Source organism: Bos indicus x Bos taurus, chromosome X (assembly GCF_003369695.1).
Source record: "Bos indicus x Bos taurus breed Angus x Brahman F1 hybrid chromosome X, Bos_hybrid_MaternalHap_v2.0, whole genome shotgun sequence".
In the NCBI taxonomy this organism is placed as follows: domain Eukaryota; kingdom Metazoa; phylum Chordata; class Mammalia; order Artiodactyla; family Bovidae; genus Bos; species Bos indicus x Bos taurus.
Genome location: NC_040105.1, coordinates 63231971 through 63303460, shown reverse-complemented (window position 1 = coordinate 63303460; position 71490 = coordinate 63231971). Strand labels below are relative to the sequence as shown.

At 46.6% G+C, this 71490-nt stretch overlaps 1 protein-coding gene and 2 pseudogenes across 1 annotated transcript; all 3 read right to left on the bottom strand.

The window, feature by feature from the left end:
* Positions 1-8137: 8137 nt before the first annotated feature.
* Positions 8138-8721, bottom strand: LOC113887202 (annotated as a pseudogene).
* A 14425-nt stretch (positions 8722-23146) lies between these two features.
* FAM155B (family with sequence similarity 155 member B) lies at positions 23147-52294 on the bottom strand. Its single transcript, XM_027534205.1, has 3 exons — positions 50932-52294; positions 26374-26545; positions 23147-26012 (listed from the first exon to the last, which is right to left on the bottom strand). The coding sequence occupies exons 1-3, from the start codon at positions 51796-51798 to the stop codon at positions 25630-25632; spliced, it is 1422 nt and encodes a 473-aa protein (XP_027390006.1). The 5' UTR covers positions 51799-52294; the 3' UTR covers positions 23147-25629.
* LOC113887201 lies at positions 35418-38032 on the bottom strand (annotated as a pseudogene).
* Positions 52295-71490: the final 19196 nt, after the last annotated feature.

Below are 71490 nucleotides of genomic sequence, written 5' to 3'. Positions count from 1 at the left end.
AATTCATATATTGAAGCCTTAACCACCAAAGCAACTGTATTAGGAAATAGAGACTATGTAGAGGTAATAAAGGTTAAATGAGGTCATAAGTGCTTGCATACGTGTGTGCATGCATGCTTCGTTGCATGTGTTTGACTCCTTGCAACCCTATGGACTGTAGCCAGCAGGCTCCTCTAGAGTGGGACCCTAATCCCTCAGGCTGGTGTCCTTGTAAGAGGAGGTGACCCCAGAGCTCTCTCTCTCTCCCACGTGAGACCATAGTGAGAAAGGCAGCTGTCTGCAAGCCAGAAAGAGAACCCTTTCCAGGAACCAAGTCTGCTAGCACCTTGATCTTGGACTTCCCAGCTTCCAGACTGTAGGGAAATAAATTTCTGTTGTTTAAGCCACTCAATCTGTGGTATTTTCTTAAGGCAGCCTGAGTAGACTGAGAGAGTGACTGTGATATTCAGCAGCAAGATCGAAAGAAAGCTCCCAGCCCACTGTGCAATCCCACTCTATTTCTTTGACCTTTTTGGTATTCAGTGAGAGCCAGGCTGGGTGTCCTCCCAGCCCTGGCTGTGGGGCCTAAGAGGAAGGGGAAAGGAGACAGTTTCTGAAGCTGAAACTGGCTTGATGCATCTGCCTATGAACTAGATAGGGCTGCTCGAGCAGCTGGGGCCCTGGGTGTGAGGCCACCTCCCCAGGCGGGGCCAGGAACGCTGCAAGAGGAATTAATTCCAGCTGAAAATCTGCAGCAAGAAGCAGGGCAAATGCATGGTGCCATCAATACACAATTCATTTGTGACTGTGAACAGCATATTTGGGACGTGACAGAGGACTGCAGGGTCAAGCAGCCAGCAGAGCTGGTTTGGTTTGGAGGCAGTTCAAGACTCTAAACTAAAAAATCATATTTTGGTGGAAAGACCATGAGCATCTGTTTCAACTCCAAGACTGGCCCCTCTCCATTGATGTTGCTGATCTGATTTCTTTTGTCAAACTGTGGTGTAAGTCTCAACTGTGGCCCCTAGAAGGAAAGCTCCCAGTTGTTCAATGGCATCTCACCCTTGGGGATGTACCTGAGTTATCTTTTGCTGGGTAACAAATTATCACAAATTTAGTGGCTTAAAACAACAACAAATTTATTATCTCATGGTTTCTATGCTTCAGAAGTCTGGGTGAAGCTTACCTGAGTCATCTGCTTGGGGTTTCACTAGGTTGAAATCAAGGTGTCCACAGGACTGCAATCTTTTCTGAAGCTTGGAGTTCTCTACCAAGCTCACTAGTTGTTGGCAGAATTTAGTTCCTTGTGATTGTAAGACTTAAATCTTCATTTTCTTACTGGTTGTTGATTGGGGATTACTCTCAGCTCCTAGAGGTCACTCTCGGGTCCTTGCCACATGGCCCTTTCCATAGGCAGTTCATAACATGATGTTTTACTTCGATGAGGCCAAAAAAGAGCACCTGCTTGGCCCTCTGTCTCTCTGACTCTCTCCCTCTCTCATTTTTAACTTTTTATTTGGAAATAACTATAAAATTGCAGGAAGTTGTAAATATAGTACAGAGAAGACCCATGTTTCCTTATCCTGTGTTCTTCAGTGATTACATCTTATTTAATTATAGTATAATATGCAGATGGTGACTGCAGCCATGAAATTAAAAGATGCTTACTCCTTGGAAGGAAAGTTATGACCAACCTAGATAGCATATTGAAAAGCAGAGACATTACTTTGCCAACAAAGGTCCATCTAGTCAAGGCTATGGTTTTTCCAGTGGTCATGTATGGATGTGAGAGTTGGACTGTAAAGAAAGCTGAGCACCAAAGAATTGATGCTTTTGAACTGTGGTGTTGGAGAAGACTCTTGAGAGTCCCTTGGACTGCAAGGAGATCCAACCAGTCCATTCTAAAGGAGTTCAGCCCTGGGTGTTCTTTGGAAGGAATGATGCTAAAGCTGAAACTCCAGTACTTTGGCCACCTCATGGGAAGAGTTGACTCATTGGAAAAGACTCTGTGATGCTGGGAGGGATTGGGGGCAGGAGGAGAAGGGGACGACAGAGGATGAGATGGCTGGATGGCATCACTGACTCGATGGATGTAAGTTTGAGTGAACTCCGGGAGTTGGTGATGGACAGGGAGGCCTGGGGTGCTGTGATTCATGGGGTCGCAAAGAGTCGGACACGACTGAGCGACTGAACTGAACTGAACTGACTGATCCAATCCAGGCAACTGACGTTGGTGCGATGTATGCAGTATTCTTGCCTGGAGAATCCCAGGGACAGAGGAGTCTAGTGGGCTGCCGTCTACGGGGTTGCACAAAGTCAGACACGACTGAAGTGACTTAGCAGCAACAGCAGCATGCACATAGTTCTGTGCAATTGTATTGCATGTACAAATTTGTGTAACCACCACTGCAGTCAAGTTTCAGAACCATTTCATCCTTTCAAAAGTCTCCCTCCTACTACTCTTTTATGGTCACTCCCACCCTCTCCCTCCCACCATCTCTAACTCCTGGCAACTATTAATGTGCTCCCCAACTCTATAATTCTGTCATGTTGAGAATGTTATATAACATACAGAATGTGACTTTTTGAGACCTTTGGCTTTTTTTTTCACTCAGCAAAATACACTTGCAATCCACCTAAGCTTTTGAGTGTATCAGTTGGTTTGTCCCTTTTTATAGCTGAGTAGTATTCCATGTTCTGGATGTACGACAGTTTGTTTACTCACTCATTCATGAGGGACATCTTGGTTGTTTTCAGTTCTGGTTGTTACAAATAAAGCTGATATGAACAACTGTGTGCAAATTTTTGTGTCAACATAGGTTTTCATTTTCCTGGGATAAACATAAGAGTACAGTTGCTGAGCTACTTGGTAAGTGTATGTATAGTTTTTAAAGAAATTACCATACTCTTTTTCCAAGGTGGCTATATTATCTTACATTTCTACCAGGAGTGTATGAGTGATCCAGTTTTTCACCTCCTCACCAGCATTTGGTGTTGTCACTTTAAAAAAAAGTTTATTTTAGCTTTTTGGATGCTGCTGCTGCTGCTAAGTCGCTTCAGTGGTGTCCCACTCTGCGAGACCCTATGGACAGCAGCCCACCAGGCTCCTCCATCCACAGGATTCTCTAGGCAAGAACACTGGAGTGGGTTGCCATTTCCTTCTCCAATGCATGACAGTGAATAGTGAAAGTGAAGTCACTCAGTCGTGTCCAACTCTTAGCAACCCCATGGACTGCAGCCTACCAGGCTCCTCCATCCATGGGATTTCCCAGGCAAGAGTACTGGAGTGGGGTGCCATTGCCTTCTCCGCATATATCTTCATACTTTTTGCTTATTTTCTAATTGGATTAGATAGCTTTTTACCACTGAGTTTTGAGAGTTCATTCATGATACTTGTCGTTTATCGTATACATGTTTGCAAATATTTTTTCCTAGTCTGTAGCTTTCTTTTCTGTCTTGTAACAAATCTTTCACAGAGAAAAAGTTTTTAATCTTGATGACATCAAATATATTCATTTTTTCTTTTATGGATCACTCTTTTTGTATCAAACCTAAGAACACGTTATCAATTCCTAGGTTCCAAAGAATTTTTTCCTATGTTTTCTTCTAAAATTGTTATAGTTTTACATTTTATATTTAAATCTATGATCTACTTTGAGTTAATTTTTATATGAGGTACAAAGTTTACACGAAGTTTAATTTTTTTTTTCCTGCCTATGGATATCCAAATGCAGCCGCATTGTTTGTTGAAAACAATTCTTGTCTCTTTTCAGGGCTCACCTGATTCAGCTGCCATTCAGAATAATCTCTTTTTTGATTAACTCAAAATCAACTGATTACGGACTTTAATTACATCTGGAACATCCACTTTGAAATGTGGTAGCATAGCCCATCATATTTAATACTCCTACCTACACTCAAGGGGAGGAGGTTATATAAGGATATGGATCACTGGAAGGGTCATCCTACAAGTCTTTTTGTCACAGGCTGGGAACATCCATTCACACCCATTTTTTTTTCTCCCTGGGTTTGAGAAAGACTACCTAGCCTTGGTGTCTTGTCTAGGTGAGGTATGGTTGGTCTGGGAAGTTCCATAGGGAGTTGAAGTTAGGTAAGGGTGCATGTATGAATGCCAAGCCCCAAGCCAAATATGATTTGGTTGTTTCTTCCAAGAGTCAGGGCCGGGTGCTTTCACTCTGCACTAAATAGCTATGATGGGGACGTGAAACATGGGGTGGGAGAAGAGCACTATTACGTGAGCTTTTTTCCTTGAAAATAGACTTCAGATTAGCCAATGCAGAGCAGAAGCTTTCCCTAGGCCCAATTAACATAGGAAATGCCCATTCTCTTGCAATCTATTTTCTAACCTTTACCAGAGTCAGTATTCTGTCTCTGATCTATTCAGCTAATGAATGTTCTAGTCAGCTAATCATCAGTGTTTGAGGCCCAAAGGTTAAACTTCTTTTAGCTCTGACTTCTTTTAGCCATGGAACTCCTTTTGTACCTTTGTGCTTCTCTTGAAGACATCTATCACATCTCTTATTTCTGAAAGAATCAGGTCTGCAGAAGGGAATGCTCAATTGGAGCCTTGTGGTAAAAGCTTCAACAGCTCCTCTGAAACTGCACACCAGCCCTTAATGTAGGGGGACTCGGTTGACTCTCTGACCTTTCAATGCAAGGTGATGTGGTGAAATCAGGTCACAATAGTGTTCTTTCAAGCTGGGGCACACCAAGAAATTGTAAGGAATAAGTGGCAAATAAGGCTGAGAAAAATTTAAGAAAAAAGATGCATTTAGAAATATAAAAGGAAGGCCATTAGAAGAAACCCACTTGAAATGAGTGAGATCCAAAACCTATTTGTTAATCAGTCCTTCATGAAGCCAAAAACAAACAAACAAAGCAAAACTTAAAGCAAGATGAGCTAGAAGAATCACAGAAGTCTCATCTGGTTGCAAACAGTCTTTTATTCTCCCACCCACATACTGCTCTGAACTTTCTTCCTTACCCAGCCCATCATTCCCTATATGAATGGCATCTCTGGAGCTGAGCAGTGTGGCAGCCGTGATTCCAATGTGTGCTCTACAAATATCTCTCTAAGGTAAGCAAGTTCCTCTACATGCTCAGCCTCTTCTCAGTGTGCACCCTGGACCTCCTGCACTAACTCCTAAAACCAGGTTCTTTGTGGGCACAATACTTTCTCTACAACTCAGCTCCACCTCCCACATCCCACCAGTGCACTGCCTCAAAGTAGGATCAGCATCCCCTAAATCCCTGCAGCTGCTCCCAGACCACTGCTCCCCACTATTGTGTAAAACCACTTTCTCCTTCAATACTCTTTCCATCTGGTATTATATCACCCTCTATCCTCCTCCTTCCACCATCGCTGTCATCTACTCTCCCACATTCTTAGAGGATTTTGGTTCCCTCTGGTTTATATACCCCTTTCCTATTTCAACTGCTGTTGTCCACTGGCTGATTTCAAAATGCATGCAGATGATTCCACCCATTTCTATAGCCCAGTGGTTCTCAACCTGAAATCACTTGGAAAACTTAAAAAAATACTTATGCTTAGGACCAACTCAAACCAATTGCATCTGAATGTCTGTGGATGTTAGCATAGATTTCTTTAAAGCTCCCAGGTGATTCTAGTGTGTCAGGATTGCAATGAACATTAAGATTTCCATTACAAGCTGGAACAAGGACTATTGTCCTGGCCTCACAGATCCTTGACATCCTCAATTCTAATGACTTTCATTTCCACTAAACTTCAGAAAACCAACTTCATGGTCATATCCTGACCTTTGTATCACCTAGAATCTCATTACTTCTGAATTCTGTCATCCCAAGAGTCCCACTACAATCTTCTAGCTCTCATACTTCCCTACTTGCATACCTCTTTTATCTCATTATAACTTCACACCCTTAACCCCATCATTCTCCTAATTTATTAGCAATCCTCCATCCTTGCTTCTTTTCCTATACATTCTGGCTTCTGTGGTTGACCATTCTGACCAGTATAACTTTACCCCCCAAGCTCTCTTACCTATCTATCACACTTATCTTGAAAATCCCCAAACCCTGATTCAACTGAAAAATCTGCCTCCTCTGTTCTTCTGCCAGAACTTCTAGAGAAGAATTGGATGCCCGTCAAATGGATACCACTACAAATGTGTGATTTCTAACTTTAGTTGTTTTCTGAACACTGTTGATCTTTTTATTTCTATTCAGCTCTCTCCCATTTCCCTTGGCCACAATTCTAAACATTTGCCCCTTTTTTGAATAGAGGCCATAAGTTATGAGCTCCCCTTCCAGAATCACAAGCTTTTTTGCATCTCCTAGTCCCTCTCTCTTTCCTTTTGCTCTGAGAAGAGTATTCCTTTTCCTGAAAAAGGCTAATTCTTCTTTCTGTGTTCTGGATGCAATCATCATGCCTGCTTCTTTGTTGTCTCTTCAATCTCTGCTGGCTTCTTCCCCTGAGATTACACACACACACACACACACACACACACACACACACACACACAAATCTCATCTTCTAAAAACTCTCTCTTGAGCATCTATTTTCTTTCAGCTAGTATCTTCATGTGTTGAGCCTCAGCTAACCTTGAAAGAGTGGTCTAATTCATTGCCTCCATTTCCTCTCCTCTCAGTTACTCCTCAGACCACAGCTACCAGGCTTCTGCTACTATGCTAATTGTACGGGCAATCGTCAGGGCAGAAGCCACAGGGGCATTTGCAATCTTTCTTTGATTGGACGTCTTCTCTACACCATTTGTGCTAAGTACTACTGCCTTTTGAAAACCTACCTTGGTTCTCATGATTGTCTCCTAACATGGCTCACCTCCGACCTCTTTAACTGTCTGCTTCTTCTCAGTCTTCATTGCTGCATTATCTATAGTCTTTTTAAATTGAAGTATATTTGATTTACAGTGTGTGTTAGTTTCATATAAACAGTAAGGTGATTCTGCTTATATATATATATATGCACTTTTCAGGCTTCCCAGGTAGTGCCAGTGGTAAAGAACCCACCAACCAATGCAGGAGGCATAAGAGATGTGGGATTGATCCCTGGGTTGAGAAGATCCCCTGGAGAAAGGCATGGCAGCCCATTCCAGTTTTACTGCCTGGAGAATCCCCATGGAGAGGAGCCTGGCAGGTTACAATCCATGGGGTCGCAGAGTCGGACACGACTTAAAAGACTTAGCACGCACACACACATGATTCTTTTCAGATTCTCTTCCATTATAGTTATTATAAGATATTGAACATAGTTCCCCTGTGTTATACAGTAGGTCCTATTATTTATATATGTTATATACAGTAGTGTGTATCTGTTAACCCCAAATTCCTAACTTATGCCCCTATACATAGTCTTTCATGTGTATTTTTAAAGTTGGCATATTTGAAAGTCCTGTCCTTAATCCTCATTGCTTGTCTCTATACCTTCTTGCTTTTGTTGTTGTTGTTCAGCCACTGAGTTGTGTCCAACTCTTTGTGACCCCATGGACTGCAGCACATCAAGCTTCCCTGTCCTTCACTATTTCCCAGAGTTTGCTGAAAATCATGTCCATTGAGTTGGTGATGCTATTCAACCATCTCATCCTCTGTCGCCTCCATCTCCTCCTGCCCTCAATCTTTCCCAGCATCAGTGTCTTTTCCAGTGAGTTGGCTCTTCACATCAGGTGGCCAAAGTTATTGGAGCTCCAATCAGCATCAATCTTTCCAATGAATATTCAGGGTTGATTTTCTTTAGGATTGACTGGCTTGATCTCCTTGCAGTCTTTTGTACTCTCAACAGTCTTCTCCAGCACCACAATTTGAAAGCATCAATTCCTTGATGCTCAACCTTCTTTATGGTCCAACTGTCCCATCCATACATTACATATGGAAAAACTATAGCTTTGACTAGACATATATTGTTGGCAAAGTGATATCTTTGCTTTTTAATATGTGGTATAGTTTTGTCATAGCTTTTCTTCCAAGCAGCAAGCATCTTTTAATTTCATGGCTGCAGTCACCATCTGCAGTGACTTTGGAGCCCAAGAAAATAAAGTCTGTCACTGTTTCCATTGTTTTCCCTTCTATTTGCCATGAAGTGAGATGCCATGATCTTCGTTTTTTGAATGTTGAGTTTTGAGCTAGCTTTTTTTTTTTTTTAACTTTTGTTTGCATTTATTTTTTGCGGAATTTATTCCCGGGCCATAAGTTTTTGTTTCTCCAGTTTCTTCTGGGATATCTTTTTCTTCTGTGCAACCTTCTCTTCTGGTTTAGGAACAATCTGTTGTTTTTCAGTAAGAGTCATCTCAATGTGGCAGGGAGAGCTCATGTAGGGGTTGATCCGACCGTGAGCTCTGTAAGTCCTGCGCTGCATCTTGGGGCTTTGTTCACTTGGATGTGCTCAATGACCAGAGAATCTGCATCTAAGCCCTTAAGTTCAGCATGACTCTCTGCATTTTTGAGCATGCGTAGTAAAAATCCAGCACTCTTTTTGGGCCACCGACCCTGCGTCCAGCCCCACTGTTTGGCCTGTGCACACCTACCAACTCCACCGTTGTAGCGACGGAATGGCACACATCGCTTCTTTAAAGTGACATCCTTCAGACACTTGGTGGCTTTTCAGATATGCATACCCTTTATGGCCTGGGCAATTTCACGAGTGTTCTTAAAGTGAACACGAAGATTTGAACCTCTTGATTTGCGTGATTTTGTGGGGTTTTCTGGGTTGAGTGAATAGCGCACCATTTTTAGAGGTCATCTCAGGCCACTCACCTGAAAAAAAAAAAAAAAAAAACTAAGCTAGCTTTTTCACTCCCCTCTGTCACACCATCAAGAAACTCTTTAGTTCCTCTTCACTTTCTGCCATTAAAGTGGTGTCATCTGCATATCTGAGGTTATTGATATTTCTTTTGGAAATCTTGATTCTAGCTTGTGATTCATCCAGCCTGATATTTTCCAGAATGTGCTCTGCATAGAAGTAAAACAGGTGACAATATACAACCTTGTTGTACTCCTTTCCCAATTTCGAACCAGCCAGTTGTTCCATGTAAGGTTCTGTTGCTTTTTGTCCCACATACAGGTTTCTCAGGGGGCAGATAAGGTGGTCTGGTATTCCTATCTCTTTAAGAACTTTCCACAATTTGTTGTGATCCACACAGTCAAAGGCTTTAACATAGTCAATGAAGCAAAAGTAGATGTTTTTCTGGAATTCCCTTGCTTTCTCTATGATCCAACAAATGTTGGCAATTTGATCTCTGGTTCCTCTACCTTTCCAGCTAGTACATCTGGAAGTTCTTGGTTCACGTACTGCTGAAGCCTAGCTTGAAGGATTTTGAGCGTAACCTTCCTAGCATGAAAAATGAGTGCAATTGTCTGGTAGTTTAAACATTCCTTGGCACTACCCTTCTTTGTGATTGAAATGAAAATTGACATTTTCCAGTCCTGTGGCCACTGCTGAGTTTTCCAAATTTGCAGACATATTGAGTACAGCATTTTAACAGCATCATCTTTTTGGATTTGGAATAGCTTAGCTGGAATTCCATTACCTCCACTAGCTTTGCTCGTAGTACTGCTTCCTAAGGCCCACTTGACTTCACACTCCATGATGTCTGGCTCTAGGTGAGTGATCACACCATCATAGTTATCTGGGTCATTAAGACCTTTTTTGTATAGTTCTTCTGTGGATTCTTGCCATTTCTTTTTAATCTCTTCTGCTTCCATTGGATCCTTACAGTTTCTGTCTTTTATCATGCCCATCCTTGCATGAAATGTTCCCTTGCTATCTTCAATTTTCTTGAAGAGATTGCTAGTCTTTTATTGTTTTTCTCTGTTTCTTTGCATTATTCGCTTAAGAAGGCCTTCTTATCTCTTCTTGCTATTTATTCTCTGAAACTCTGCATTCAGTTGAATATATCTTTCCCTTTTTCCCTTGTTTTCACTTCTCTTCTTTCTTCAGCTATTTGTAAAGTCTCCTCAGACAACCACTTCACCTTCTTGCACTTCTTTTTCTGTGGGATGGTTTTGATCACTGCCTCCTGTACAATGTTATGAAACTTTGTCCACAGTTCTTCAGGCACTCGGTCCACCAGATCTAATCCCTTGGATCGATTTGTCACTTCCACGGTCATTTAGGTCATACCTGAATGACCTAGTGGTTTCCCTACTTTCTTCAATTTAAGCCTGAATTTTGCAATAAGGAGCTCATGATACAAGCCACAGTCAGCTCCAGGTCTTGTTTTGCTGACTGTACAGAGCTTCTCCATCTTTGGCTTCAAAGAACATAATCAATCTGATTTTGATACTGATCATTTGGTGATGTCCATGTGTAGAGTCGTCTTTTGTGTTGTTGGAACAGGATGTTTGCTATGACCAGTCTGTTTTTTTTGACAAAACTGTTAGCCTTTGCCCTACTTCATTTTGTACTCCAAAGCCAGACTTGCTTGTTATTCTAGGTACCTCTTGACTTTCTACTTTGGTGTTCCAGTCCCCCATGATAGGTGGCACTAGTTGTAAAGAACACACCCACCAATGCCAGAGACATGAGATATAAGGTTGATACCTGGGTTGGGAAGGTCCCCTAGAGAAGGAAATGGCAACCCACTCCAGTATTCTTATCTGGAAAATTCCATGGACAGAGGAGCCTAACAGGCTACAGTCCATGGGGCTGCAAAGAGTAGGACATGATTGAGTGACTAACACTTTCATGATGAAAAGGACATCTTTTTTTACTGTTAGTTCTAGAAGGTCTTGTATGTCTTCATAGAACCATTCAACTTCAGCTTCTTTGTCATTAGTGGTTGGGACATAGACTTGGATTACTGTGATGTTAAATGGCTTGCCTTGGAAATTAACCAAGATCATTCTGTCATTTATGAGATTGCATCCAAGTACTTTGTGGCTCAGCTGGTAAAGAATCCACCTGCAATGCGGGAAACCTGGGTTCAATCCCTGGGTTGGGAAGATTCCCTGGAGAAGGGAAAGGATACCCACTCCAGTTTTCTGGCCTGGAGAATTCCATGGACTGTATAGTCAGTCCATGGGGTAGCAAAGAGTCAGACACGACTGAGGGACTTTCACTTTGACCGCATTTGGACTCTTTGTTGACTATGAGGGCTACCTCATTTTTTCTAAGGGATTCTTGCCCACAGTAGTAGATGTAATGGTTATTTTAATTAAATTCTCCTATTACCGTCCATTTTAGTTTACTGATTCTAAGATGTCGATGTTCAGACTTGCCATCTACTGCTTGGCCACTTCCAATTCACCTTGACTCATGGACCTAACATTCTAGCTTCCTATGCAAATATTGTTCTTTGCAGCATCAGACTTTACTTTCATCAGCAGACACATCCACAGTTGAGCATTATTTCTGCTTTGGCCCAACCATTTCTTTCTTTCTGGAGTTATTAGTAACTGTCCTCCACTCTTCCCCAGTAGCATATTGGACACCTCTGACCTGGGGGGCTCATCTTCTGGTGTCATATCTTTTTGTCTTTTCATACTGTCCAAGGGGTTCTCGGAGCAAGAATACTGGAGTGGTTTGCCATTCCCTCCTCCAGTGGATCACATTTTATCAGAATGCTCCACCATGACCCTTCCATCTTGGGTGGCCCTGCATGGCATGGCTCATAGCTTCATTGAGTTATACAAGCCCCTTTGCCATGACAAGGCTGTGATCCATGAAGGGGGCCTTCTCCTTAGCTAACTTCATACCAAAGAGTTCTCAAACTCTCATTTCAGTTGAACCTTTTGCCTGAGCTCTAAACCTGTATATCCAGTTATCTATTGGCTCTCTCTTCCTTCTCCTCCTAGTATTTCACATGTCCCAAACAAGCTCTTAACTTCCCTGAGTCTCTTCCCATCAAACTATGAAACCAGAGCCCATTGTTTCTCAGGTTTATTGGTGATACTATTATCTACTAAGTCTCTCACAACAAAAACCCAGGTGTAGTGTAGTTGTCTAGATTGCCCTCTGTCCCTCAAATCTTATCAATTCTACTTCCTAAATAGCTCTTCAATGTTTCTACTGCTCTCTGCTGCTACCACTTTCAGTCTTTACATTTTGCCATAAGTAATGATACAGCCTTCTAATTTGTTCCCTTGTCTATTGTCTTGCTCCTCAATGATTGCTTCACCCAGCACCCAGAGTGATTAGATCTTTAGTAAAGTTTTGTTGAATGAATGGAGGTCCAAATTCTCTCTCAAGTGATGCACAAAGCCTATTCCTACTTTCCAGCCTCATTTCTTCTCTTGCAAGTTAATTCTAGCTAGTGAGTGTAACGGAGGAGGCCACTCTGGTACTCTTGTCTGGAAAATCCCATGGACGGAGGAGCCTGGTAGGCTGCAGTCCATGGGGTTGCAAAGAGTCGGACACGACCGAGTGACTTCACTTTCACTTTTCACTTTCCACTTTCATCCATTGGAGAAGGAAATGGCAACCCACTCCAGTGTTCTTGCCTGGAGAATCCCAGGGACGGTGGAGCCTGGTGGGCTGCCGTCTATGGGATCACACAGAGTCGGACACGACTGAAGTGACTTAGGAGCAGCAGCAGCAGTAGCAGCAGTGAGTGTAAGAACAATGATCTCATAACAGGGTTTCTGATTCTGAGCTTGAGCGCTCTTTCAACCATAGCCCAGCTGCTTCCCTTTCAGCCGTGGAAACCCTAAAAGACCTTCTACTTGGGAGCATATAGATACAATCTCAACTGGAGACAAGAGGACAGGCAATATACCGCCCCTTGTCACTTCCTCTGAGGAAATGCTATGATGTTAGACTCACAGAGGAAGGAAGGAGATAGATTCTGTCGAGGTGTAAAGCATGGAAGAATTCAGATCATAATTCTGCATTCATTAACTCACATTCATTTATTCAGCAGACATTTACTTTGTGCCAGCCTCTGAAGATATGATGTGGGTTCTCTTACCTTCAGGAACTGGACAGCAATGGGAAGTTTTTGACACAGTGGGAAGTGCAAGGGGATGAGCCATTGGAGCACAACCTTGGTAGTGGTGGGGAGTGAGCATGTCCCACACCAAGGATAATGGCCAGAGGGCGGCTCTAGGATGTGTCCTGGCTCACTGCAGTATCATGACAACATGACATCATGAGATGATGGGCAGAAAGGGAGTCATGAGTGTAGAGCAAAACATTATCGTTTTAGCCCCTCAATCCTTACTGTAACCACCTCTTAGAGCAACAATAAATCCTATATCCCTGGATACCTTGGATGCGGCCAAGTCAACCTTCCAAGATAGGTGGCAGCATCAACTTACCTGGGGAGATGTTATTGTATGGAATGGAGCCCTTTCACTCAGGGGCAAGTTGTCCAGGGTTCTTCTCAATCTGGGTTTCCTCCTATAAGCTTCTACCTCGTCACTGGTGACTCACTCAGGAGTCCTCCAAGGAGGATCTTTTGTGTAGAATTTTAGAACTTCTTGGACAGTATTTGAAAAACAATTTTATATACCACACAACTGCTGTCAACATCATTGGTGGTGAAGGGTTGGCCTCTCATGCAGTTACTGGCCTGGGAGGAACAGGGCAAGCATATTGAGGCTGCAAAGCTTAGCAGGTGGAGGAATGTCTGTACCTTGACCCTCTGCTTTCTCCCCAGGGGTCTGAGCCGGACCCCTAGGCTGGTCTCCCCTGTGCCCCTCCCCTTGGCTCCCACCCTTTCTGGGCAGGGTTGTACCAGACCCAGAAGACACTGCCCCAGGGACTCATAACCTGAACGAGACAGTCCAATTATCTTCAATTTATAGAGCTCAATTGGAGTGAGTTCAGAAAAGCACAACCCAAACAATTAAGGGACCAGAGGGCTCAGCATCTGGGGCAAGATAAAAGGCAGGAGGTCTGAGGCAGCAGTAGTGGTTTCAGGGGAGTGGTGACTAAAGGGGAGGGTCCATAGGAACGTCTGCCAGCAAGTGAGCGTTGAAGGGGTCCAACGCCTGGGAGGAAGGGTGTGGAACGAGCAGGAACACGGCAAGGGCTGCAAGATTCAATGAAGAGTAGGCAAGAGGCTCAGCGCTCAGATCCAGCCTTTGGGAGTCAAGCTGTATTGAACAAGTAATAAACTTTGGCTTTCCTAGCTCAGGCTCGGGCTTGAAGGAACCTCAGGATGCCCCAGAAAACAGAGCAAGCAGGAGGGTTGTGCCTCTGATAGAAAGAAGCCTACAGCTGGGGCCTGTCGAATGCTCAGACTCCATAAGTAAGTCATATGGTGGAGAAAATGGTTGAGCTCCCAAGTATCCTGGAGCCGTGATCTGTTCTAGCCGTGCTAAGATCCCACAGGGAAGGATGCTCCTAACCCAACTCAATTCTTAAATTGGATTTTGTATTCCATACTTATAGTTGGCATCACCTAGTACTGGTTGCCAGGGGGCCCTGCTTCTGGACCAGGCTGTGTGACCTTAGGTAAGTCTTTTCCTTTCTTCTGGATCTATTTCCTTTTCTGTCAGACAAGAACCTTTTAAAGCAGCTGAACCTTCCCATTTTTCATGAACTCTTACACAGAACCCTACTATATAAAACAGATCAAAGCAGCACTTTGTGAATAAAAATGTGTTTAATGAGCCTCCTTGGTGGCTTAGTTAGCAAAGAATCTGCAATGCAGGAGACCTGAGTTTGATCCCTGGGTCGAGAAGATCCCCTGAAGAAGGGAATGGCTACCTACTCCCGTATTCTTGCCTGGAGAAGCCCATGGACAGAGGAGCCTGGAAGGCTACAGTCCACGGGATCACAAAGAGTCATTCGCAACTAAAGAATTAACACTTTCGCCACTTTCCCACTTTTTTATTGAGTTCAAGTTTATCTCACTTATTAGAATGTAAATCAATCTGAATTATGGGGGAATTTTGATTAAATTAGTGATTTGAAATAAAGGGTTCCTGTCTGATATCTACCAACACATCCAATATTTGCAGAACACCTAAAGCACATCTCTAAAGCCTGAGGCCTGCACAGAACTCTGAGGGAAAGCCATCATCGCCTCAGTTACCCCTCCAGAGTCCTTCCAACTCAGACTTTTTCAGAATCTATACTGTGAGTCTCTAGAAGGCAGGAGCTCTGTCTCCTTTACCTTGCTTCTCCAGTACCTCCGGACCTTTACACTGGCCCAGGGCTTCACGCAAACGTTTGAAAGAGAAAAAGGTAAAAGAAGGAAATCTGTTGGATCGAACTGGGGACCTTTGGTTGGGTGAAGGAGGGGTACCTTGGCTGGGAGGGTACTCAGATGCAGGTACTCTGCCCACTTTGGAGCTCCCCCTCCCCCAAATGACTGGGAGAAACGCTTTTGGAGAAGTATGGTTTTTAAGTCCTGGTCTTCTGGTCATTGCTCTTGCCAACCCGTTTTCACTTCAGCTGAAATGCTCAGAAGGCTTCATTTCTAGGTGCCAAGGAGGCAGCCCAAACCTGGACTCCATAGAGGTTGAGTAAAGCCAAGCCAACCAGAGTAGATGAGGTGGCCCAGGCAGGAAGGAGCAGAGTGAAACTAACTTAAATACACTTGGACGTGGAATAATGACTGTAGTAGTGACTTTGCCAAGTAGTTTACTAAGCAACGGTGCACTCCATCTGAAGAGGGCCAATTCTGTTCTGCCAGGCAATGGGGCCCCAGTACTATCAGAACTGCTGACATTTTAAGAAGAGAGAAATACGGATTTTATGTGAACACGCCTCAATTTATAGACAATAAAAATAGTAATAGTAACAGCAAACATGCATATAGCACTTGCTACGTATCAGGCACTGTTCTAGGTGCTTTAGATATCCTAACTCAAAAATTGCTGTAGATCTATGAGGTGGAGGGCTATGGTGTATCTCCATTTCACAGATGAGCAAAGTGGAGGCACAGAGACTTTTAAGTAACCTTCCCAGAGTAATACAGAACAAGGGGCAGAGTCAGGAGGCAAATCTGGGCCATGCTCTTAATGACTATATTCTCACTGAACTTTCATTTAACATTCCTATTAAACCTCTTATTGAGGGAACCAAAGTCACATTTAAGCACCGCACAGACCAACACTGCCAAACTGAACAAAATGTCTTTAGAAGCCTGATTGCAGACCTTGGCTTCAGAGGCTGTCTGGCAAGGCTGGTTCTTGCTATGTTGGTCCTGTAAACCTTATGTTCACTGAGCTCCCCTGTCATCATTCAGAGCCAGGGTGGGTGTCAGCACAGCCCAGGGTCCAGGTACAAGCCCCTTCCTCCACTTCATTCACACTGCCTGCATTTTCAACCACTCTTGAAAACAGAGTGATGGCCCAGGGCCTGGGCCAGCTGGCTTACCTTTGGGTCCTCAATAGGTCACCAAACTGTGGGTAAAAGGGTGTTGGCCAGTCTGGGAGATGGAATTCTTGGCTTCTAGTCCTGGCCTTTTGATCTGCATTTTATTTATGGTTTTCTTTCTTTGGGGGATGGTAGGTGTGAGGGTGGGGCTTGTAGCCTCTCTGAGCCTCAGTTTCTTCGTCTGTAAACTCAAAATGATAATCCCTACTGCACAAGGTCATTGTGAGGAGCACAAGACACTGTGCGTACATGTTCAGTGCAAATGGAAGAGGGTGTTCTTAGCAGTAGAGCTTGTTTGGGGAACAGAAAGCTGGCATTTCTTTGGGGAAGCTACCCTGAGATGCAGTCAGGGAAGATGAGCTGCCTCCTCTTATTCCACCCTTCTCAGGATTATGTTTTTGATCCCAAGCTCTTTCATCTATCAGGCCACTTTTAAGACCATGAATGAGCCATATCTAACTCTGGGCACAGATTTCAAGGGCACAGGGCAGCCTAGAATTAACCATCAGTGCTTGTTTGCCAATACATCTGCCTTTGCCAATTTTCCTGTTCACTTGTATGCTTTTCCTTGTTAATTCCCATGTTTCTGTGCCAGGTTCAACAAGGCTAAATTCAATATAGGCATCTCTAGCCTTTACTCACGAAGAGCTACCTATAGTCTTAGCATCTGTGAATATTAAGTTACTCAAGAAAAAACTGCTGGAAGTGAGACTGAACATCATGGGGAAACCTGGTCATGCATGTCATCAACCACTTTGTGAAAGGATGGTGTGCCCTTGTTGAGAAAAAGCCTCATGGACCAGCAGGAGGGGGCATAAAGGAGCGGGCAATGTGGTTGGGAAGGGGGACAGGGAGATGGCAGGAGACTAGAACAGATCCATGGGACGAGGGAGACAAAGAGAGGGGGCAAAGGAATAAACCTGGATATGTTCTTATGCTCTAGGGCAGTGGTTCCCACCCTCTAGTTTCTAATGCCTGATGATCTGAGGGGGAGCTGATGTAATAATAATGGAAATAAAGTGCACAATAAACATAATGCGCTTGAATCATCCCCAAACCATCCCTCTCCACCTCTGATCCATGGAAAAAATTATCTTCCACGAAATCAGTCCCTGGTGCCAAAAAGTTTGGGGACTGCTGCTCTAGGGGAGGCAGGTGCTCCGTTCTCTGCATCTCTCCAGCTGTGACAGTGTGATCATGAGTTAAAGCTGTGCAAACAGATGCCTATGGAGCCCTGTAGAGAGCCCCACAGAGCCTCCCACTGTGTTCACTCCCCCTTCTAGCTCCTCTTCTACTCAGGGCAGCATACCAGGGGTAGGGCTTTTACTCTAGATGTAAGTTGAGGAGAGGCCAAAATAGTGAGGTCAGTGGAGGGTCTTGAACGCCAGCTTTCCATTTTTCCAAGCAATGGGAGCCATTACATGGGCAGGATGCCAGACTGGTGCTCCAGGAGGCTCCTAGTCCCGTGCAAGAAGTCTGGGCTGCAGGGGCAGGAGGCTGGAGGCAGGGAGGCCTGTTGGGAGGTAATGAGGCACTGGGCAGACAAGGATGGCAGGATCAGTTTAGGATATATAATATACATAGAGTTATCAGATATCTGGGCCTATAGTAGGGAAGTAGAAGGGGCCAAAGGAGGAGTCCCGGATGAATGACTTCTAGTTTCAGGGGGCCGAGAGGTAAAGCAGGGCTGTTAACACAAACGAGGAATTGGCCCTTTCATAGCTGGGGCCTCTCTTCAACAAAAGGCTATCCCTGCATCCTTGATATCACTTTAATTCGGGTCTGGCTGGACTGGGTGGCGGGGCAGCTCAGGGCGGTGGCTCTATCACGTCTCTAGGGTCCAGGGAGACTTGAAGACCGATTGGGCTGAAAAGGGAGGGCGTCGCCGGGACCCCACGAGTCCCTGCATTCCGCTCGGCCCCCAGCCTCTGGCCCGCCCGCCTCTGGCCCCACTTTGGCCTGGCGGGTCGGAAAGCCGAGGAGCGCCAGAGGCAGAGGGCCCCCGGGGCTGGGGTGGGGGTGGAATGGGGTTGAGGATAGGGGTTGGGGCGGGACGGGCCTGGACGTGGAGCAGCGCGGAGGAGGGAGAACTAGGCGGACTAGGAAGAGCCCGCTGGGCAGGCGCCGACGGACCCCCCGCGCCAAGGCCCGGTTCGGCGGTTGCGCCTCCGCCTCCCTGGCGCCTCCTGCCCGGGTAGGAGGAGCCACAGCGCCACCCAGCGGCCAGTGCCGGGGAATGGCAGTTAGGGCTCTTGAGTGGCCCCAGAAGAGTGGGGGGAGCCGAGTGGACCAGGCTCCCCATTCGCTTCGCTCAGCAATCCACCCGGCAGGTGGCACTAAATGAATCTTTCTTCAGGTCAACTGATAATACTCCTCTTAATCTCAACCATCTTCCATGGTCCCCGTGGGCCCCCGTATAAAGTTCAAATTTCTTACCGTGACCTTCAAGACCTTCCATATTTTGACCTCAGGCTGTGTTTCAGTCTTCATCTCTTGCCATCCACTCCACACATCCAAGCACCACTCACTCTTACCCAGATGAACCACTCACCTCCATCAACATCCATTCAGGCAGTGAAGCTTTTCTAAGGCACTGGGGAGGCAGGGAGCAGACAGAAAACTATTGTTTACTCAGAGCTTACATTCAAATGAAAGAGAGGCAATGAACAAGAAAAATGATGTATAAACAAGATCATTTCAAATAGTTACCAGCACTTGATCATGGAGAAACAAGTGGTATGATGCAGTGTCTGGGGGCAAGAAGGGCAGTACCATACCTAGAAGAGTCAGAAAAGGCCTTTCTGAGAAAGTGCCATGTGAGCTTAGATCTGATAACAAGAAAGAGTCAGTAATACAAAAATCTAAGGGAAGAACATTTCAGGCTGAGGAAGGACACATAGAAAGGTCTTGAGACAGAAACAGGCTTAGTGTATTAGAGGAAAGGAAATGAGGCACAGTGACTGAAGGATGCTAAAGGGAGTGTCCTGGGTGATTGGAGGTAGGCAAGTAATATTGTGTAGGGCTCTGTGGGCCATGGTAGGGGGTTTCCCATCGATTAAGGTGGGAAACTATTGGAATGTTTTAGCAGGGGAAAGACATGATTTGCATTCTTGGAAGATCACTATGGGTGGACTGTGTGTGTATGGGGGGTGGGGGTGGGATGCAAAGCTGGAAACAGGGAGACCTGTTAGGAAGTCATTGCAGTGGTCCAGAAGAGAGTTGATGGTGGCCTGGTCTAAGTGGTGACAATGGAGGTGGGAGAAATTGTCAGATTCTAGAGGTATTTTTTGTGTCTTTTTTTGGTTTTGTTTTTTTCTAGAGGTATTTTTGAGTGATTTCTGTTCATGTTTTCTTCCTGACCAACCCAGAAGTTTCTTGAGGGCACTTTCCCTATCTGAGTGATCTTTGGACTCCCACTCTACACCCCTAAACAGTCTATTCAGTGCTCAGTGTTTAGTGACTAGATCTCTGTGACCTTCTGCAGAGAATGTGACAGGAGGGAATCATAGTAAGATAGAAGCTTTGGCCTAGGGCAGAAGTTCTGGGTCTGCTTTCTCGTTACTCTGATGCATATCTCCCTTTTTCCTTCTTTGTCCCTCGGTGTCTTCTAAAAGAATCTAAGAATGTTTTTAGAGGGAAGGAAAAGCAGGGATTATGAGTTCTTCCTCTGCACCAGACACTGTACTTAATGCTATCACATATACTACTTCATATGCTAATTTATTTTTTAAATTTATTTAGTTTTTATAAAAACATCTAACCCTATCCATTCATGTTAGAGATAAATAGATCAAAAGTCCAAAAAGGAAAAGTGACTTTATAAAGGTAAAGTCATTATTAGCACTAAATATTCACTAATTGAGTCTTACACATAAGTCCCTCTGTCCCCATTTCATAGCCTAATACTGTTTATCCAAACCCATTATGCTAAGGTCTTTTTCAGCCTCTTGTTAATTGCTAGTATTATGCAATGCTAATAAATTTCAGAGTGAAACTGCAGGTCTTGAAAAAGATTCAGGGTTTCATGAAAACAATGACAGTGACATAGAAGACAATCTCTAATGTCATGTAAAGTCCTTGAAAATGGGATTTGGCAGAGATAAACCAGTCACTACCACTGTCAGAAAAGAAAATCGACCTGGGTAATGACAGGATCAAGGCTTCAAAGAGAATGATTTAACACTTAAAGGATTACAAGAGGTCCTAGGGATAACTGAAGAAGCTCTCTAATTCTGGAAAAACAAAACAAACCTTTATGATTGTGTGGCAAAAGTCAATATTGTATTGTCATGCGCTTTGGTCAGGAAGACTGTCATCCCCCAATGATTGATTCATTCTTTGTTCAAAGAATTAGTGCATATTTGCAATTATTTACACTTTTTAAATTTAAATAAAAATGTTTCTCACCTTTTCATTTTATTTTCCAAGATAAAGTCACAGTCAAACCCTTTCCTCCTTTTCCCCCTCTCTGTTATGAAATATTGGTCCCCACTTCAAATGGACTCATTGTAAGAGGCCTTTTTCTAGCACCACTTATCTGAGAATAACAAGGACTTCATGTAGCCCCAATCATCTCTTCATCCTGTGATTGCATGCCTGGCTGCACATTAGAACCTCCTGTAGAGTTTGTTAAACAATACTGAAGCCAGGACCCCAACCTGGACTAATTCAATCCGAATCTCTGCTGGTGAGACCAGAGTGGAAACTCTGCAGGTGATTCTGTAGCATGGTCAGGGGTGTGACTGCTGCCACCGCTCCTGCACATGCTGAGACTGTAAGAGACTGAGGCTGCCTACAGTTGGACTGCTCTGAAGGGAGCACACCAGGGCCCAGGCCCAGGATGAAGGAGCAGCTGCAGGGCAAAATCCAGGAGTCAAAGGGCTGGTAGGGCTGATAGGGTCACTTCTTTGGCAAAGCTGTTGTGCCCTTTACTGTCTTGGCAATGTGGCTACATAGCCTCCCCCAGTCCCTTGCCTTACTTTCCTGTGCTTTGGTCAAGAGAGCCTGGCTCCCTCATGGACATGTGGTGAGACAAAAACTTGAATGTTATAGTAAGTATATTATGGTTGCTGAGCACATGACATCATGTTATCTTATGGACCAATAACATGTCTATGTCTTGTTACTGCTGTATTCCCAGCACACAGCATGGTACTTGACTTATAGTAATTCCTTGATAGGTATGTTTTGAATGAAAGAATGACTAAGTCGAATACAGGCAGGATGTGGTAAGTACCATGATTCAGGTACAAAGTGGTGTAGAAGTACAGAAGAGGAGAAGAGAGTGTTTAGCCTGGGAGAAGGGGAATAAGGAAATCTTTGTAGCAGAGGTGGCATTTGAGCTGGACTTTGAAAACTAGCTAAGGCAGTGATGGGTAGAGATGGAGCAAAGACATCCTGGTCAGAAGAAACCATGTGAGCCAAGGACAAGAGGTGAGAAGGTGCAGAGCTCATTCAGTGAAAGGTGTATGGGATGGGAGTGCTTGACAGTCTCAGACTGGTTGGATGGGAATTAGAATCCAAAGAGGCTTGAAAGTCTTGCTAGGAAGTTTAAACTTGATTCTACAGGCAATGTGGAGCCATCTGATGTTTTTGATCATAGGTGTAATATGTTCTCTTTGGGAAGATTAGATGTGTACTTTACCACAGCAGTTCTTTCACAAAATATTTATAGTGTGCCTCCTAAATGCCAAAGCAGGTAGTGCTGGGGAAGATGGATCAGAATCGGAGTAATCGAACAAGACATTAGTTGGGAGGTATTGTAGTAGACCAGATGAAAGTTGCAGAGGGCCTGAAGTGGCTAACCGGGGAGGCAGGGGTGGGAAAGAGGGGAAGGATTTGGCACATTACACCGGAGGAGTTGACAGAACTTGGTGACTGTTTTAGGTGGAGGTCAAGGAAAGAGTTGAAAGACTAAGAGACTGATGACAATAATAATGACCCATAGTTCAGCAGCTCCTTCATGCCAGCTGCTGTGCAGAGCCCTTGATGTCTATCATCTAATTCTCACAATAACCCGGCTAGATAAGGACACGAAGGCTCAAGGAAGTCAAGGAATTCATGCCAAGTTGTGAACTCATACACTCGGAGTCCAGAGACTGCGCCCTAAACTCCATGCTCTGCTGCTTTCTAGGGGAGTTGGGGCACTTGGGTTTTCTCAGTGAAGAAATTCGGCAGCTCAGTGAGGATGCCAAGATTCCCTCCTAGGTCACACTCTCCCCTGTCTCGGGTATGTGAGAATGTGGCTGTGATGGAGGGCTCTGTCTGACGCCTCTCCTCTGCTACCTGAGCACTTTCCCACCTGGGATGGGAAGATGGGCCTGGTCAGGTGGTGTGGGAGAGATGAGGCTGGGAGACTAGGAACAAAGGCTGCCATGAAGGTGAACAACTGCTAATCCCTAGGCCATGTGGGGCCTGCATATTTAGCCCACAGAGAGGTATGTGGGTTTTTTTGTTTGTTTTAGACTTGAGCCAACATTTCAACATTCAAGGCTTCACATAAAAATCTCAAGCCTTGATATCTCTTGAAGAATGAGATGTCATCATTGGGCCCACACTCCCACAAGTCAGTCCTTGACTTGAGCTGTCCATGTAGATGCCTGCACCCTGAACTTGTCACCACTGCCAGCCCTGGTGTCTGTACTTCAGCCCAGCCTGGCCCACTTCCTTCACTCACACTTATCTGCCTGATCCCTGCTCCAGGTTGAATTTGGACTTCCTTCTCTAGAATGGCCTGCTACAGAGGTTACTCTTTTTTTTCTGAGACTTGAGCCAACAAGCAGTGGGGCAGAGGGGTCAGCATCTCCTGGTCCCGCCTCCTCTCCAAGCCATAGACTTTTTCCTCCAGCAATTTTGATGCCATGGAACAAAACCATCAAGGGAGGGTTATCATCAACTCTTTACCATTTATTTCTTTATGGGGTTAAACAAGAGCAGAGAGGCCTCTGCCCCACAATGCAACAAAACAGAAAGCGGTACACATACAGACTCTCACCGAAACACAGAGGCAGGGGTAGGGCAACAAGTGAATCATAGCCAGGTGAGGGAGGAAGGGATGGGGACTACTAGGAATCCGACTTGGAGACTCAGTCATAGGAACTAGTGCAAGAAAGTCCTACTCATGAAGCACAGTGTAGAAAATGGCGTAAGAAAGCTGCCCAGCTCTGCTGCCTGTGACGAAGGGCAGAGGCAGCTGGAGGGGTGGTGGAAGATCTGGGCAGTGGGGTGGATGGGGACAGTCAAATGACTTCGAAGTGGAGTGAGGTGCCCCTTTCCCCTGCCACTGGGCAAGGCCCTGGGCTGGTCTGAGCCAGGGGTCTCCTGGGCACTTGGTGAGGGGGAAGAGGGGGTAGAAGTCTCCAAGGGTCCATTTCCTGGGGCCCTAAGGCCCTCCCTTTACTTCCCAGTCCCTTTTCCCCTCTTGAGGATGCAGGAATTAGAAGGCAGTACCTAGGGTCTCTCACGGCTACAGAAGCATCTCTGGAAAGGAGCCAGCACCTCTTACCCTCCCCAGCTGAAAAGAGCACTCTAGGGATGGGGTATGTGGCTAGGCCTGAAATGCTGAAGGCCGAACAGGGAGTGTGAGGACAGGGCACAGGGCTGGGGGTGGGTGGAGGGACACGCTGTGAGAAATGGGAAACCTGGCATGGAAGGACTCTGCAGTCTCACAAAGCCTATTTGGGGACCCTGCTGAGGCCCCTGAATGATTTCCTCTCTACTACTGAGGTCTCTTATTTATCCCTCAGCCAACCAATTCCAGCTGTCCCCCTCTTGGTTTTGCCAATGTAGCTCCAGGTCCACCATCACCCACCCCCCACCTAACTCACTGGCATCTCGTCCCAGACACAGGCCCTTCCGGCACTGAAAGCCACCTGGCCTGTCCCAGAAACATAGTTGTGGCTCCCTTTCTTGTCTGTGCCTGTTGGTTTGTAGATGTCCCAGGCCTTTCACTCCCAGGAGATCAGCACCAGGCTGATGGCCCCCAAGGCTCTCTGCAGGCCTCTTCTCTCGGGCAGCACTGTGGCTTGACTAAACACTTCAAGTCTCTTGGCCAAGGGACCACAGCACATTGTCTTTATCCAGTGGGTCCTCTTGCCAGTTTCTGGACTTTCTCCAGCAAGGGGCAAGGGTGGTTGGATTAGGGGACCCCGCTATAGGGTGAGGAGCAGTCTGGTGGTTCCACAATTAGGGAAGTAACCCACGGGGTCAGGGATTGGAAGGGATAAATACTCTTTGGTAGGCTGGGAATGGGGACAGGTTGGGGATGGGGAGGCTCATCTCTGGAAAGCCCTGGGGCACCACCACCAGGGTTTCCTTCATGGAGGCCTGGGCTAGGATGAGTTGGGGGAGTTTGGGGACCCAGGCCAGGCCTGACCCTCTTGGGCTTAAGTCCCTCCTCCCCGTGGAGATCAGAAAGGGAAACATCTTTGGCCCCAAGGCCAAGATCTCCAGGGCAAGAGTGGCCCTTGGGAGTATGTGCACCTTCTGTAAGATATGGCCCTTCAGACAGTGGCAGTCTGACCATGTGCCCTCAGCCTTCTGTTTCAAGGCCCAAGACCCCAATCCCTGTGCTCTTTCCCCAGAGGGCTCCTTTTGCAACTTTTTCTGACTTGGGGCGGTGTCCTTGAGCCTGCCTCACTACTGATCATCTGCTTCCCCAGGGCCAGGTGGCGACAGGCCATTCAGCCATCTTTCTAAGCCCTCTGTGTTCTTCTCTCCGCTCCACTCCCACCCTCCACTATTCCTATCACCTAGGGTGCTGGGGCACAGCTTAACTGGGGCCCCGACCTAGCCGCAACTGCATACACCTCATGTCCCAGCCTGGTCCTTCCCTGTGGCGGGCCCCCCACCGTGGGACAAGGGGCGCTGGAGCGTGAGGAAGGCCACTGCATCGTCTGCCATTGCCTGTAGGAGTATGGGCAGGAGGGAATTAAGGATCGTGGCAACAAAAGGAATGCAGAGGGGGAAAAGAGTTTCTCCCCTCTGTGCCCCCCAACATTCCCTGCAGGGCCAAGACCAGATAAGCAGCCTTCTTCCCTGGGGTCAGGGCTCTCAGTAGGGGTGGGCATTTCCAGCCCCGACCCCCTCCCCTTTTCTTTTGGCTAAGCTCCATATATGGAGCCTGGGGGGGCACCTGCTGCTCCTGCCTTTTTCTCCCGGATGAGTTTTGCAGTTTCCTGGGGCCCTTTGGCGGCTCTGTTGGAGCTGCTTTTGGGGTGGGGGTTGGTCGGGGGTGATGTGTGACCCCCCATTTCCCCCGCCCCCCACCTGGTCCTACACCTCCCATGGGAGGGGCCCCCTCCCCCTCCCCCTGGGGGGGCTGGAGTTGATGTCAGTGCGTGGTGGAGGTCTGATCTCCCTCCCTGCGGTCACTCTTCCCGAGCCAGGCCCTCATCTAGGGCAGGCAGTGCCTCCAGGCCCGGTCCCCCACCACTCTGGCTGCTGGAGAAGGACACCATGGTATGCAGGAGCACGAGGACAAGGATGTAGAGCCGGATCCTGCTGGAGCTGAGGCGGGAGCCCCCAGAAACCGGCAGCAGGGAGGGCTTGTGGCCGAGACGGCCTGGGGGCTCGTGGCGGGGGTGGTAGTGGTGGTACTGTTGGTGGTAGTGGTGGAAATAAGAGTGGTGGAATTGCTGGTGGTGGGTTTTGGGGGCTTCAGACTCCTTGAACTTCTTCTCCGACTCACAGGAGATCCACTGCACGTCGCAGCACTTGGTTTCTGGCCGCTTTGGTGAAGTATCCAGCAACCCTGCCAATGGATAAGGAAGGCAGGGTGGGGTGCTAAGGGGGCTGCTGGCTTTGCCTTTCCGAGAGAGGTGATTGTCAAAGCTGGGGCTGCTCTGGCAGTCCTGCCCAAGACTCTGCCCCCTGTCCCTTAGTACCATCCCTTTCTGAACACTATTTCCCAGGGACCCCAGATAGTTTCTCTGGGATAACTCCCTGGCCCTATTCTACTTCATCCCATCCCCACCTGGGGCCTCACTACCCACTCTGGCAGCCACTAACCTTCCCCTAACCCAACTTCCCTGTTGTCCTCCCCACCCACAGCCCTAACCTGGTGCCTGCCTTGGGCCCCCAGCCTCCCCCCTCTCCCAGGGCCCTGTCTTTACCTGTACAGATAAAGCCAGGGAGCCCTCCGTATACCATTTCCTCATTGTCAGGGAGGATAAAGGGGCATCGGGTCTGCACCTCCAGGCAGTATTGCTTGCAGGGCACCCAGCGCTGGCATTCCTGCTGGGTCACGCTGAAGTATTCTGAGCACAGCCAGGCCTTGTAGACAGCCTGTGGGGAGAGGAAAGAGCGTCAGCCCAGGCGCCAGCCCCTTCCGGCGTCAGAGGAAAGTGATGAGGAGGGGTGTACCTGTAGTCTGTTGGGGGAGGGTATTGTGTGCTTACTAAGCCGACCCTAAGATCCAGGGACTGGGGAAGAAGGGTTTGGGTCAAAACCATTACCTCCTACCCCAAAATCTCACGTTTCATAGCCAGAACTCAGAGTCCCCAGTCTGTAGTAATCGAAGACTTTTAATTTATTCACTGGTAAAATCACAAAATGACTCCTGTATCTGAGCTGGAAACGGTCTTACCAGTCATCCCAACCAACTGCACCATTTTATAGCTGGTCCCAAGAGATGTCCTGACTTCTCTGAGGTTACTTATATTGAGGTAAATTTCACTTGCTTTCGATTCAGCAAACATTTCTTTGGCTGATGGTGTTAAGTTTCTAAACTCAAGAAAAGAGATGGAGAGGATAATTTTTGCTCTGTCTCATTAAGGTGTTGTGTGGATCAAATAATATGACGTATGAAAACGTTTTGTAAATTCTATAGTGCAGTGCCAATGTGGGAGGTTATTTTTTAATAAAAACAGGAATCTGCCTTACTAAGCACCAGATGTGCCTTCAAGCTCTACTTAATCCATGCTCTGTCCTGTTGGCTTCGGCCTTGGAGTGGAGCAGACACCACATTTCATTTGCTTCAAACTTTGCTTGGCCATTTCACTTCACGTGTCTACTTTCTGCCCCTCATCTAGCCCTCTCCTACCAGGCACTGGGTCCCAGCTAAGAAAGGTTTCCTGCACTGTGCTCTTTGGCTATCATCAAGACCAGAGTTCCTCAATGGTGACACTCCTGACATTTTGGACTGCAGGATTCTTTGTAGTGTGGGCTGTTCTGTGCACTGTAGAATATTGAGCAGCATTCCTTGCCTCTACCCAGTCACATCCTCCACCTCCCCATTGTCTCTGCCCATTGCGAAATATCCCCTGAGCAGGGTGGGGGGCAAGGGACACAAAACCATCTCCCATTGAGAACCACTGATCTAACTTCTTGCTCCTGAAAGTGTGGACCTGGACCAGCAGCATCACCATCACTGAGGAGCTTGTGAAAAGTGCAGATTCCCAGGCCCTGCCCCAGACCTGACAAGTCAGACCTGCATTTTAACAGGATGCCCAGAGCCATGCCCACATCCAGTCCTCATGTCTTCAGTTGCTTCTTGTAGCAATGGCTCTCTGACTTCAGTGTGCCTCAGAATCCCCTGGGATACTTGTTAAATAGGCAGATGGCCCCCTCCAATTCAGCTTCAAGAGGACAGAGGAGGGCTCAGGAATCTGCCTTTGGAACAAGGGTCCAGGTTATTTTGCTTCCAGAGGCCTTTCCACCACACTCTGAGCAACATGGTCAGAGCTTCTTACAGACATTAAACATGTACACTCAAATGCAAATAACTCCACTGTGAACCTGGATTTTGGCAATGTAACCCCACACTGGCCTTTTCCAAAGTGGGGGCAGGGGTGTGGTGGTAGTGCGTTGTGGTGCAAATTATCCTCCTGAGGAACACGGCTTTGCTATCTCACTGGCCTCTCAAGTTTAACATGCTCTAAATCTTAAAATTTAGCTCCTATCCTCTTTTTTTTAACTCCAAATCTGCCCACACCACTAAGTCTTGACCACTTCAGTTAAGTGTCACAACCATGCATCTGAATATTCAAGCCAGAAACTTAGGTGTCAGCCATCATGTCTCTCTCTCTCTTTTTTTTTTTTTCATCATGTCTCTCTTAATAGGCATTCCCACACACAGTCTATCAGCAAGGCATGCCAAGTCTCCCTCTATGTCCATGACTCTGTGCAGGCCATTGTCATCCGTCACCTCTATGACAGTCTCCTATGTGGCCTCGCTGCCTCCACTTATGCTCTTTTGAATCGACTGTTTACACAAGAGTAAGAGGGATCTCAATATGACATTTGATCATGTTACTCCCTTGCTTCATATCCTTCAATGCATTTAGAATAAAATCCAAACTTTCAACCACAGACTTCAAATTCCTGCATAATGTGGCCTCTGCCTGTCTCTCCAACCTCATTTTCTACCTCTCCTTTCCAGCTCATCATGCTCCACATGCTGAGGATTTCTTTCTTTTCCTTGAACATGCCCTACTTCTTCCCACCTTGGGGCCTTGGCACACACTGTTCTCTTGGCCTGATATGCTCTTGATTACCCATTTCTGGTCTGCCTGGGTCCTTCTCAACTTTGAAGCCTCAGTTCAAATGTTATCTCCTCAGAGCGGGTCTTTCTGACCACTCCAGCTAGAGAATGACCCCTCATCATTCTTTTCTTTAACTGTTTCTTCGCCACAAGTATGAGTTTGTCGGCATCCTTGTTTCTTCTCTGTCAGCCTCACTACAACGTGAGTTGCATGAAAGCGGATGTAGGCGTGTCTTACTGACCATTGTGTACTCAGTGCAATGTATGTAAAAAACACAAGTGCTAATGCAATGAACCAGACGAGTATATGAGGACATGTCCCTACTCTCAGAGAAACTCCGGTTTCATCTAACTTGAAACTATGGCACATTTTCTACAAGAGAAGTTAAATCACTGGCCAAGGGAGGGAAGTAAATAGGAAAGCTGAGAAAGATTTCAATAAGGGGATGAGAGTTGAGCAGGGATTCAAAGTAGGATTTTGGATGAGAAGGGCAGAGATGGGAGAGAGACAAAAGGGCATTTTGGACTGAGGCAACAGCTTAAGCAAAGGTACGGACATGAGTGCAATGTACAATGTGTTGGAGGAATGGAGAATGGTTTTGTATGAATGAAGTGCAAAGGATACCAATTTCTTGTAAATGGACATTTATTTCCAGGTTTTTACTATCACAAACAATGCTTCAGTGAATAGGTCTATACACATCTCTCTTGAATACTTGTGTTAAATTTTATTTACATAAACTCTTAAGAGTGAAATTATTGGGATAAAAGGTCTGTGCAATGGAGTGAGAAGGGAGTGGAAGGAGGGTGGAAAGGGACAAGTAAAGGTAAGAGGCAGGGGAAGAGGGATCTGGAGTGGCAGGAGAGGGGCTCAGGGGTTGGAGAGAGTGGTAGTGGGGTCAGCAGCACAAGGGAGCAGGAGAGGAAGAAAGAGAGGGCAATAAAGAGTAGGGAGATGGAAGGGGAGAAATGGTGGTACTTGCAGGATAGGAAAAAAAGGGTTGAGGAGGAAGCAGGGGAATGAGAGATGGAGGGTGTAAGGGAAGCAGACAGGTGTGGTGAGGGTAAGAGAAGATGAAGGGTAAGAAAGAGTAGGGGATAGCGGTGAGGTACAGGAGAGCTGGAAGAGGGGCTGTGAAGAGGAGAGGCAAGAAAGAAGGAGTAAGAAAGAGGGTTTAAGAGCCAGCATGGGAATATGGAAGGTGAGTAAGATGGGAGCAGAGGAGAACCGAGACAAGAAAGAGGGATAAGAGAGCAGAAGGATACGGGGAAGAAAGAAAGAAAAGACAAAAAGAAACCTGTAATGCTAAGGGCCCCAGGACCTCAGAGACCCCCCTCCATCCTGTGGGCCCCAGAGTTCCAAGAGAAATCTCTCTGTCCACAGCCTCTTCCCCAATCTCTACAGACTGGACCCAGAGTCTACCTCCACCCTCACCCTGGACTGTGTGGAACAGCCCAGTCCTCCACCACTGGGGTTCAGAGGCCCCCTCGGGATTCTCCCTGCGCGATTCTGGTTCAATATTCCTGCTCCCAGGTGAGGAGGTTGCAGTGGAGGGTCAGCCCTCCTCCCAGGCAACTGCAATTAGCTTAACAGCAGGCACTGGTGGCTGGCACTCCCCGCCTCTGCCCTAAGAGAGAGGGAGGGAGTTGAGGGAGGTGAGGCAGGAAGAGGGGTGGCCTGATTGTGGGAGGGAGGCCTTTCTCCTTAGTTAGATGACCCTCCCTCAAGCCCCACCCCCCAGAGTCACCATGGCAACAAGTGGGTGAGCAGATTGCCTGAGGAAGACACCAGGCCTGTGGGTGGCAAGGCAGGAACAGGCAAGGAACTAGTGAGGGGAATGGAGGAAGAAGGGGCTGAGAGGCAATCCAGTTCCTTGGCTCAGCAGATGGCCAGCTGAGGTCACTGCACTGGTCCACATGCTTTAAGAGGGGCTGGGGTCCTTCTCAGATGAAAAGTCTGGCTTTCAGGACGACCACCTGGACAGCAAGCCTGCCTTAGTCTCTGCAGCCCTCTTCCTTAGACAGGCTTAAGTCACTTGCCTCATCTCATCAGTGTTAGGACTGAGCCAGAGGGGATTGTGTTGCTTGGGCAGCTGCAGGGGTCCTGGGCATTCATCCACAAGGAAGGGGCAGAGCTGAGAGAGCCAGGTTCGAGACTTGTAGGGCTGGCTGGAGACGGGGCATGCAGGGCAAAGAAAGAAATGTCTCAGAACCAGACAGCAGTCAGTTGGGAGACCCTTGGAGATCTTTTGCTTGTTTCTCAATTCTGGCTGCATATTAGAATCACTCAGTCTTTTAAAAATGCTTCTGCTTGGCTTACATCGCACTCCAGACCAAGCAGTTAGAATCCTTGTGGGTGGAACCTACACATCTAGAGTTTTTCAAAACAGCTCAGGTAATTTTAATATGCAGAGATCTTAGCCTCACTTTATTTTATAACTGAGGGAACTGAGGCTCAGAAAAGGGGGGAAGGACTTGTCTACAGTCACACTAAATAGTGGCAGAGAGAGGAACTTGAAACCCAGTTTCTCGATTCCAACTCCAGGGTTCTTCCTACTGGACCATCCTATCAGTGACTGCATTCTAAACTCAGGACACAGGTGTGTGGGGAGGGGAGGACAGCTGAGGAGAACCAGGACTGCTCTGGGCTTTTCTTCAAACTCCAGCTCTGGCAGGAAAGGCTTCTTTATCACGCCCTGTGCACTGTGCTTAAGCATCCTGGACCTTTGAAGTAGCAGCAGACAATGGGTGGGGTGGAAGCTTTGACCTGGCAGTGACCTCTTTTCCCTACAGAAGCCCCTTCCCCACGTCCAGCAGGCTGCTGCTGGGCTCACTCAAGTTCTGGCAGATACAGCCAAGTTGCTATGGGAACTGGGAGGGGAAGGAAGCAGGGAGTAACTAGAGGGAACACCAATTAACCCAAAAAGGAAGCTGAGAAGGCTATCCCACCCCTCCTCCCGGCTGGGCTGTTAAACCACTCTTGAAATGGGAGCGGGTAAGATGAGAGGGATCCCCATCCATCCTGGGCTCTGCAGCTGCTAGTTTAGCGGGGAGCAGGAGGACCTAAAGAGCCTTAACTTCCTGCTCCCTGGCGTGCAGCCCTGGCCCAGGCATTCTCATTCTTATGCTCTTCTGGGAAGAAGCAGGTGACTTGTCCAGGCCCCCCCGGTGCTGCAGGAATGCACACGAGTGTGTGTATACATACACAGCCCACAGCCAAGACTTGGGGCCAGAAGGTTTAAGAAGAGGAGGCCACCCTGGACTCCTTGTTTTGGGGGCCAGAAAACCTCCAGAAAGGAGAACTTCAGTTCCTGCCAACCAGAAAGTCGGCAGTTTCCTTCTTGGATTCCAACTTGCTTTCCTCCCTAGGGCCAGTTTTCCCATCCAAATACTCCCAATAGACCTTCTCTTCATCGTTGCTTGTTGTCCTAACGCACCCCTGGGACACTTGGCCAGGAGCTGCAGCTGCAGAGACTGTACAGGCAGAGTGGTAGTCTGGGCTGGGCTTGGGGATGAAACCCACTGTCCACAGCACACAGTAAACACCCTGCCCCTAGATTTTACCTAAGGGGAAACTGAGGCCGAGAAAAGGGATTTGTTTCAGCCAACTCAGAAACATGCAAGAAATCAACTATTAATATAAAGCCAGGACTAGAAGGGAGTTACTCTGATGACTAACCCGATGTCTCTTCGCACTGAGTCCACACCTAGCATTGTGTGAAGGACCTCCGTGGGTAGGTCTGAAAAGAGCCACGTGCCCCTATTCCTGATTCTGGGCTTTCAAAGAGTTGGATCAGAACAGGGTAAGGTTAAAGTCAATCTCTCCAACCCAGGGAGGGAGATAATGGACATAATTCTGGGAGTAGTTCTTTGGGACTGGCAAAGTCAGACTGAGATTAGAGGCATTACAGCGCAAATGCAGGTGGGTGACATGGCTTTACTTAAGTGGCTGTAAAAATAAGCAATAGCTTTCCTGCTGCTGAGAATGAGCAGTCATGAGTCAGAGTGGCCTGGCCTGGCCTGGAGGAAAGTCAGGGTAGATAGCTGGAGAGGTATATATGAACCCAGAGCCAGTGTAGTTCCAGAGGGCCAGTCGCCTCCAAGTCCCTTAGGCCACCTGCTCCAAGACCAGGGGCAGCCTGGTCGGTGCAGAAGTGGTGTCCCTGGTGCAAGAGCAGCTCTCCGAAGGAGCCTAGAGGACCCGTATCAATCAGGTGAGCAAGGAGGCAGGTTCATGACCATGCAGGAATGGAAAGGACTGTGACAACCATAACCCCACCTCCCTATCTGCTGTTGGAAGTTCCACCCCAACATCACTGCCACATCTTATCCAGCTACTGACTGTAAACCTCTTGTCATAGCACACATTCTCCTAGGGAAGCCCGTATCTTCAGACAACTCTCACAATTAAAGAATTCTTTCTCCTTTTGAGCTGACATAATGCCTCTCTGTGGCATTACTCATGGCTCCTACTAGCTCTTCTGGGGCCATAAACTTCCTGTCTCCATGCCAGCCCTGCAGGAGGTATTTGTAAACTTCCTTGAATCAGATCAGGTCTTCCAATTCATTTTTTTCCTGCAATGATCACGTTTGAACACGTTTGAGTGCCTGGCACTGTGCTGGAGAACTAAAGATGATAGAGATAGGGAAGACAAGATTGCTATCTTTAAGGAGCAGGAGAGATAACCCTGTGTATCAATCATTAGAAGTCACTGTAATAAGTAGTATGTACTTGGTACAAGTGATCCCATAAAGGGAGGAAGGATCAACTGTGTTTTGAGGGGTGAAGCATAGGAAAATATCTCCATATGGGAGAGGCTAGAGTTGGGGCTTAGAAAAAATGAGTTGAAGTTCACTGGATAGAATATGGCAGGAATAAGTGCACTTAAAGCAAAGGAATAAGCAGGTATAAAGGCCTGGGGGTTTGAAATACTGCCAGGTTCAGACACTGTTGGTAGTTCAGCATAGTTAGAGGATACGAAGGGGGCCATGATGGGAGATCAGGCTGCAGAGGAAGGCCATGGACATAATATCATAATATATTATGATATGTTCTGGATGCCAGGCTTCATCCTATAGGCAACAGAGAACCTTTCGTGAGTTTTAAATAACTGCTTTTTAAAACTGCTTATCACTTCTATGACTAACTTTTTAGATTTATGTTCTGAAAATGTGGATGATGGATTATAGGCATCAAGACTGGAGGTAGAGAGATCAGCTAGGAGACTATTGCAACAATCTGAGTGAGAGACGATGGGGGCCTCAACTGAAGCAGTAGCAGCAGAGTTAAAAATGGAGAGAAGGGGATGGATATAAGAAGAGGTAAATTAGGGATATGGGGATTGAGAGTGAGGGAGGGGGTCAAGATGACTACCAGGTTTCTTGTTTGCATGGCAGGATGAATAGTAGTTTCATTAAGGAAGGGAAAGCAGGAGGAGAAGTAGATTTGGGGGTCAAGAAGATGAATTCAGTTTTTGGTCATGCTGACTTTGAAGTATAGGTCAATATATACTAGGCAAGGTATAATGTCAAGGAGACAGTTGGACATAATGGTCTGCATTCTGAAGGAGGGTCTGGGCTAGAGATAAAGGTTTGGGAGTTACCAATGGTTAAGGAGTTAATCACTAGGAACATAGTAGGACTATACTTTCCCACACCTTTTGAAATCAGCTGTGGCCATAAGACTTTGGCCAATGAAATGTGAGTTGAAGTGACCTGGATCACTTCTGGGGAGAAGCTTTAAGAAGCTGGAATATGATTTGCCACATTCTCTTCCCTCTGCTGCTGACTGTGGAAGTGATGTTGAAATGGATCTTTTACTAGCCTAGGTCTCTTGGTGACTATCATGAACAGATGCTCCGTGATGACCTGTTTTGGACATGTATTATGAGCAAGAAATAACTGTTGTGATAAGCCTCTGATATTTGGGAATTCCCTGGTGGCTCAGACGGTAAAAGCATCTGCCTGCAATGCGGGAGACCTGGGTTCGATCCCTGGGTCAGGAAGATCCCCTGGAGAAGGAAATGGCAACCCACTCCAGTACTCTTGCCTGGAAAATTCCATGAATGGAGGAGCCTGGTGGGCTACAGTCCATGGAGTCACAGAGTCGGACACAGAGTCACAGAGTCGACTGAGCTACTTCACTTTCTTTCTTTCTTTCACAGCACAACCTAGCTCACTCTGACCTATAAAGCAATGGCGGAAGCCAAAGAAGTAGAGGATGTTGCCTAGGGAGAATGAACACATAGAGAAAAGGACCAACAGCGCAGCCCTGGAAAACATTAACATTTGGGGGTAGGTAGGAGAAGGGAGTGTGATGAAGACGAGGGAGTGGTTAAAGAGCTTGGAGAAGAAACAGAAGAGCGGCATTCTGTAAATTAGGGAAGAAAGTTCCAAAGAGTAAGAGTGGTCAGCAGATGAGGACACGCTGGCAGTTTCATCATGGTGAGAGCAGTTTCAGTGGAGCAGTGGGGACAGAAACCAATTTAAAAGGGAATGTGAGGGGAAAAAAAATGGAGAGAGCTATGTGTACACTACTTTTCCAAGAAGCCAAACTAGTTTTTCAACTATTTTGGGGGATGTAGTTTCCATTTCTGTTTTATCCTGGTTGTTCCTATTCAGACAAATTCCTATTTTTTTCTTTTTTAAACAGATTAACTTTATTAAGTTACCACTTCAGTCCTTACATTGATTTGTTTACAAAAATATCAGTTTGAAATACATTATTGAAAGTGAATTCACACAATAAATAGAAAATAAGGATGCATGGTGCTGTAGACATATCAACCGACTTATCTTCATTTATTGTCCATTGCTATAGACAAAATTTGACACTGATTCAGCATTATTAAAATAGCAGTCAAAGGACTGGGGAGAGGGTTGCAAACAAAGACAAAAGTAGCTTAAAACTCTGGACCACTCAACAAAAAATTATTTATCTGGAAGCTAAGCTCAGTTTAACATTGAATTATCTACACTACCCATAGGAACAATTTAAAAATAAGAAAAGTGCCAGGGAACCTTCATTAACAATATTTTTAAGTCAAAGTTTTACTTTGTCTGATGACTACTCAATATCCTAAGCCATGAGGCAGGCCCTAAAACAATAAGTTATAAGTAGTCTGAATTTAATAATTTAAACATGATATGGTTAATATTATACACACTTCATGAGTATCTCAACCAGCCTCTTCAGGTGACATGATAATTAAAAGGTTTAAATTTACAGTTTTGATTTCTGTTCAGAAGAGTGATGTCAGTATTCTAGCAACAGTGATGACACCCCATTATTATAAATATGCTAATATACATATTAGTCTGAATTAAACTTGATTAAATTCTACATACACGTGGTTTCATATTTCAAGTGCAAATTTTCAAAGGTACAAGTTTATAATCAAAGTTGGGTTTGACAAATGCTTTCTGACTTCCCTGGTGGCTCAGACGTTAAAGTGTCTGCCTACAATGTGGGAGACCTGGGTTCGATCCCTGGGCTGGAAAGATCCCCTGGAGAAGGAAATGGCAACCCACTCCAGTACTCTTGCCTGGAAAAATCCCATGGACAGAGGAGCCTGGTGGGCTAGAGTCCATGGGGTTGCAAAGAGTCGGACACAACTGAGCGACTTCACTTTCTTTCACTTTTTCTGACTTCTAAAAGCAAATGATGAAAGCACTTTCTAAAAGTAAATAAACTAGTTGCAAGTAGGTGACCACTTTGTTTTCCTCTTTATGTGCAATGAACTTCATGAAGCACTAATTCCTGAAGCATATTTGTTTCTGGACCATACACTTACACGCTCTTCTTTCAAAGGCAGACACCATCTGCTTTACAACTTCATTGAAAAACCATGTGGCAAGCTGTGGTAGAAGTTTGCAAAATTCAAGAGAAATTGAAAAAATCCAAAGTAGAAGTTCTTGGGTAGCCAGGAAGACCTGGGCTAAAATGCCAAACAGTCTCCAAATGATTGAAGAGCTTCCCATCAGCACAGTATGCCTTTACCAAATGTGGTTACACTAAGGTTACTACTGATATATAGTGCTCCACTGCAGGTAGAAACCCAATTTCTAATCATGTTTTGCAGTATTCAGATCTCCTTGATATTTCATCTTTTTTTTTGCACCAAGGAGCAAAATGCTTGTAATCCTCCGTTCCTAATACCACATCATACATTTCCTGCATAGAACATCCTATAATTCTCCTCTCTGAATATTTTTTTCTTCTGTTTATTAATGGTGCAGTGATTCTGAAGAAAGTTCTTGCATATATCTCCTTAGGCAAAACTGAAGAGTGTAGTGGAAGAGTTCTGCTCATCAGTATACTGTGCTGGAGCCGGGGCTCTGGCTGCTACAGCCAACTTTGGACAACATCCCAAAACCACCGTTTTCAGGGCCCTCTGACTGGTCCAAGCTGCCATGCCATCATCATCTTCTGACAAGTTCCTATTTTTCCATGTCCCTTGCAACTGAATGCAATCCCTAGACAGAGTTTATCAACAGAGTCAAGTAGAAATATCAGCCTTCCAATCCTAGAAGCTCTGTTTCTGTTAATACAGTCTAAGAACACATTTGCTCTCTAGGAGGCTATATTGTATTCTTCTGATAATTTAGTGGAGATGGAGGGAGGAAGTTCTGCCTAGAGTGTGGGATCAAAGACATAGCTTAGATCAAAGTCCCTGGAAGGCGCTCAAGCCTTCTGGTGAGATATCTGAATAAATTATTAACATTCTTGGGACTGTAGGCTCCCTGAGGACAGGGGTTGTATCTTACATATCTGTGTATTTCCCTCAGGACTTCACAAGGAACTAGGTGTACAGAAGAGATGCTTGCTAAGTGCTTGAAATCCAACCGCTTAAAAGCCAAGCCTCCAGCAACTAGTCCAGACTGGAGGAAGGTGGAGATCTCCAAGAAAAGGATGGAAGTAATGGTTATGTAATGTGTCACATGAATTTTACAGCTTTGATGGAGAAATTGGGAATGCATTAGCAAAAAAAAAAAATAATAGAAAACTAAGCAAATAGGGGGAAAAAAGAGGCAATTATTAACTCCAGGAAAACAAGTTGGCCAAGGAAGAAAATATAATCACAGTATTCTACATGACTCAGCTATGAACAATATTTATAATCCTAATGATATAAATATGGAATACTGTTAAAACCAGAAATTATGATATGACAATATTGGATATATGAGAGGAGTGTGCATATGGTGCTGCTGGTAGTAAGACAACTAAATACCCCTCTATAAAGTGAAAGTGAAGTCACTCAGTCATGTCCAACTCTTTGCGACCCCATGGACTGTAGCCTATTAGGCTCCTTAAAGTCAGTACATATTTAAATCAGAAAAAAATCAAGAAATAATAGCATACTATTTAGAGATGTGGAGGTACATATCACAAGAAACAGCTAAGAAGTTTAGAAGTATTTGACTCTGAAGAATGAGGCTTAGGGTTGGAACAGAGGGCTTCTGCTTTAATTATAAGCATTGAGATTGCTATTTATTATTTAAAAGATATTATATTATATATAATTTAAAAGACAGATGCTACAAGGATATATATGTATATATGTGATAGATATACATATGTATATATGTATATGTGTGTATCTTCACGTGCATAAAGATATTTCAAACAGAAAAGTCAAAAAATAGCAGCAGTATTGGCACATCATAAAAAATGTGACAATAAATATCAAAAGAAAAAGCTAAGTGTCTATACTGAAGATTCAGTATATATGTGTAGCTAATGTCTTTTAAAATTATGAACATATATTACTTTGATAAAATGAAAATAAAATAAGAATATAAACTAATGCAGCCATGAACTTCAAAAACAACAAAACAAAGTCCCCAACACTTGACCTGATCAACCTTACCAGACTCAGCCCCCAAACCCCAGGTCCTAGTGTCTAGTCGTGGATCATCTATTCCATCACCACTGTCTGGGCCATGGGCTTGGGCCAGGTTAACAGGCCAATGAAATTAATGAGTGGTCCCATAGCCAAAGAGAAGAACTAGTGTGAGAGGAGGGGAACTTTGGTGGCCTCTGTACCCAAGCGGTGCAGGCTACCCACCCACAGAAATGGTGCCACTGTGACACTGACAACCATAGCTTCATTTGAGCTGCACACAAATGTGCTGGGCATGAAATCCCATTGCCCACTCACAGGCATGCCTGTCTGCCACACGTTGCTAATCCTGGGCTCAGGCTCAGGCAGGTATCTTCAGTTTCCTGCAGGGATCATTCTGAAACCAGCTCCTTGCCGTTACCTTACTTCCATCCTCAAACACAGAACCTTGCTAAACAGACGACAGGCTGGGGAGAACAGAGACCCAATGAAAGGACCTGTCAGTTGTGCTTGGTCTCTGAGGGTGAGGTAAATAAAGGCTTTGGAGTCTTTCCACCTCTGGCTCTTCCCTCTCCTACCTGAGCATGTCTCTGTGTTCTCACTCACTAGAATCTCTCCAGTTGCCTTCTGGCTCCTAACTTTCCACCTCCACACTGAACACGTCACCTCCTGCTCCCAAATTACCTTTTCCTCCTCCTAAGGGAAAGTGTTGTTGATCTCAATTGAGTATTAAGCAGTCATTTAGATTAAATACATCCAATTAAAGTGAGAATAATAATAGCTACCATTTATTAAGTGCTTCAGAGAAGGCAATGGCACCCCACTCCAGTACTCTTGCCTAGAAAATCCCATGGATGGAGGAGCCTGGTAGGCTGCAGTCCATGGGGTCGCTAAGAGTCAGACACGACTGAGAAACTTCACTTTCACTTTTCACTTTCATGCATTGGAGAAGGAAATGGCAACCCACTCCAGTGTTCTTGCCTGGAGAATCCCAAGGATGCGGGAGCCTGGTGGGCTGCCGTCTATGGGGTCGCACAGAGTCGGACACGACTGAAGTGACTTAGCAGCAGCAGCAGCAGCATTAAGTGCTTACTATATGCCAGGCTCTGTTCTAAGCAACTGACATTTATTAACTCATTGAATCCTCACAACCACCTCCTGAGATGGAGACATATTTACAGGTGAGAACAGGAAGGACCAGAATTTAAACAGCTCATCCAAGGCCACACAGGCAATAACAATAATGGTGGCTACCATTTCTTGAGCACCTTCCATTTCATAGGCACTGTGTTCTTGAGAGATTAGCATGTTATATGTTATTGAAACCTCACAATGACCCTATTTCTTAGTTTTGAATTCAAAGAAAGTGAGGTTCCAAGAGAGATGAAAGGTCTCAACAACTGTTTTACGTAGTAGACAGATTTTGAGCCAGAATTTGAAGTCAGGTTTACCTGGACTTCAGTGCCCAAGCTCTTATATATAATATTGTCTCTTGGATGGTCCCTCCATTTCACTATGACCACTGAAGTAATTAGCTTGTTACTCAAATCTTTTTGATGGAATTTCAGGTCAAGTTGGGGAGAGATTTCTAGGACTGGATGGGAGAGTGATTTTCTAAAATCTGTGTATTCAGCTCATTCCTGATATAAGTTTTCTTTGTAAGGGGGTGTGGGGTGAAGAACATTCAAGTATGAGGGGCTACAAAAGACCATTTCCATTCCTCCATCAAAGCACTCCCTTTCCTCTTTTCTCTAAATGTATGCATGTGTGCAAGCACAGACACATACACACACCTTGGGAGTGTTGAAAAGAGGCAACTGTTCCTGCTTTAGCAACTGGTGATGGGAAGGCAGCTGTCTCCTTGTAGAAAGGTCTTCTTGTCTTTGGACATGAGGTTTCCTGTCCTAGGTCTTACCATGTAGGGGCTCCTGGAACTGCCTTGCTCTAGAAGGCTCCAAAACCAGAGTTAATTCCTTTAGAAAGGTTTCAGGGCAGCCACACACTCTACCTAATTGTTCTTTCTTCCCAGTTTGCTCTGTAAATATTCTTCATCGAAAAGCCTTTGCTCTGGTCAGGTAGTTAGCCAGAGCTGGGTTCTGCCACTAAGTGGCTGTATGAACTTAGACAAGTCATCTGTAAGGAGGGAGAGACTCAGTCACTAATTTGCTATGTGGCTGTAAGCAAAGTACTCTCTCTCTCTCTGAGCCTCAATTTGTATCCAAGAAGATGGTCCCTAGGGAGGCAGCATGTATAGGGAGAAGACAGGGTCAAACATCTTTAACCTCAAACAGTCCTGTGGGCAAAGGTCAGGTCTGCTCTCACTAGTTATGAAACCTCACACAAGTTACTTAAATTCCCTGATCTATACTTTCCTCATCTACAAAATGGGAGATAGTAAGAGTATATATCCTCAACCTTTCTGCAAATGATGTCTGTAAATCAACTAGCACAAAGATTTACCTATAGTAAAATTACACTAGTACAGATCGGGTAGTACCATTGCCTTCTGGTAACTAAATCCTTGGATTTGACCTGAATTCAAATTCCAGGTCCAACCCTTACTAGCTGGATGACCTTGAGCTAGTTACCTAACTCCTCTGAGCCAGTCTTCTAAGTAAAACAGGGATAAATATATAGGCACAAGACAGATGTAAGAATTAAGTGAGATAAAGTATATAAAAGTGCCTGGGATAGTTCCTTTCCTTCCAATGCACCCCTTTCAGCTCCAAGAGTCAAATAATAAATGAAAGAATACTGCCATAAATGTAATCAGAAAAAACTCATTAATACACACAAAAGAGTACATACAAATCAATAATAAAAACATAAGACATAAATAGACAATTCACAATGCAAGCAATACAAATGGCCCATAAATAAGAAAAACAAATGTTTGACCTAAGGAATGAAAATTACAACCAATGATATACCATTTTTAGCTCCAAATTAATATAGTTTTTAAAAATATGATACTCAATACTGGACAAGAGTGGTAAATTAGTCTCACATTTGTGGCAAGGGTTTAAATTAGAATCACCCTTCTGGAAATAAATTTGGTAAGAAAGAAATTTGTATGCCACAAGCTTGAAAAAGGTCAATACTCTTTGATTCTGTAAGACTCATCCCGGAAGTTCATTCTGCAGAATTAATGTATATGCTTTCACGTGTATGCAAAACAAGGGAAAGAATCATTTTGTGTACAAATGCTAATGTAAGCTCAGAAAGAGGGATGGAAGGATACACACCAAATTGTTAACATCAGTGGCCTCAGGGCAGTAGGATTGGGAGAGGAGGGAACAGAAAGATTATTAAATATTTTTTTATAAACCTCTGTATTGTTAGATTTGGTACAATGAAGGTGCATTATTTTGTGATTTAAGAAACTTAGCAAAGTACAGAAATAAGAAAAAATGATTGAGGTAGAAAATTTATTAGAAAAAGAAAATTGTAGATGTGACAAAGACTTATGGACAAAGTTATCCATCACAGCATTATTTATAAAAGTTGAAGGTAAATACCTAATAATAGGGAACTAGGTAAATAAATTGCACTAAATTCATGTGATGGAATATTATACGCTCATCAAGAATGATGTTTGTGGGAATTCCCTGGTCGTCCAGTGGTTGGGACTCCGTGCTTTCACTGCCGAGGGCCCAGGTTCGATCCCTGATAGGGGAACTAATCCCACAGGCCATGTGGTGCAACCAAAAAAAGAAAAGAATGTGGTTTGTGAATATTTAATTACATGGAAAGATACTCAGTATAACTTTAGCAATAAGTTAGAAAAAGTAGAGTAAAAAACCTAGATGATTTCAACTATGTAAAAAATATATAGTCACATCAATTAGGATGGCTACTATCAAAATAAAAGAAAGGAAAAGAGTAAATGTTGATGAGGATGTGGAGAAACTGGAACCCTGTGCATTGAATGTCAAATGGTGCAGCACTGTAGAAAGCAATATGGAGGCTCCTCAAAAAGTTAAATATAGAATTACCACGTAATGCAGCAAGTCTAGGTATACAACCAAGAGAACTGAAAGCATGGGTTCAAATAGATATTTGTATACCAATGTTCATAACAACATTACTCACAATAGCCAAAAGATGGAAGGAAATGAAAATATAGGTCCACACACGAACTTGTCCATGAACATTCATAGCAGTTTTATTCATAATTGTCCCAAAGTGGAAACAACCCAAATGTCCATAGAGATGAATGAATTTTTAAAATGTGGTATATCCACACAGTGGAATATTATTCAACCATAAAAAGAATGAAGTACTGATACATGCCACCACGTGGATGAACCTTGAAAATGTTATGTTAAATGAAATACGCCAGACACAAAGGACAAAAAGTATATATGATTCCACTTAAATGAATTATCTAGAATAGTCAAATTTATAGAGATGGGAAGAAGAATAGAAGTTACCAGGGGCTGGGGGAGGAGGAATGGAGAGTTATTGTTTAATGGGTAAAGACTTTCTATTTAGGAGAATAAAGACATTTTAGAAATGTATAGTGGAGGTGGTTGTACAACATTGCAAATATACTTTAATGCCACTGAACTGTACACCTAAACATGGTTAGAATGGTAAATTTGATGTTATGTATATTTTACTACAGTAAAAAACTATGCCACAAAAAGACATATTGGGAGGAAATACACTAACATTAAGAACATCTCAAGGACCCTTTTCAAACTGTTATATTTCTATTTTCCAAAATATTTCAAAGATCATTTTTTTGGTAATTGAGAAAAAAAGTTTTTTTTTTTTTTTTTTCTGTTAAGATTCTGAGTCTATAATAGTTCTGAAGGATTAACCTGGTTAGAAGTTTTAGTTGAGTTCAACACTAAGCAGATATGCTCACCTTCCACAGATCAGCCAGGTAGACATGCTATCTGCTGGAAACCAAATACAGAGACAGGGAACAACAGTAACACCCACGACTGCCACATGTCCTTCTCCAGGCAGAGCTTGGTGAGTTTGCACTTCCTTCTACCTCTAAGAGAAGTTCAGCCATCCTAGGCCAGGGCTCACCAAAACCCTGGCATGGGAACTGTGTGTCCAAAGCCCAGAGGCTCTTGGGTAACAAGGTCTCATCATTTTCTCTCCCAGCAAAGGCTGGGCAGGGCTCAGGCCTGCTTAGGGGGATGTACTCCTCTCATGCTCTGGTTGATCCTTCTAGCAGATTTGGATTGAGAATATAGTAGATACCTCCCCTCCAGGCAAGAGGAATCCAGCTCCTCCCATCCCCTTGGAAGAGCCTTTAGAAATAGAAGGGAGCAAACACCTCCCTTTCTCATCCTCTGTCACAATCCCAAGAGGATACCAGTGATTATCACTGGGGCTCAAGGACGAGAGACTGGGGTACTGAACAAAGATGGTGCTGGTAGGTCCCCACTTTGGATCTGAGCCACTCCAGGGGCTCCCTACAAGCTGGCAGTAGGTGTTGCTGGATCCCCTTGCACTTGGTCAGCTTCTCACTCCAGTCTCTCAATAGTCAGCTGGGCACTGCCTCTGACAGCTGGAGGGAGTTTATTAAGCATTTCTTTGTACATGTGTGACTGGGGAAACAATGGACAGACCTGGGTTTGTGTGGCAGTCTTCCCACCTTTTAGCTATGTGACCTGGATGGGTCCCTTTCTGTCAATAAACCTCAGTTGTCACATTTGTAAAAAGGGGATTATAAGAGTACCTGCCTGCTAGGATGACTGTCAGAATTAACTGAGTTCATGGACACACATAAAGCCCCTGGCATCTCCCAGGCACTTGAAAGCTGGCAGTTTTCTTTTCCCCTTTCTCTTTCTTCTTTGGTGCCAGCCTGCCTTTGCCTTCTGGCCCAGAGACTTGTGGTTCAGGTTCCAGCTCCTTTTTCCAGAGTCCATTCAAACAGGAGCTTTGGCCCTGGCAGCACCTGTTACTCCACAGTAACTTCTTCCTTCCCCAGGGCCAGCTGCAATTCACCTGGTACCCTTGCTCTCCCCCTCAGCACCTGTCTGGCTCAAAAATTCAGGCTCTTCTGAACCCCCTTACACGCCCAGGAAGAAAAGTCTGGTCCAGCATCACTGCACACACCCTGGTTTGCACCCCTGTAACCACAGGAATAACACATCTGTCCCAAGAGGCCTCCTGGGTCAGCATCAGAGAATGGTGCTCCTGGAGGCCCACAATTGTCTACCCCAGCCTCAGAAGCTGCCTCTGGCTTTCCAACAAACACCTGCAGCTGGAATCCACATGTGGCTGAGATGTGAGCTGGGGGCAGGGAGGGGCAGGTCTGACTCCCAGGGCACAAGGGCGCACAACAGGTAAACAGCCTCACAGGGTGGGAACATAAAAGACTGCCCTGAGGGAGAAGTTTTTCTAGGGCAAACTCCCACCCTCGAGTCTAAGGTGTCCTACAGATGCACCCACACACTGAAGGGTGGATATGCCCTTTCCCTGAGACACTGATGCTGCAGGAGGAGACCAACACACACCACCTGGCTTAGAAGCACCCTCCTGTGCTTGTGATGTGTTTGGAGATCCTTAGCCCTCCTTTAGTCTAAGCCCCACCGGCACCCACTGTCTTCCCTTTCCTCACCCTTCCCTCCACTGTGTTCGGCAGACTCTTCCAGCCAGACCAAGAGATGGGTGGGAGGCTGCTGGGCTCCCTTCCTCCACCTAATTCCCCCCACCCCCACCTTCAGGAGATACCAGTGTATCCTTCCTGGAGGTTCCCGTTGCTATGGTGACTATAGTAGTCAGGCACCAGCCTGTGGGAAGGATGGGAAGTTGCCATGAAGAGGACTGTGTTTCTGTGTGTCTAAGCATGTGTGCACATGTCCACCCTGAGTGGGGAGGAGAGAAGGCAGGAAGGAGAAAAAGAGCAGCGAGGGAGAGAGAGGACAGGAGAAGAGGGGACCAGAAGATCAAAGGGGGCAGGAAGAGGGATGCGGATCAGAGAGGCAAACAGTGAGTGGGGTGTGAGGGATGCGAGGGGTGAGGGGGCATGGAGGTGACAAGGGCAAGAGGTATAGTGCTTAGGGGATGAGGCCAGAAGAGGATCACAGTGGGGCAGGGTAAAGGTTGGGGGAGTGTGAGAGACAAGGGGAATGGAGCAGGATGGGAGATGGGAGAGGGCTGGCTGTTAGAAGGGAGCAGTGAAGGGCGAGGGGGGAAAGGAAGGGGTGGGAGCAGATGGGGGTAACTGTGGGGAGAAGTGGGGACTAGAGGAGTGTAGGTGTGGGGATAAGAAATAGAGAGTGAGGTGCAGGTGTGGTTTGGGAAGGGTCTAGGGTGACCTTCTGCTTCTCCGGTGGCTCAGACGGTAAAGAATCTGCCTGCAATGTAGGAGACTGGGATTTGATCTCTGGGGTCAGAAACATCCCCTGGAGAAGGGAATGGCTACCCACTCCAGTATTCTTGCCTGGAGAATTCCATGGGCAGAGGAGCCTGGGGGATACAGTCCATGGGGTCACAAAGAGTTGGATACGACTGAGCGACTAACATAGGGTGACCTTCTAACAGAAGGTTGGGAAAATTGTGCAGTCCTTGGAGTATGGATAGGGGATGTTGGTGGTGGGTCAGAATTCGGGGGATTGTGTGGATTGGAGTGGGGGGGTCAGGATAGGGGTGAAGGGGTTCAGAGTGGTGTGGGTAGCATAAGGCCACTTTCCCATTCTCACATTTGCGCTCCTACATCCTGTCCGAGCTACAAACACTGCCTTTTCCCTATCGCTGGCCCTTCCCAGAAGCCCAGTGCTCATGTCTGTGGCCAATGAACTTCCACGGATGTGGATGCCCCTCCTCGAAGCTTTGCCATGGTTCCTAGGAGCCTGCTTCTTGACTGACCCCCCCTTTCTTCCTCCACCCTCCACATGTGAACAGGTTCTTTGCCTGTAAGAACCCTGGGTCAGGGAGGCTGACTGTGGGGCACTGTTCCCTGCCTGCAAGCTTGGGTGACAACAGGGACCATTTGCCAACTTGGGGCTCCTGCCCTTAGCCCAGTGCCCTGAGCTTCCTGCTCGCAGCACCAGCGTTAGCCTGGGAGTCCTGATTGGCAGGAAAGCTGTGGCAGGTGGGAGGAAAGAGGAAGGCAGTGAGGCAGAAACAGCTGCCAGCCGGAGTGGAGGAAGAACAGGGCCCCTAGAGTAAGGGCAGAAGGCAAGGTGCTGGCTCTGGCAGCCCCTACCCCTGCTTGTGGGTGTTAGGCCTCCTTCCTGGCCCTCTCTATTCAATCCTGCTGCTGAGGGAGCAGCCTCTGTTCACGAGCCTGAGCTCTGAGCTGACACAGACCTCAGAGGTGGCTGGTCCAACCTGCCCTATAATCTGGAGTCAGTCATCTCCACAGCATTTCCTCTAGGGGTCTGCCTGAATCAGCCTAGACCTTTCTCCTGGGAGAAGGAACTCACCTCCTCTCAAGGCACTCTGTTTCTTCTTCGGAAGGAAAAAACTGTTAACTGAACAACTCTGACATGCCAGGTCTACGTACTGTGCAGATTTCTCGTTAATAATGAGCTCACAGGGCCATTCTGATGAATTAGCTCCATTTTACAGATGAGAAAAGTGAGGATGAGAGAGCTGAGTCCCTAGCTCAAGGTCACGTGGGTAATACATAAAAGAGCTGAGTTTGAGCCTAGGACTCTCTAACCATGAAGTCCCCTTGGGGTTAAGCAGGACATGCCTCTTCTTTGGCACCCCAACAACTCTTCGGAGGTCTGAAGTCAGAGACCACACCCTACTGAGTCTCCTCTTCTCCTGGTGAAACAGCTCCTTCAACTATATCCAGGAGAACTTGGGTTTTAGCCTCCTCCTACCTGCTCAGTGTGAGACCCAGAACCAAATATACAATCTGCCAGGTGGGTGCAGGTCAGTCTAGAGGAAAACAGAACTACTGCATCCTTCCCTGGCCCTATGGCTAGTGAGAGCTGAGCACTGGCCTTCTCTTGGGCTTCTATCTCCTCCTGGATCAGAGCTATGAGAGAAGAGGTCAGGGTTTTGTTCCCATCTTCACCACTGTCCCCATTAGACTATACTGAATTTAGACTAGGGAAGGGGCAGGGGTGAAGGAAGAGGCAATCAGAACCAGGCAGGGCCTGGCAGGGTTGGGAGATGGAGAGGGTTGCGGGAGTGAGGAGGTGGTCCAGTAACTGTAGGCAGGGCCAGGAGGGCCAAGCAGAGCGGGAGGCAAAGGCTGAGGGGGTACCTGCACAGGGAGTTAAGGGAGGGGTGGAGAGTGGCCCTGGGGGTTGGGAGAGGCCAGGGTGGGGATGGGCATCAACCTAAGTTATCATCGCCCTGCTGTGCGAGAGGAAGTCAGTCGCACATTAAGGAAATGTCGCAGCTGGTACTAAATTGGGAGGTGTCACAGGAAGCAGTGAGGACAGGTATGATGTGTGGGGCCCTGTGTGGCCCAAAACAGGGGCAGACACTGCAAAGGGAGAGAACAGGGTTTCTGGGGCTGCCCGGGAAAGATCTGAGATACTCGGGACAGGCCCCTGGGGACGGGGGGTGGGGGGGTGTCACCTGGCCCTGGAGCAAAATCTCCAGGTTTGGTTTCCAGCAGCAGAAGAGGCCTCCTCACCCTGGCCTGGGGCTGTGGGCTTTCCACCCTGGAGAAGCTTGGAGGACGGGGCATTGTCTCCAAGGGGTCCCATTTGGGGGAGGGGCTGGGCAGGACGGCTTGAAGCTGTAGGCCAGACTAGGGATCTGCAAAAAAGGTCTGGGATAGAGATGGGCATTGGGGTGAAGTGAGAGAGGCTGCAGAAAGGAGGGGAGCAGGGCTGTCTTTTCCCGTAGGGCCTGTAATACAGCTGGAATTGAGAGGCCTGTGGGTGTAGGCTTCAGCGGAGGGAGAGCACATCCTCGGAGAGGGTGGGAAAGACAGGAAGAAAGCCGTGGAGCTTGCACTGCCCTTCTCCCAGCACAGCAGGCAGCAAGAGAGCAGGCGGAGTTCACTTGAGAGGGGGAGAGAGAGAGAGAGTGAGAGAGCGAAAACGACAAGGAGACAAAGGAGAGTAGGGAGGACCCAGGCCACTGTGGACCAGATAAGACACCACGGCCAAAGCATGGGCTTAGCACCAACACCATGAGGGTTAGAGGCCTGGTACTCCTGCTCGTTAGCCAAGTGGCGTTGGGGTAAACTGCTTGAACCTACACCTCAGTTTCCCCATCTGTAAAATGGAGCTAATGATGCTGGTGTTACCAGCCTCCCCAGGCAGTTGTGATCTCATAATATATGTGAGAGAGGATAAAAACCCTAAGCAGGACATCACCATTAGATGTTTTATTATTCTTACAAAATATTATCAGCTACCTCTTCCCACTTCAATTTCACAAAAGTCTCAGGATGTGGGCACAGCCAGGGTTATTATGCTTGTTTTATGAATGAGAAAACAAAAGCTTAGAGAAGTGAAGTGATGTGCCCAAGGTCACACTACGAACAAGTGGTAGAGATAATCAGGCCTCCTGAATCCAAGAGACCAGTTGCTTTTCTCCATCAAGCTGCCTGGTAAAAATAATCAATGGGAGGGGTTATTATTTAGTGCCTCATCAGACAGAGTTTGAAGCCAACTGTGACCTGGAGAAAAAGAAAATCCCGTGGGAAAGTTGTGGCATGGTCTCTCTTTTATCCTGCAGATTGTGGGAAAGAAAATGTCAGGGCCATGGGGTCAGAGTGAAGACCACAAAAAGACAGACATCCTTTATTCCACTTGCTAGTGGGCTGCATCCTTCTGTTTGTGCTGAGTGTGTGTATCTGTGGCTGACATCAAGGGTGTACGTCTATCCCTATGTGACAAAATGTGTCCTTTTTTCATGTGACAGTACTTCTGCCTGTGTGTCTCTGAGATGCTGGGGAGATGTGCATGTGTATGACACCATGTCTGATTCAGTGGCACTGTTTGTGGGTGTGCCGACCTCTCTCCATCTCGGTGTGACTTTGCCTGGGGTGGCGGTGGTGCTGTTTGGCAGTGTGTGCATGTCTATCTGTCTGTACACCTTTAAGAAGTGGAATATCTCATTTGGTAGTGTGAGTGAGGCAGTGAGTCAGCTGAGGCTGAGGGAGGCGGGAGGGAGACTGCTAGGTTACGAGAACAGGAAAAAGGAGAACAAGAAAGTGAAGTCAGGAGCAAGGAGCTACCCCTTTCCTCCCCAACCCCCTGCTCAAATCCCTAAGGAGCCCACCATGAGCTTGGAACCCGGCAGAAGGCCACGCTGTCACGGTGGATGGAAAGGGGCACTTTCCGCCCCTCCCCAAAGCCTCAGAGGGAGACAAGCTAGGCTGGGAGGTAACCATCTTCCTCTCAGCCCCCAGTTCTAGGATGGGTGAGGCCAGCACCCCACCTGGCCTCCTCTTCACTTGACCCTTTGACCTTGCTGTTCCTTTTCCTTTCAAAGGCAGGCCACCTGGCAGGCTGCACGAACAAAGGAGTAGCACCACGTCCCAAACGTTTACAGCCCCCACACACTCACTGTCCAGAATGACCCAGCTCAGGGTCAAGAAGTTTCTCAACACTCAGCTCTGCCCCAGGCAGGTGCATTCTGCAGCAGCCTCGCCTCTCCTCTCTCTGGATGCCTGTCCCCAACAGCTTAGAAAGCCAGCTTTTCCTCCACTGCCACCCCAGCGTGCTGGGAAGGCACCTGAGACTTGTAATGCACCAGCCTCCAGTGACCCTCTCACAAGCTGCTGTGCCCGGCTCCCGGCTCCCAGCTCATTCTCTTGTCGGGGGAGAGGAGCTAGCAGCTTCCTTTCTTGGGAGAAAACAGGCACCCTGGGGCTCCACTTGCCTAGGCTCTGACCAGCCACCTCAGGTCATATAAGGTCAGCAGTGTGCTGTGTCCCACGACCAAACGCCCCTCCCCTCACCCACTGGCAGGGGCTGAAGAGTGAGGGTTAAATGGCAAATATTCTTCCCCCCACCTTTGGCCTTCCCCTTGTAGCAGCCAGTCCCAGGACTTTCCATTCCAGCCCAGGAAAGGAAAGGGGCATCGCTGGCTAAGGATGGGGGCTGGGGGAGCCAGAGCCCTCTTTCCACCCCTTTGCTGACTTGCCCCCCCGCCCCACCCTCCGGAACCCTTCCCGCCTCATGCGGGGGACGGGATGCAAGAAAGCCCTTGTCCGATGGTGCCCAAACCCAGAATCGATAGAAGTTAGCCAGGTGGTTACCTGACCTAAATCCCTGAGGCCCCTTCTCCGCGGAGGGTCCCACAGTAGCACTACCCGTGGCCCACTGAGAACGGTGGGGGTGATGGGAGGCGGTCGGGTGGGTACAGGGGGAAACCTTTTTTCTCCCGGTTCCACCGCCACCGTTCCCGCCGCCAAAGCGGCAGCCGTTGTGGCCGCGGACGCCAGTCCCTACCTTACAGCCTTTCGTGCAGGACCGGATTGAGTACTCTTCTGCCTGTAAGTATTTATGCAGCACGAGGTCGAACTCGTCATATTTTTCCTGAGCATGTCGGTCGAGCCGCTGGTACGCCTCGATACAGTTGCTACACACCTCCCAGGCCCCGGAGCCCGGGCTAGCCACCACGGCCAGCAGGTCCCCCAGCAGGTTGTCCAGGCTGCAGTCCAGGCTGTCGGGGCGGTCCATGCCCAGCAGCAAGTCCCAGACCGTGTAGGTGTCGCAAAAGGAAAGAGTGAAGTTCCGAAAGTGGCCTTTGAGCAAGTTTTTTTTGGCGGTGGGGAACTCGGCCGGGGCACGGGAAGGGGAGTCGGGGGGCCGCAGAGGGGGCGCTGGGGTAGTCGGTTCGAAAAGTCTCTGCAAAGATTGCAGTTTGGTGCAAGCTGCGTCCAGCCCCGTGGGTTCTGGGACGCCGCCGCAGTCCGGCCCGGGACCGGCGGCGGCGGCGGCTTTGGTCAGGTTGCTGTATCGCGGGCCGCAGGTGCCCGGGGGCGCGCTGGGCTGGCCGGGAGGCGGCGGCGGCGGCGGCAGGGGCAGCACCGCGCGAGGAGGCACCGGCTGCCGCTCCCGGCCGGCCCCCCAGGGCGGCCGCATGGCGCTGCTCAGCTCCCTGGCTCGGGGCCGGGCCCCCGCGCACAGCCACAGATGGTCAGCGAGCAGCACGGTGAAGAAGAGCAGGGACGCCAGGGACAGTCGCCATCGCTGCGCCCGCTCGGAGTCGGCGCAAGGTTTGTCGCTCGGCCTGGGAGCCCAGCAGCAGCAGCAGCAGCAGATAGTCAGCGCGGCGGCGTCTTTTCCGGGCCACATCCAAGCGCCCCTGAACATATTTCAGGGGGGTCCGGGCTGGAGGGAGCAGGCGGGCGCGAGGCCGGACGGCCGTCTCGGGCGGGCGGCTGCGCGCCGCTTCGCGCTCCTCGGCGCCGTCCAGGCTCTACCTCGGGGGCTGCATGGCGAGTCAGGCCGGCCGGCCCGGGGCCCCGCTCAGGCCGGAGTGGCGGGGCGCTCTCGCACCGTCCTCGCGCCCGTCCCGCGCTCCCTTGCTCGCCGCCCGGGCGCGGCCGCCCGGCCCGCTAGGCACTGCCCAGCGTCCCGGCGGGGGCGGTGCGGGGCACTGGGGCGGTGGCGGCTGAGGCGGCAGCGCCGCACTCCTCATAGTGTCGGGCCCCTCAGCTGCCCCGAGCCCAGCGCCACTCCACTCCGCGCCGGCGGCTGCCCGGCTAGCACTCCGCTCCGGCCGTCTCGGCTCGGCGCAGCTCTGCGCCCCTCAGCGCCGCCGTGCGGGCCCGGTCGCCGCGCTCCGTTCAGCTCGCTCGCCCCGCGCCGCTCCGCTCCCGCCCGCCAGTCCGCCCGCCCGCCCGCCGGCCGCCCGCTCCGCACCGCTCCCTGCCTCGCTTGCGCCCTCCTAGGCCCGCCGGCCGGCCCGCTGCCCAGCCCTTCGGGCTTCGCTCGCGCTCTGGCTGTTCGCCGGGGCCGGTCCGGGGCCAGCTCCGCTCCGGCTCAGCGCCCGTCGTTTCCGGAGTTCCGGCTCGGGCGGGCCACCTAGCTCTCCGCGGCGCCACAGGCGCCGGACGCCGACGCGGGGCTTTACTTAGTGAGCCTCTAGCTTCCGCCTCGCGTTCGGACCGCCGTGGCGGCAGCCGAGCGGCACGGCCCCGTGGCTCCCGCTGGCCATGCCCCCTCAGTCTGTCGCCATCTTCCGCTGTGCGGAGAACACCTTGAGAGCCCGTGTGCGAGTGTGTTTGGGGGGGAGTGGGGCGGAGAAAGAGCCACGAAGAGGAGGAGGGAGCGGGACTGGGGCCCCGACTGCGCCTGCGCCTCAGGACTTACGCCCCCCCCCCCCCCCCCCCGCCCCCCCGCCAGCCGGCTGCAGCCTGTGCTGTTTGGGGATGTTTCCAGTCCACCCCCAACTCCATTCACTTCAGCGCCTCCGTTCATACGCCCGCTCTCCGCGTGCACACGCCGCACGCTGAGTCCCAGGCCCCGGCGCTCCCCCTCCCTCGCAGACCCGGGCGCCCGCCTTCGTCCCCGTAGCGGCCGCTCACTCCCCACCCGAGGGCTAGGGGACTTTTGAGGGTGATTGTTAGAGGCAGAAAGCAGGAGGCACCTTCATAGCGTCTCTTTGCCACCCTGGGTCGCCGCCCCCGTTCCCGTGACTAGGCGACGCTGGAGCCGGCTGCGGATCGGACCAGTCCCTTGTCCCTAACTCCGCTGTCGCCCTCACTGTCCTGCCTGAGGCCAGGGCGGCCTCTGGTGCTGAAGGACAGCTCCCGGCTAAGCTACCTCAGAGGACAGAGCTTGGAGAGCGTCCTGGAGGGGCAAGACAGTGGCGAGTAGCGATGGGGTGTCGTTTCTGCCCTTAGTAAGATTTCCAGCAACCTCTCCCTGTCCTAGCTTCCTGGCTCCCCCTACAGACTGCTGAGAATAGCTGAGCGAGAGTTAGGGAAGCTACGCCGCCAGGATGGAACCATGTGCTTGGGGCCCTCACAGTCACATGGCACTAGGAACTCAGACGTACAAACGTCCTGCCGCGCCACTAACCTTGTTTGGATTCCACCAGATCTCAGACTGAGCTGGTTGTTTGCTTCCTTTTCTCATTGCCTCATACCCCAGTAACTCCCACCTCCAATTTTTGATCAACCACTACCAGCAAGGATTTGTTAGTATTAAGAATACCAACAATAAAGAAAATAGCCTTTATTGAGTGTATACTAGGTGCTAGCACTTTATATTCATTATTTCATTTGATATTCACAACAGTCTAAGTACATAGGCATTGGTCTTATCTTCATTTATATACGAGGAACCTGAGATTTAGAGTGGTTAGGTTGTCTAAAGTCACACAGCTAGTAACCAATGAAGCCAAGAGAGAAACCTCTAGAGCCTTCAACACTCCAGTTAAGTCCTGGAAAGATAAATGGGTGGAAGATAGTCTTACATTCAAGGAAATTGTAGTCTTCATGAGGAAAATATAGATAAGACACATATTTTGGTTATTGGGAGGACTCGTGGACTGGAAACTTGGGTTCAGGTAATATTTCTACCACTGCACATGCTTTGTGCCCTTAAGAGAGTCCTCTTTCTCTCTCTGAGTTTTGGTTTTCACATGAGTAACATGAGGGGATGCCCAGGGCTGAATGAGATGGTTGGGCATCATTAGCATTACTCAGAGGTGGGCTTGGGTGGATGCATGAAAGGTTTCTGGAGGAGGGAAAATTTGAGACAGTTCTTAAAGAAGTAGCAGAATTTGAGTGGATGGGAGGGAAAGGCATATAAAATAAGAGGATGCGGGTGAAAAGTCTCAGGCATGAGGAGGAGCTTTGTATGATTGTGAAGCCACAAGTGTGACAATTTGGCTGTATTAGTGGTGAGAATTTGTGGGTAAGAGAGTAAAGGAATATGAGACAAGGGACAAAACTGTCAGGTGTTTGGGAGGCTTATTCATTATACTTCAAGCATTATGCTGCAGACTAGGTAGAAGCCTGAGGTGGATCAAACATGGCTCTGCCCTCGAGATGCTCACAGTTGAATTAGGGAGGCAGAATTTTACAGAAAGAATTGCAACCCAGTATAATAAGGATAATATACGAGAGAGAGAGAGGGCTCCTTCCTTAGAGGGAGGGACTGATCAACTCTGCCAGCATCCGTCAGAGATGATTTTCCACACAGCCAACTGAGTTGGGGAGCATTCATTCATTTATTGGGCTTCCCTAGTGGTTCATATGGTAAAGAATCCACCTGCAATGCAGGAAACCTGGGTTCGATCCCTAGGTTGGGAAGATCCCCTGGAGGAGGGCATGGCAACTCACTCCAGTATTCTTGCCTGGAGAATCCCCATGGACAGAGGAGCCTGGTGGGCTACAGTCCATGGGATCACTGAGTAAATGAATTTATTTACTCAGCAAACAACTACTGAGGATCTGTTATATTCCAGACACTGTACTAGGCATCAGAGACACAGACAGCAGTAAAATACGTGTCTTGGGCTGAGGGAGTTTCGTCCAAGTCTTAAGAAATGAGTAAGAGTTGGCTAGACATATAGGAGAGAAGGATATAAAGAATGTCCCAGGCAGAGGGAATGTCATGTGTAAAGGCCTAGGAGCAAAGCCAAGAATGGCGTGCTCAGAAACCTACAAAGTAGTTCATTGTGACTAGGTGTGAAATGGGAGCAATGCCAAAAATGAGGCTGAAGATTTGGCAGGAGCCAAATCATGAAGGGCCCTGGGTGCCATGCTAAGTAGTTTGGACTTTATCCCAAGGGTACTAAGCTCCATGGGAGAGGTTGAAAGGTTTTCAGCAGGAGGTGACACAATCAGGTTTTCATTTTTAGAAGATTGATTTGGCTGTAGGATGGAGACTAGGTTGGGTGGGGCAGGGGGTGGGTCGGGAGGACTCAAGGCAAGGAAACCGATTATGAGACTGGTTAGTAGTCCAGGTAAGAGGTATTGAGGCTGAACAAGGCCAGCAGCAGCAGGAGTAGAGATAAGAAATGCACTGGGGAGGGAAACGACAGGCGTAGAATTGAATGAAGCTAGGACTGGCCTTGGAGAAGGCAATGGCACCCCATTCCAGTACTTTTGCCTGGAAAATCCCATGGACGGAGGAGCCTGGTGGGCTACAGTCCATGGGGTCGCTAGAGTCGGACACGACTGAGCGACTTCACTTTCACTTTTTACTTTTCACTTTCATGCATTGGAGAAGGAAATGGCAACCCACTCCAGTGTTCTTGCCTGGAGAATCCCAGGGACGGGGAAGCCTGGTGGGCTGCCGTCTCTGGGGTCGCACAGAGTCGGACACGACTGAAGCGACTTAGCAGCAGTAGCTGCAGCAGCAGGACTGGCCTGGATGTAAGGAATCAAGTAGAGACAGGGCTTGAAGAAGGAGGATGAAACCAAAGGGTCTGAATTAGTGACATGGGCACAATTGCCCCTGCCCACCTAGGAACTATCTTTCCAGAGCCATTCTTTGTTTAGTCCTTGGAGGGTTCAGTGTTCTGTTTAAAAAAGAAGGCTAATGGCTTACAGATACCCAGTTCACAGATGATTGGCAGGACCACAATGATTGACATTCTTGAGTGCCAATGAAATAGCAACTTGCCAGGCCTAGGCTATCAGCTCTGAGCACCTCTGGAGCTTTCTGTGAGAAGTCACTCAGGCAAGACTCCCTCCCTTCTGTCCAGCAGAGACAGGGTGAAAATTGTCTCACAAAGATCCATCTATCACAGGAACGCAATGTAGCAATAACTTATCTACACAGTACCCAGTGCACACAAAGGAGAAGTGGTAGCACATCAGTGGTCAGAGGGAGCTCTGCTCTAGATGACACAAGAAATTGGCATGGGGAAGGGAAGGCATTGGCCTCTAATCAGGCCCCTGGAACAGAACAGCCTTGTGGGTGGGGTGAGGGGCTGGGGGGTGGCTGCTGCTCCCCAGAGCTGGTGGGCCCTGGCCAGCCTTCTTCCCAGCCCCTTCTCTACACCTGCTCCCAGGTCAGCAAAGGCTTAAGCCGGAGGATAAAGGTGGATCACTTCTGAGGGGAGCCCAAGAAGAGTGATAGAGTGCCTTCAAACTGGGCAGAGGAGAAGACAAGTTGGAGTAGGAGGAGGAGGGAAAGGGTTTTTCCACAGTGAAATTCTGAAAATTAGGCAGAAATAGAAGCGGGATCCATTTAAAGAGACTAATGTGGTGACACAGGGAAATTTTTGTTAAGCTCAGATCTTAAAAGGGCACAGGCAAAAGATGAAAACCAGAGCCCATAATTAAGGGTGAATCGAAGAACGCATAGGAAGACTGCCAGGATGGCTAAAGCACAACTTGAGCTAAAGCTTGTCAGGTTTTGCCTGATCCCACTTTCTGTCCCCCTTCCTCCCTCCACAGTTGGACAAATTTCCCTCCCACCTGCAGGCTATACCTGTCCTAAGACAGGAAGAGTTGAAATTACTCCTCTCTGTGCACTGGAACTCAGGAACAAGTAGTCCCTTTGCCACAGGTCTGAGTCTGATCTCAAGTTTTCACTGAAGTTATTGTTCAGTTCTGATCCCTGGCCTTCTGTCTCATGTTCTATGTCTGAGTCCCCCAACCTGATCACCAGTCTCATGTTAAGGCCTAGGCCAGTCATGCTTTTAGTTCACCCTCTAGGGAGAGAGTCCTGACCCCAAGCCCTAACACAGTGGCTGATGTCTTACTGATGGATTCCTTTGATCCTGTTGCCCACTTGTATTTATAAATGTCTAAATGCCTCTAGTCATGTTTACCTTCCATTTGGATCCCCAATTTTCCTATACTATAACCCTAAGTCAGTTAGGTGTGCTTTAGGTTAGAAATTGATAACTCTACAACAGTAGCTTAAATAGATAGGTTTCTTTGTCTTATGCAACAAAATTTCCCTGAGTACATGGCCCAGGGATGGAAGGGAAGTTCAGAAATGCCATCCAGACCCTGGCTTATTATCTCCACCATCCTTAGGGTCAGCTTTCATCTACTTGCTTTTTGTCTCATAGTGACAAGACAACTGCTGTCGCTCTGGACCTCCTGTTTATAGTATAGACAGAAAGAAGGGGCAAGATGGCTAAGGACAATCGAGCTTCTAGAGAGGTTTTACTTTTTTATTCAGAATGGAGCACTCTACCCAGTGATATCTACCTACATCTCTTTGACTAGAACTGTGTCACATGGACACTCCTAGCTACAGAGGAAGCTGGGAAATCCAATACTTTTAGCTGGGCACATTGCTGCTCCAAGCAAAGTCGGGATACTGTAAATGATCAAGAAAGAGAAATCCATACTGAGTAGGCAACTGGAAGCATCTGCCATGAACCCCAACTACCAACTGCTTGCCTGGACCACTTTTCCTTTTTTAGTAAATTCTGCAGATACTGGGCTTTGACTGTTGGACTTAAATTCCTCACAGCAACTACAGCTGGTTTGTTCTTCTAGCATAGGATAGAAGAGACCTGCCTGGTTTAACAACAGCACGTGTGAAAAAGACCTTGATTTGATTGTAAAGTCAGTGCGAGCCAACAGAGTGATGATGCTGCCAAAAGAGGTAATTAGATTTTAGGCTGCATTAATAGAAATATAGAACCAGAACAAGGGAAAAGATGGTTCTGCCCTTCTCTACACTTGTCACATCCCACCCAGAGCACTGTGCTCCATCCTGGACATCCCCTTTAAATAAGGATACATGACAAAGCACAGAGCGTCCAAAGGTGAGTCACTAGCCTGGTGCACCAACAGCCACATTATATGGGGAACATTTGAAGGACCTGGGGTTATTTGGTCTAGAGGTAAATAGACCCAGGGGGAAGGCTCAGAAGTAATTTTTAAAGTTAGGGTTCAGAGCCAGGGATGTTATAGCAAGCAGGGTAGTATCAAGAGATTAAGTGGGAGAGAGAATCAATAACAATAAAAACAAACATTTATATAGTACTTGTTTTATGTCCTAGGTACCAGTCTAAGCATTTACATATATTAAGCCACTTAATCCTCTATGACAACAATTCTGTGAGATAGGAACTCTTATTGTCTCCATTTTCCAGACGATGACAGACACCTTAAGTCATTTACCTAAGATTACCCAGTTAGAAAGTGGCTGAGGTAGAATTTGAACATAAGAATTCATGCTCACCTTACCTCCTCTTTGAAAAGGGTTGGTAATTCTGGGTAATTTCCAAGATATGAATACCAGAGACCATTTGCAGCTTGCTTGATTGTTCAGCTGTGGTGAATAAGTTGGCACAGATGGGGCAGAGAGATATAGGGTGCCATTTTAAGACCTTCATCTCAGGGGATTCCTCTGAGATACTTTGATAGCTTCTCAGTCCAAACCAAGAGAAGTAAATGTCCATATCTTAGCCCATCTTGGGCTTTCTCTCTTGCTTCCAATTTCTAGTGTGAGGAATCCAACCTCAACTCTAGGAAATTGACAGAGTGACCTCACCGTAGATTCTTCCACTGTAGCCCACAATGGTAGAGATGGTCAGCCACCTCTACCCTGGGGCCTGCAGCTCCTGCAGCTGCCACCAACCCAGGCCAAGAGACCTGATTTTCTGGCCACCAGGCCCAGAGTCTGATAACTCCTCATAGACACTAGGAGTAAATCCACCCTGATCCACATTTCCTGATGTCATCACTTCACTCCCAAAGTGTAAACCTCACCTCTACCCTCCCATTGAATTTCACTTTACTATCAGAGTAGTGATAGTATTACTATCCAATCCATTCTTCCAGTTTTTCTTCACTTTCCTGAGTCTTCCACTAGAGCCTTCTTGACCAGCTGCTCTCTAATCAGCATTCTCAACCGCTTTTACCTAACAGAAACCTAGTTCTACCCAGAAGGCTCTGTTTCCCCTGCTGCTTTCTTATGTGAAGGCTGCTTGGTGTCTTGTCCAGTACCTTAGGGTCAGGAGGTGGGATAGATACCTTCCTTGTTCCCCACTACTACTTCCAGCCCATTAGCTTTCCTCCCTCTTGCAAAAACTATAGCTCTTTTGAGACTCACATCATGTTGATATTTCACTCACTCCTTTTCATTGGTGTCATGTACATAGCCTCCATAGTGGGTTGAAGTCCTAATCCCCATTTACCTGTGAGGGTGATCTTATTTGGAAATAGAGCCTTTATAAATGTAATCAAGTTAAGAGAAGGTCATGCTGGGTTAGGGTGGGTCCCTGATTGGCGTCCTTATTAGACAAGGGAAATTTGAACACAGTGACAGGCACAGAGGGAAGATGGGAATGTGATAACAGAGTCAGATATTGAAGTGATATCTACAGGTCAAGTCAAAGGATGCCAGGGATTGTTGACCATCACCAGAAACTAGGAGAAATGCGTGGGGTAGATAATCCCTGAGGGGTGCTAGAAGGAATTGACCCTTCCAACACCTTGATTTAGGACTTCTGGCCTCCAGAACTGTGAGAGAATAAATTTCTGTTGTTTTAGGCAAACCATTTTGTGGTAATTTGTTGGAGTAGCCCTAGGAAATGAATATATCCTCTTTCTCAGTGAAGACTTTGGTTTTTGTCTCACTGGCTTTCTCTCCACTGCAAATCTTGCCATCATCCTAAGGAACTTCACTGTCCTTGTTGATGATTCAGCCATCACTTGGACCTCCTGCTTCCTAAACATCCTCATCTCTTCCACTCCCCCTGAGCCACCTACCTCTATTGTCACAAATTGGGTTTACTCTACTATAAATCAGCAATCTCAATCGAGCGATCAATACTATTTCATAATCTTACTAGGTACTCAGTTGTTTTAGTACCTCTAACACTCCAGATGGAGAAGGCAATGGCACCCCACTCCAGTACTTTTGCCTAGAAAATCCCATGGACAGAGGAGCCTGGTAGGCTGCAGTCCATGGGGTCGCTAGAGTCAGACATGACTGAGCGACTCCACTTTCACTTTTCACTTTCATGCATTGGAGAAGGAAATGGCAACCCACTCCAGTGTTCTTGCCTGGAGAATCCCAGGGATGGGGGAGCCTGGTGGGCTGCCGTCTATGGGGTCGCACAGAGTCGGACACGACTGAAGCAACTTAACAACACTCCAGAATGACTATTTCAAATCTTCTCCACTCTTTTCTTAAACCTCCAATCCTTGTGTCTACTCTCTCTCTACCATAGCAGACTATGAGAGATAATATCATTTACTTTATCAAAAGATTGCTCACTAGGTAGAGCCTCCACTTCCCACATTACCCAATCAACATCTCTGTAGGACTTTTCCTCCTGTAACAGTGGAGGATATGTCTGTTCTTCTCAGAAGCCCATTCCTTCCACTGGTATTTGTAGCCTTTTCCTGCCTTCCTTTTCACACTATCAGCAGTCTCTTTTCTCGTCTATTGTTTCAACCTCTTTCTCTCAAATGGACCTTTCTCAGTAGCAGGTAAAATTTTCCCATCTTAAAAATAATGTCCCCTCAACTCCACACTCTTCTGAAGTTATCAGTCATTATTTTCCCCTGACAAAATAAACCTAAAAGAGTTGTCTACATTAACTTTTGGCCTACTCCAAATATGCTTCCTCCCCATCACCTTGAAAGTGGTTTCATTCAGGTCACCAATGATCTTCATGCCATTAAATTCAAAGAGTTCTTTCAATTATTATCTTCCTTAACATCTCTGTGGCATTTGACATTACTGATTGCTTCCTCTTTGCTAAGGTACTTTCTCCCATTAGCCTCTTTTCTTTGTTTTTCTCCTACCTCTCTGAGAATGCCTCATTGGTTTCTTTTGGGAGCTCATTGTCCTCTAACTGGCTTTTAAATGTTGGAGTTCCTCAAATCTGCATTATCTTCTCCCCTTATACTCTTTCTCTAGGAAATCTCATCCATGATTATGGTATGTATCCCATTTTTATATCTCTACTGAGATGACTAAAATGCAACTCAAGTTCAACACATCCAAAACCAAACCTAGGATCTCTTCCTTGAGATCTTTCCTAGTCCATATTTGGGAAGACCAACATTATTTTACATTGAGGATTGCTTTAGGGGGTGGTTAGAAATCCTTTAACCTCCAGGGCTCTCTCAGTTATATCATTCACTGACAACCTTGCTTCCAATTTTCATCTTTCCTGCTTAAATTTAAAGCTATTTCCTCATGTTCCTCCTAGTAAGGTTAGTAGTACACTGCCCTAGCTATTTCCAAAGAGTTCTTAATAAAGGTTATTGTCATGGGCTGGATATATGTCCCCACATTTCACAGTACAGAGAATTGAGGTGCCATCTGTTTTACTGTATGTAGGCTACTTTTGGTATTCGGATATTAAGGGTCTTGTAAGATTGAACTGTTGTAAAACCATGGGGGTCAAATCCATGCCTCTCAGTGTAGGGGACTGGTTCTCACCTGAACTGTGGACTAATAAATGGTATCTATCATAATCCTGAGGATCACCTGAGAAAGAAATGTATTTGTCAGAGAGGGAACCAGGACTGAGGGGGAGGCCTCTAGAAAGTCTGGGAATCAGGTTTCTGTGGTATTGGCTGGGAGGGAATTTAGCCCTCAAATGCTTCCTCACTGAAATTGGAGGTGAGTGGTCTACCCTGTGAACATGGGCCAGGGGCAGAGAGGGAAGGAGCCTGGCCTCTGATCCTTTGGAGCTTGAATGTGGTACAGACAGTGTGAGTCCCAGAGAAGAGTTGGCCATGGTTAGCTCAGAGGTGTTGCTGTGGAAGCTGGGCTGTTTGGGTTTCTGTCATTGCCCTGCGCTTCCCCCTGAATACCTTAGGAAGCTCTTCATGAAAATGCTTCCTGTTGCCTCTGCTGTGCCCAGGAAAACGCAAAGATTGGTTTTGTAGCCCTCTTAGGCCAGAGTGTTAAAAAGAGAGGGTCGTATGCTTGAAGCTGGGTATATGGCAGCAGGTTCAATGAGAAAGAAGCAGAACCCTACCATGGGACCCACTGTGGAGGTCCTGGGAGTGAGAGCTTCCCTCCTGCTTACCCCCCTCCCCAAGGTCATCATTGCTCTAGTCTGAGAGACTCCATGTTCTGTTTTGCCAAAGGAGTGACAGTGGTAAGATCAGAGTGAGGCCTAGGGCCCTAAAGGTAAGGGAGATTTAATAGACCAGAGTTAGGAGGCAACCACAGCCTCTTTCCCATGCTCTTTTCAGTGCATAATGAGGGAACTGGTTTCTTTATTCACCAGGTACTTTCTCATGGGTTAACAAGGGACTTATCTATAGAGACAAGTAGATTTTCCAGTTGGCATTGGGCAGATGGGGCTCATTCAGCACTGCTCTTCAGATCTTCTCTGGAACCAGTCCCCTAGGCTGGGCAAGGCCTTGGTCAAAAGCCTCCCGGTCTGGGATCCAGTACTGATTGCCAGAAAGTCTCCTTCTGCAGTTTCTTGTGTTGTCAAGCCTAGTAAAGGTGGTGAAATGTAGGCCTCCATCCTCCACAATTCGATACCAAGTCACTGCCTGTTTCATCTTCTGACACCAGCAGAGATGAATACAGACGGGAACTGAGTGGACATTGTAATGCAACAGAGCTGGGCGGAGCCCTAGAGTCCAAATTACATTGAATGCTGCTCAATCTATGATCTGGGACCTTGAAGGAAGGAAGGCCTGGTTTCTTAGACTTGAGCTTTTCCCCCAGTCCCTCCCACAACCTGCTCCTGCTCTGATTCTGACTGGGGTCCACATCCTGGCATATGCTGTGCTTTGGCTCTGTAGCTGTCCTGTCCCCTGGAGGGTCTGTGATTCTCCTCCTTAGTTTTGGGGTATGGCATGGTAATTTAAGCCTTCCTGGGTGGCACTAGTGGTAAAGAACCCACCTGCAAATGCAGGAGACTTAAGCCACGTGGGTTCAATCCCTGGGTTGGGAAGATCCCCTGGAGGAAGGAATGGCAACCCACTCCAGTATCTTGCCTGGAGAATTCCATGGACAGAGGAGCCTGGTGGGCTACAGTCCATAGTGTCACAAAGGGCTGGACATGACTAAAGCGACTTAGCACTCATGCATGCACAGTGGTTTAAAAGTTGCCTCTTTCAGCTGACCTTGTGAGCTCTAGTCTATGGCTCCCACCCTCTTTGGGAAGCAGCACATTGTAGTAAAACCAGTACAGACTTTGGAGTTAGGCAGGCTTGGCCTGGTTTTGCCTCCCAGCCCAGCACAAGCCATCAGAGCCTATCAGTTTCCTTATCAGCAAAATGGGGAAAAAATAGCTACTTCATAAGGCTTTTGTGCAGACAAAATGTCATGATGGCTCTGAAGAGTCTGCTATATGGCCCTCAGTATATATTAGTCCACCTTTAACTGTTCCTTGAAGCACAGGTGCATGCATGCTCAGTCATGTCCGACCTTTTGTGGCACCATGGACTGTAGCCCGCCAGGCTCCTCTGTCCATGGGATTTTCCAGTCAAGAATACTGGAGTGGGTTGCCATTCTCTTCCCCAGGGGCTGGTCCTGACCCAGGGATTGAACCCGTGTCTCCTGTGTCTCTTGCATTGGCAGGTGGATTCTTTACCACTGCGCCACCTGAGAAGCCCCTGTAGCACAAGGTAGGTATTTCCTTTTTGTCTCTCATGGCGTCTTTATTCTGTTGCGTGAAACACTAGCAGGTTATTAAGTCTGGTTCTTGGCTAAGAGAAAATGCTGTGTATATTAGAGGCTTGTGGGCTGGGTGCTTGTCTTCATGCCCCTCAAGATAAACATCCTCTGAGATCCAGAGAAAGGGAGCCTCCATGCCCTTGCTGCTCAGGTATGAGTGGAAGAAAGGTGTGTGAAGGGGTGTTGGGGGAAGTAATTCCCACTCTCAAGATAAATAATGCAGAGGGAGAAAGCCTCACAGACCTTCTAGTGGGCATCTCAGAAGGGAGTCAGGAGATAGAGCACAACCTCTTCAATCTCAATCCTCTCAATCCAGGAACTTTCGAAAATGGAAACTTCGCCAGTTCATATTCATTCCACTGTAATACTTCACCAAACCTAGTATGTTCAATGTGTTGCTTCTGCTCTGTATTGCTTTGGTGGTAAGACAGGAAAGGAGGGACTTTCCTGGTGGTCAGTGGTTGGGATTCCGACTTCCAATGGAGGGGATATGTGTTCGATCACTGTTCGGGGAACTAGGTTCCTGCATGCTGAGGAGCAATTAGGCCTGTGTGCCATAATGAGAGAAGCCCGTGTAACACAGCGAAGGATCCCGCATGCTGCAACAAAGATCCTGTGTGCTACAACTGAGACCTGACACAACCATATAAATTATAATATTTAAAAAAAAAGACAGAAAAGGAAAGGAGACTGAATCCCTAGGTCTTCAGGAAGGAAGCCAGTGGGTCTCTTGGAGTTGGTATGAAGTTCACACATAGTTTGGGAGCTTAGGAGGAAAAGCATGGGAGAGGCTTCCTTCTGCAAGGTATCCCTCAGAGAAGCTCAGCACCTTCATGGGTTGGTCTAAAATCTGAGCCTGTTTATTCTATCAGCTCCATGGTCTTTTGCACCCCTTTGGGGCTCTGATATGTCAGTTAGCAGTCTCTCTTTTCCTGTTCTGAACTCTGAGCTTGGTTTTGGAATCTTCCAATAAGGACCTATTTTTTAGGAGTGCTTCTGGCTTTCAGCTTATTTGCAGGATGTGGATGGCCAGTGTCTTCTGAGTTTAGTAATGAATTAAGCTAGAACTGGTTACCAGACTCACCTTCTTCCCCAAGAAATCACTGATGATTCACTCTTTTGGTGTACCTAAGGGGAAGGTGAAACTCTAGGAAGAGTCCCTGCATTGCCCTCTTATAATATCTGGGTACCTTAAATGTATGGACCTTAAGAGTAAGAAGGTGGCTTTTCCAGGCCAGAGAAACCAGCATGGTTTCCCAGCAATGATATGGAATAAAAGTCATTGCTAGAATGATCTGGGAGAGATGTTGAAGCAGCTGATCAGAAGTTCTAGGCTCACACAGCTCAGCCTAGAATATCAAAAGTTGGAGAATGTTTCTATGTGAGAGTCAGTTAGGGAGGGAGAGATTTCTGTGCACAGATGTAGTAAGTTGCGTGTGTGCTCAGTTGTGTCTGACTCTTTGCGACCCCATGGATTATAGCCCACCAGGCTCTTCTGTCCATGGAATTCACCAGGCAAGAATACTGGAGTGGGTTGCCATTTCCTTCTCCAGGGGATCTTCCTGAGCCAGGGATCGAATCCACGTCTCTTGCACTTCTTGCATTGGCATGTGAATTCTTTACCTCTGTGCCACCCGGGAGCCCCACAGACATAGTAAGGACTGAACTGAATTATTTGCAAATAACTGCCCCCCTCCTTTACCATGCTTTGGACTTCTTTGTTGCGGTATTCTCAGTCCCTGAGGCTGCCCCACTGTCCTGGAACGTTTCGTCTTCTCTAACTTCTCTGGTTGCTCTTTGGGCTGACTCCATCCTCTACATTGGGTTCCATATGAACTGGGCTTCAGGGAGTGATGCTGCCCGGGCATGGCTCCATGCACAGGCACAGATTCTAACCCAGGAGTTCTGAGTCTAGGCTAAGGGCTCTGTAATTTGGCCTCTGCTGCCCCCCCATGGTAACTGAGGTTACTTTTCCTCACCTGAGGTGACTTGTGAAATAAGGCTGTCAGATCTCCAAATTGCTGGCTGCTTTCCCTAGTTCCTTATGGCTTTCTCAACCCTCTCTGCAGTGCTGCCAAGAACATGGCTCTCAGTTGGGGCAGGAGAAAGACACAACTTGGTCAAGTCCTGAGACTGGTAAGTCTCAGACCATCACTGAGAATGGCTGCTGCTCACTTTGGCCTGTATCCAGACTTCCTCCGTCAGAGTTCTTCTAGGGATATGGAAAGTGAATGGAGAAACAGGGTGTTCAAGACACTGGGAAGGTTATAATTCCTCTCAAAGCATGCTCAGTCTCAAAATTGTCAGCATGAAGCCCCTTAAGATCACCAAGCACCCATCTCAAAGTCTATCACAAGTAAGTATTCTCAAAGGCATCCTAAGTATGCCTTGAAGTTAACTTAGGAGTCATGACTTAGCTTCTATCATTCTTTGCCAGGTAGCTCTGATAGGTCAAACATGATCCAGAACCCAGCTGGCCCACCTCTCACTCTCTGGGCTCTGCACACCTTTGGACATTAGGGCATGGATGGAAGATGAAGCAGACTCTTTATCTGATGCAAAAGATGTAGGCTCCTCCATGGACCTCAGAGAAATGTCCCATTGCTCTCAGAGACAGTACAGCTCTACCCGCTGAGCCAGAAAATGAGTTTAAAGCCAAGCCTGACCGCCCAGACAGAGATAAGAAGGTTTGGAGGGGTTTATGCCTCTCTGAATATGAGCTGGCAGAGTAAGGATACCACCAGCATCTCACCTCTCAGCTTAAGAATTAGGTGGGGGAAAAGGCTCCTGGAAATATCAATAGATGTAGCGACTTTCATCTTGGGCTCTAAGTCCATCCATCAGTAAGCTGGGAAACTGCTGCTCATTTTCACTTTTGGCTCCTTCCCTCAGGTATTCCTTATACAAATCCTTCCTGTGTCCAAGACCCTATCCCATCCCAGAGGAAGAACTTGACCTATTTAGGGGCAAAGTTAGAGATCTGGAGTCATAATAATAAATATCTCTAGGCACTTTATATGTATGATTTCATTAGTCCTCATAAAAACCTTGTGAAAGAGGGATCACAATTCTTTTTTACAGATGAATAAACCAAGGCTCCGGAGAAGGCAATGGCAAGCCACTCCAGTACTCTTGCCTAGAAAATCCCATGGATGGAGGAGTCTGGTGGGCTGCAGTCCATGGGGTCGCTATGAGTCGGACGCGACTGAGCGACTTCACTTTCACTTTTCACTTTCACACAATGGAGAAGGCAATGACAACCCACTCCAGAGTTCTTGCCTGGAGAATCCCAGGGATGGGGGAGCCTGGTGGGCTGCCATCTATGGGGTCGCTATGAGTCGGACACAACTGAAGTGACTTAGCAGCAGCAGCAGCAGCAAACCAAGGCTCAGAGAAGTGAGATTGCCAGTCTCACAGACAGGTCTTGGAGGATTATCTGGTTTTTAAGCCAGGATTCTAATAGAATCTGCCACCTTTTGTTGTTTTAGATCCCTTCCTCTCCCTTACCCTTTGTATCCTGCTGAATGTCAAATTTATAGATTTTACTTTAAATAGCTTCTATGTCTGCTCCCTCTCCTCTCCCTTTCTCTCTTTCCTCTTGTCTCTTATATTCTGTCTCAATTGAGATAAAATTTACATACAGTGAAATGTACTTATCCCAAATATAATAACTCAATGCATTTTTATGAATGTGTACATTGTATTTTTACCACTCTAAATCAAAGTATAAAACATTTTTATCACACTTGAAAGTTCTCTCATTTCTACTTTCAGTTACCCCTTGGCCCCTGTAGGCACCATGCATATATTTTCTGTTATTGTTGTAGAATTTCATATAATGGAATAACAGTATATACTTTTTAGGGTTCCACTTATTTTGGTCATATAATGTTTTTATATTCTACATGTTATTGTGTTTATCAGACACTTTATCCCCCTCTTTTTGGAAACAGCTTTATTGAGATATAATTCACATACCATACAATTTACCCATAGAAGTGTACAGTACACTGATTTTTAGTATATTCACAGAACCATGCAACCATCACCACACCGATTTTAGAATATTTTCATTAACCCAAAAAGAAACCCTAAACCCCTCTGCCACCACTGTCCAGCTCTCATCCCTACCCCCAGCCCTAAACAACCATTAATCTATTCTGTTTCTCTATAGATTTTCCTATTATGAACATTTCATACCAATGATATAATATGTTTTTATTGTGACTGACATCTTTCACTTGGGCTTCCCAGGTGGCACTAGTGGTAAACAAGCTGCCTGCCAATGCAGGAGACAAAGAGACACAGGTTCAATCCCTAGGTCGGGAAAATGCCGTGGAGGAGGATATGGCAACCCACTGCAGTATTCTTGCCTAGAGACTCTTATGGACAGAGGAGCCTGGCGGGCTACAGTCCACAGGGTCACAAAGACTGAAGCGACTTAGCACACACACATGCATCTTTCACTTAGCATAATGTTTTCAAGGCTTATTCATGCTTAACATGTATCTATAAGTACTTCATTTCTTTTTATGGCTAAATAACATTTCATTGTATGGATATACATTTTGTTCATCCATTTGTCAGTCAATGCACATTGGGTCTGTTCCCACCCTTCAGCTGTTCTGAACAATGCTGCTATGAATATGCATGTAGAAGTCTTGGTGTAGACATGTTTTAATTTGTCTTGTCTCTTAAGGTAACTGTGTGTTTACATTTAAAGCAACTGCCAAGTTGGGAATGTCTTAATTTTTCCTTCATTTTTGAAAAACAGTCTTGTTGTTTATGTTTCTTGGTTGATAATTTTGTTTTCTTTCAGCGCTTTGAACATGCCATCCCACTGCCTTACAGTCTTCGTTATTGATTAGAAGTTAGCTGCTAATTTTATTGGGGCATCTTGCATTTGACAATTTGTCAAGATTTTCTCCTTGTCTTTGTCATTCAACATTTTAACTATGATGTATCTGGATATGGATCTCTTTGTCTTTATTGTATTAATACTTGGAGTTTATCAAGCTTCTTTGATGTACAAGTTAATGTTTTTCATCAGATTTGGGAAGTTTGCAGTCATTATCTCATTGAGTATTTTTCTGCTCTTTTCTCTCTATTTTCTCCTTCTGGTACTCCCATTACATGTATGTTGCTGTATTTAATGGTGTCTCACACTTCACTGAGGCTCTGTTAATTTTTTCTTCTTTCTTTTTTCTCTCTGTTTTTCAGATTGTATAATCTCTAGTGATTTATCTTTGAGTTCACAGATTCTTTTTTCTACTAGCTCTAATTACTCTTGAACTTCTCTAGTGAATATAAAAATTCCAATTATTACATTTTTAGCTCCAGAGTTTCTATTTGGTTTTCATAAAAAATAACTCCTATCTCTTTATTAATATTTCCTATTTGATGAGACATTGCCAAAATAGCTCACTTTACATTTTAAATTATAGTTTACTTTAGTTCTTTGAACATATCTGTAGTAACTGTTCTGAAGTCTATCTGCTAAGTCTGACATCTGGGCTTCCTAACAAGCAGTTTGTATTGCCCCTACTTTATTTCCTGTTTATGGGTCACAGTTTCCTATTGTTTGCACATCTTATAATATTTTTTTTGAAAACAGAATGTTTTAGATAATATATTGTAGCAACCCTTGGAGAAGGCGATGGCACCCCACTCCAGTACCCTTGCCTGGAAAATCCCATGGATGGAGGAGCCTGGTAGGCTGCAGTCCATGGGGTCGCTAAGAGTCGGACACGACTGAGCGACTTCCCTTTCACTTTTCACTTTCATGCATTGGAGAAGGAAATGGCAACCCACTCCAGTATTCTTGCCTGGAGAATCCCAGGGATGGGGGAGCCTGGTGGGCTGCTGTCTATGGGGTCCCACAGAGTCAGACACAACTGAAGCGACGTAGCAGCAGCAGCAGCAGCAGCATCCGCAACCCTGGATACTGATTCCCCTGTTCCCTGGGGTTTCTTTTTATTGTTGTTTGCTTGTTTTCTTGGCTATGGTTTAGTGACTTTTCTGGACTGTTTCAGTGATACCTGTTTCCCCCACAGTTTGCTGCCTCTTCTGTCCTCCTCAGAGGCACAGCCTTGGACAAGTGCACAGTCTCCTTGAGTACCTGGGATGGTCTTCCTCTACTGGTATCCCACCAGTTGTTAGCCTCAATTAATTGCTAGCTGATTAGTCTGTTGATTATGATGATGCCCTGGGGTGTGAATCACTCCATGGTCTGATCTGATTAAAGTAGATTCCCTTTGTAGAAGCAGAGTGTTACCAGTGTTTGTGGCTGCTCAGATCCCGCATAAGCTCTGTGTCTTTCTGTTAAACTTCTAGATGGTATACTATTTTACTTGTTGCTTTAAGTATTCTGGAGCTACTAACTTCCTTTTAATTGTTTACCATCAAGGTCTCCATTGTCTTGAACAAGACTTAGACATGAACTTCCCCACACTCTATTCCAAGTAATGTCAGTTCCTTTGAGGAGGGCTACAGAGCCTTTTGTTTAAAATGTTTTTCTTTCAGTTTTAGTGAGATCTAATTGACATACAGCATCATATAAGTTTAAGGTATACAACATAATGATTTGACTTAACTACATCATAAAATTATTACCACAACAAATTTAGTGAATATTCATCACCTCATATAGATACAAAAATAATATAAATAGAAAAAGATGTTTTCCTTGTGATTAGAACTGTTAGGATTAAATCTCTTATCAACTTTCATCTATAACATACTGCAGTGTTAATTATATTTATCATGCTGTACATTACATCTCTGGGGTTGCAAGAGCTGGACATGACTTAGCGACTAAATCACCACCACTATACTACATCTCTAGTATGTATTTATCTTATAACTGAGAGTTTGTACCTTTTGACTGCCTTCATCCAATTTCCCATCTCCCCACTCCTGCCTCTAGTAACCACAAATCTGATCTCTTTTTTCTATGAGTTTGTTTGTTTTTGAAGTCCTGTTACTCAACATAGTTATTTGATATTTCTATACATTTCAAAATGATCACCATGATAAATTTAGTTACCATATGTCATTATACAAAGATATTACATATTTAATGACTACATTCCACACTATATTTCATACCTGTGACTCATTGATTTTGTAGTTGGAAGTTTGTACCTCTTAATCTCCCTCACCTATTACTCTCCTTCCTCTCTCCCCCCGCTAGCAACCATCTTTTTGTCCTCTGAATCTATGGCTCTGTTTCTATTTTGTTTGTTATGTTTGCTCATTTGTTTTGTTTTTTGGATTCTATATATTATATCCATGTTGTTGCAAATGCTGGATTTCCTTCTTTTTTATGACTTAGTAATATTTCATGTGTGTATATCTACCTATTTATCTATCTCACATCTTTATCCACTCATCTGTTGATGGACACTTAGGTTGCTTCCACATCTTGGCTATTGTAAATAATGCTGCAATGAACGTAGGAGTGCATATATC

Coding starts and splice junctions, on each gene's coding strand:
- FAM155B (XM_027534205.1), bottom strand. CDS start 51,798: ATGTTCAGGGGCGCTTGGATGTGGCCCGGAAAAGACGCCGCCGCGCTG. Junction 26,546..50,931: donor CCTGCACGAAAGGCTGTAAG/GTAGGGACTGGC, acceptor CTCTCCCCACAG/GCTGTCTACAAGGCCTGGCT. Junction 26,013..26,373: donor CCCTGGCTTTATCTGTACAG/GTAAAGACAGGG, acceptor ATCCATTGGCAG/GGTTGCTGGATACTTCACCA.